Source organism: Falco cherrug, chromosome 11, assembly GCF_023634085.1.
Source record: "Falco cherrug isolate bFalChe1 chromosome 11, bFalChe1.pri, whole genome shotgun sequence".
NCBI classification, from domain to species: domain Eukaryota; kingdom Metazoa; phylum Chordata; class Aves; order Falconiformes; family Falconidae; genus Falco; species Falco cherrug.
Window position 1 is genome coordinate 8,655,526 of NC_073707.1, and position 72,089 is coordinate 8,727,614.

Genomic DNA, 72,089 nt, shown 5'->3' on the forward strand with positions numbered 1-72,089 from the left:
TGGAGAGGGAAACATAATACCTGATTGAAGGCTGGGAGTAATGATGTTCTTACAAAAGTTAGCCCAAACTTTTTTTTCCCAGTCTATGGACAATGAAAGTTTGATGATTACATTTTAAGCAGAATTACTTAAAAAATATAGGGCAATGTAATATCAGGCTTTTGAATTGGCTATGAAAATGTCTTCAGATATCTTAAACATACTGGGTTTGCTCTTGGGAAGACCTGTATATACTTCTTGTATTTGTTTTTGATCTTCTGTATATGATCTTCCTACAAGGTGTAGGATTGATGGCTGTGACACAGATGTATTTTTGAAATGGTCCACAACTAGGTCCACCTACACAACTGTCACCATTTGACATAGACATGCACCATAACACCACACTTTTGTTGCCCATTTATATAATATATATATATAATATAATACATTATATTATACAAAATACAAGTCCCCCAAAGATATGGACACTTACTTTTCCTGTACTGTTTGTCTTGTTCTCAGTTCCTTTCAGACTGAACACTGTATTTATGGGTAAACTTGATAACAGTTTGGACTGGAATTTGGTTAGATCTTCTAGGTACAGTTGAATCTAAATGCTAATGTAATCAGGGGAGCATTTGTTAAAAGTTATCTGACAGATCCAGTCCTTCAAATGAAAGGAAGGATTTAGGTTATGTCTAATCCAAGTGATCTTTGGTCTTAGATTCTCATTCTATCTACTCTTATATCATCCTTTCATGGGACTCCACTGAGTTTCTTGTTTATGTTCCAGTTGTTTGGGATCCATGCAATTAATGGCTCTGGTTTCTTCCATATATTAAATCTCTGTAATCCCCCCCGTAGTCAGTTTGCTGGGCACTCATCAACCTTGTGAACAGGCAGTCCCCAAAGTGTACTGTATTGCATGCGGTTCTTTTCGTTTGACACTTGCTCTCATCAGCACTTAAACATCTGATGTGACGGTAATTAAACCCTGGATATTATCCAGCCTTTTTTGGTGGCTTAATCATACTTTGTGCTTTTTATGAAACTTGGTATTGAATGTCAACAACCATGCTGATTGCTCACAAGCTGCAAAGACAAGGGCAAGCCATTCTCACCTTTGGGCATATTCTATGTTCCCCTGTATTTGTGAAGCAATAGCATATCTTAATCTTTTGTGTGCTGAGTTTTTCTTTGGCTATCATGCTGATGTACACTGAGCAGAACAGAAAAGCTCAGGGGACTCCGTTATCTAAACATCTCAAATGAGACAATTTGAAGCTGTACAATTCTGGAGTGACAGTGCAAATTCTCCCTGGTTGCCTATGAATAGCCTTTCCTCCCAGCAGGGAATTTGATTCTGTCTTGAATGGTTTTATTCATATGTTTAATAATGTTGGACAGTTTGAATACATGTACTTTGCAGTCCTGCCAACAGATCTTGTTCCTTTGCTAATTTTCATTTGGACACTAGCAGCAGAGGGCAGAAAGCAAAGATGGCAAGATTTGCCTTCCCTGCAAATCTGTTTGTGTTCTGGGGCCAGGTTCAGCCTTGCCATGAACAGATGCAATTTCCTCAGACACCTCTGAATTTGGAGGCTCGTTATATGTAATATGAAACGTGCAGGAGACTGATACAATGCCTTCCACCCTTGTTTCAGTGTTTTGTAAGACATCATCTTTCCTTTGAAAGTCATACAATTAGCCGACATAGCAAATGGCAAGTTGGTGCTGTGAACATAGGGCTTGACAGTGCAAGTAAGCAATTAAGGGTTAGCTGCATTGCAGATGAATCAGCCTTTTCTTTTTTCACTGTGCATGACTTCTGCAGAGTGAAGTGCTTCTCTTGGGTGAGGATGAGTGAAGGGGCCTAATACTTTTATCTGTGAGGAATTCATTAATGTTTGCCTTGAGTAAGAATGACAAAATCTACCCTAGGGTTATCTAGAGCAACGAGGTAAGGAAAGTGAAAACCACCAGGAGTACCCAGAATCTCACTTTAAACAGAGCACCATCAGAAACTTTTGCTGTAGTGGCACAGTTGGTAAGCTTTGAACCAAAGCACTATAAATAATGCTATGGTTTTCCCTGTGACTGCTTTCATTTAATCCTGTATCTGCAGTTCTCTTAAGGGCTTGCATTTTTTTGTCATACACACAGACACATGCACTCGATTTTCTTCTCTCCTTTCATGCAGTAATTTGCTAGTGTTTCAGTTCTTTTGCTAAATAGACTGTCTCTTGTGTCCTCTGTTCTGTCCCGGTCACTCCACTTCATCAGAGTGTAGCGTATCAGTTTTGTATAGTGTAGCTTCTTCCTTTCAAAGTTTAGAAAAACTCTGAGATTTATTTATTTTTTTTTTTAACTGGGGAAAGCTTTGGAAAAAAGAAAACTTCTCATTTATGTTTCCGTCCTCTTTATTTTGTTAGTATCTAAACTGCATAATTTTTAAAGAAAGGCTTTTGGCTCTGGATGTTCAAATATTTTCATTTCTTTTTAACAAAAAGTGGGAGGCAAGATCTGGGCCCCCTTTGGTGTCCTTTTCCACAGACATGCCAGTCAAAGTGAGTTTAGAGGGCTCAGTCCCACCCTTGACTCTCCCCCTGAAGGGAAGGTGAAGTTCAGAGTGTACCTCAGCCCCAGCACAGCACGCGTGTTGCGTGGCTCTGCTTCCTAACCGCCTGTACCTGCACTGCTAGTATGCTACTTCAGGACATGATGTCTCCCAGTTCAGTGAGACTTCGTGTGTCTAATAAAGACAAGTTGTGTTACTCGGTTAACTGAAGCAGGGATCTTATAATTTAGGTGCTCCCAAGGTAGCTGGAGTAGCTGTTGGGCAGCGAGGGAGGCGGCAGGCAGCGTGCTTTCTGCTCCAGGGCCACCAGCTGACTCCATGGGCAGGACTGGGGCTGGCAGGACTGTCCCTGCTGTACGGGCTCACCGCTACAGCCAGTGGGCGATCCTCCCACCACATGTGTCACAGGCAATGAGCCGTCCCCAGTCCTGAGCTCAGAGACAAAGACCAGGGCTAAACTAGCAAGAATGAAGATTAACACGTGGCAAGATTTTTTGCCACTGGTCTACTCTGTGATGCTGTGCAAAATGTTTCTTCCCAGTTCCCCTTTTTTTCCTTCTCCTCCCCTGAAGAACTAGAGCAACGTGCCTCCAGTCAGTGCTCGCTGACAAAAAGTGACAAGCCTTACTACAGCAAAATCTGCAACCATCTCTCCTAGTATCATGGTACTTGCTTTGTTAGGTATTATAAATAAGACAAAAAGAAGTGGTTGTCCTGAAAAATGTAAATCCTGAGCAAATCAGTCAGCCAGACTCTCTCTCTCTCTCTCTCTATATATATATATGTACATCACAAATGTAGAATCAGAACACCTATCAATCTGCTAACAGCAAAAGAGGATGAAACCTCTTATATTTAATAAGAACCAATTCAGGTCCTGTTATACCTAGCTGCTGCTAGAAAAGCATTGTCCCTCCAATCCTGATTCAAATAATGTTTTCTAGCACAAGGTATCATTTCCTTGCTGAGAATGTAATTATTATTGTGGCCTCTCTTGACCCAAGAAGCTAATAAAAAAGTCTGAGGAGGGAGGTTTTCTGTCAGCTGTTCCACTTAAGATGAGAAATGGGTAAGTTAAGGGTGACTTTGATGCAGTCCTGTGTATTCAGAAAGAATTTACAAAGGCCTGCATCCCTAAACACAGCAGGACTCAAGAAAGCTCACTTAAAAGCTGTTGTCTTTAGCTTTTCTGGGGCCATGTTGTCAATGCTTGCTGGTGTCTGTGGCTCGCTTGCTTCTGGCTTTTCAGTGCGCAGTTTTGTTTGTCTTCTTTTTGATCATTTCCACTGATTAATGTCTTGTCCCTTGGACTTGCAGCCCGACATCCTTGGGAACCTCTCTGTGGAGTAATTAGTTCTGTTTGCTAGGGGGATGCAACTGTTTTCTTGCTTTATATTGCCTTTTGTCCCTCTAGGCTATTGTGTGCATCGGTAGGGTTTGTAGTAACCCAGAAGAGCAGTGACTTTGCCCTGTATCGGTGCCTGAGCTGCAGAGGTGCCCCAGGACTTTGGTGGTGGGCATTTAACATGCAGGGCAGCGGGGACCTCACCCTCAAATTTTGTCTAGACATTGAGGGTAGAAAGGAGGTTGGCTAGCTTTTGGGGGAAGCTGCTTCCCTGTGTAAGTGGCAACCTAGCAGAAAGCTACAAATGTTTTTTTCTGAAAAACAGCTGGCAGTTCTGAGTTAAGGCTTTTCCTCCAACACTGGCACGTACCTCCCTCCAAGTAAAGGAATCACAATGTCCAAATTGTGAGCCTGGTCATGGGGAATGGTCTGTGGCTGGTGGAAGAGTTTCTGGTTGTGTGGTGTTGGGCTTGAACTGGCCATGGGCCACCTCAGGAAGTGGTGGAAACGGGATTGGCTTTGGAAGGAGACTAGTTAGTGACCCTGAGTGTTGAAGCATAAGTCAATTTGTGACAAGTGTTTGTTCACTTACGTTTTAGTCTGAGTCCCCCAGCTTTTCTTCTGAAGCATTAGGCGTCTTAACGATAAGAGTAGTTCTTGATACAGAATGTTTCTGAAGATCATGTCCTGAATATCTGTACCTGATGTACTCAAATGGATATGTGTGCCTATCACACACTTCAGCAAGTGAAGTTCATGACACCTAGCAGCAACAGATACAAGAATGTTGCTGTGGGCCTGATATTTACATCAGAGATCAGCTCAAACCCACCCTGTAGTCTCTGTGTCTTCACCCTGCACATGAAGAACATCTTTTTTCATTGTCACTTCAGATTCCTAGCACAGAAGTGCACTTGTGCAAGGTCAGAAGTGGACTTGTGCAAGGTCTGGAGTGCCAATAATTCTTCAGGAAAGCTGTCAGTGACCATCTTTCACAGAAGTTGGGTGTGAAATTAAGAGCACCCTTTGAAACTTCTCATAAGCACCCACCACGATAAAAAGGGCTCCTGTATTGCCCTTGACTGCTACAGGCAGCAGTGTCATATCCTATTGCCGTGCTCACAAGCAGCACCAGTGTGTCCGAACAAGTATGAGATTACTGATGGAAGGACCAGGCAGGCTAGTATCTCCTCCAGCCGTGTGGCAGTGCCTGGGATGTGACACACAACAGGCGTACCAGGGTGCTGCATGATCACAGACCACACAATCCAGATCTGATTTGAGGGTACCACGTTCAGTCAGTGGAGTTAAGCATTCAAGCTTTTTATCCTAATAATTCACAGCTCTGAGCACGACTGATGCTTCTGGATGGTCCTTGGCGTTTCCATATATTGACTCCAGTTAAATAACCCTGTGACTGAAGATAAAAAGAAACCTGTGTATGTGGCACTAAAGCCTTATACTCCTTTCATTTCTGTTCAGTCTCAGGCATGTTGCTGAGCACAGGATACATCCCAGCTCTGGGATAAAAAAGAATCGTTTTCATTTGCTAATGGAGTAAGATATTTTAGTGTACAGTACAGGTTAGGATTTGGTGCCTGTTTCCTGTTTGAAGCTAAACAAGGTCAGTTCAGCTAAATTATACTGTGAGCCAGCTCCTGAAAAGTTAAGGAAATCAGAAAATCTGCAGATTCTATTACTGTGAACTGCTCTAGATGCTTTTAGAATACAAAATCAGCAAGAACAAAAAAAAAGTATTTTGGGGAATAGTTATGCTGGTTCAGTGCAAAATCATAAACAGACAAGAACAAGCAAAGATTATTCAGATAATGTCTCAACTGAGAATAGCTAATCAGGCCAATTAGCCGTTATGATGTAGCTGCCTTATGACTAATTTGAGCAGTCTATGGTGGGTGATGATTATCTTATGACACTTGTGTGAGCAGAGCAAGGAAAGACATGGGCTGCAGATCTGTAGAGGAGAAAAGTCTCACAGGGAAACTTGACTACAGCACAAAACATTCCAAATCAGGATGGCAGCATAGATGTTTCTGGATCTCATTTACACAAAGGCCTGAGGTTGGAGGGCTATGGTCTAGGGAGGTGTTTGAGGAGCGTTTGGAGGTCATGGAGAAGGTGTTGGAGGCTGCTTGCAGGGTAGGGCCTTTCGGAAGAGGAGGAGGAGATGGGGGTGGGAACCCAGTGACGTCCCCGGTGACTCTGTGGGCAATTTCTTCCCTTCCCTAGTAGAAGCAGTGGAGCAGTGGCTGTATCAGCTACCTCTGATTTAACTGGGGTTTGAGACACTGAAGAGTGTAAATAGCATCCTACAGTCAAATCCCTATAAATAAAGCCCGGGTTGTCATTAAGCACTGATCTAGGTTTGAATGGGGCTGGAGCATGAACCTATTTCAATTAATTTGCTGAGTTACAGCTCTTGGAGATTAATTTGAGTTTCAGAAAGGTTGCTAATGAGTTTTGGGTGGAGAAATTCCTTCCCTGAAAGGATTGCTGGTGCCAGGAGAACAGCAGAGACCATGAGGTCTAAATGCACTGGAAAGTGGGAGGAAGCAGGAGAAAACACAAACCCCTGAAATCAAAGGTGTGAAAGGAAGCGTTTCAGTGAGAGAGGTTGGAGAGGCATGGAGAGGAAGCCTCATCTTTCAAAGGGGCTTGCTCGTACTGAGTGGGACGTTGGTGTGTTGTTCCTGGCTGCATGTTGTGTGTTTTTCTGGACTTCCCGTTCAGTGGTGCCTAACTGCAGTTTGGGAAATCTCTTCCAATCTTCTTTCCCTTTTCTACAAGACTTGCGTTTTCTTCATAGACATTGTAGGCTGCAATTTAAGGGATTGACAGTAGGAGGATGAGACTAGTTATAATGGACATAATTAAGGAAAAGATGATCACATAAAAGTTTAAGAGGAGAATGTTATGAAAGACAGATGAAAGCTGTGAGGCATTTCCCATAGTTCATGCTTATTTCTGTGTTTAATGCATTGCTGCTTTATGAATGACAGAGACGAGCAAAGTCTCACTACCCTTAACTTGGAAAGAGGAGTTAATAAGCAGGACATATGGCTCAGTGCACGTGCATCTAATTAAGAAAGGTGGCTGTGATGTATGTTTTGGGCAGAGAAAGGGAAATATTGGAAGCAATATACTGCATAGGGAATGGGCAGTTACATCAATGAACAGTTAGTGAATCCTATTGAGGAAACAGTGAGGAAGCTTTAACCAAAGACTTTAGTTAGAAGTTAGAAGATTGACTTTATCATTCAGTGTATTGGAATGATGAACGACACAGCTAGGGAATACTGAACTGTCACTCCTATCATGACCAGAAGGTAACTGCCATACTGGTCTGGATTATTGAATGTTGTTGTCTAGGAACATTTGGAGAGGAAACGTGGTTTCTTCTGGAAATGCAGTAAAGCAAAGCTTTTGTAGTTAGAGAGATTTCTAGAGACAAAGGTCTGAAAATGATGTGAACATCCTTGGAAAGAAAATGCAGGTGACAGCCTGCAAAGTGAGAATGCCACTTCAGTTTCTTCCTGTTTCTTCTCTTAGTGCATAATTTTGTATATGAATAGCTTGAAGTTGTTGTTTGAGATAGCCTGAGTAGCCTTTGTGACGAGCAGAGGAAAGGAATCGTTCATATTTAAGCCTGGATGCTACTTGGTGTCCTTTCAGCTTCCACCTTTATCTGTTAATTGTTCAAATTGCCTAATTGCTGCATTTTCATTGATGTAATTTGACTTTCTCTTACTATAAAGAATTTTAAAATTAGCATTAACAGATCATTTAAAGATTGTTTTTATGTTCATATCATATTAGTGCTTTAAAATTATTTCAGAGCTAAAAACCTTTTTAAAAAACCTATCTGCAAGTTCCATTTGAAACATTTAAGATAAGTTACAATCTATTAATTAGAAAAGAGAAAGAAATTATGAGGTTGGTTAACACTTGCTGTGCTGGATGGTGTCTGTGCTCTTGCCTAGCACCTCTGTGCACTCTTTACCTTTTTATGGCGCTTGTGTTGGTGTGTAACATTTGGCTGGAGGGGTGGCTCTGTGTATCCCCCGGGACAAGAAATGTTACTGCCAGTGGCTGCTGCATCGAGTCTTTGGCCAGAAATAGTTTATTTCTGTGTCAGTTGTTCACCACATCGGCCTGGGAAGTGGCAATAGGTTAAGCTGACCATGAATATTTCCATGAACTATTTGCATATATTTGTATTGCTGTTTCACTGGCATGTGCACCTTTGGCGTTACTGCTAATGTTATACTGGCAAGTGCAGAAGGAAAACAGGAACAGGTGAGAGAACAGAGGCATACAAAGTACGATTACATCATCTTATTCATGAAAACATAAAAATTTAGATCTGTTGCCCATGGAACTGCATATATACCCGAAGAGTCTGTTCTTCTATCCCTCTTTTGGTCTATAACATTTTGCTCACTACTTCAGACCTCGTAGACCTGCAAGAGCCATTCAACTAAAACGTTCCCCTGTGATTGCTTGTCTCCTGAGAAATGCCAAGAACCCCGGCGTCTCACCAAAGACAGTGAGCCCCATGTGTGAATCTGGGGTGAGAGCAGCAGTCAATACAGGTCTTTCTGAAAAGAGTTGATCCCCTCACTCTGTGCCCTTCACACATGCAGATTTAATCTTCTCCCCACCACTGAGACAAACTAAAGGCTTTGCAACATCTGAAATGAAAAAGAATGTGAGAATGTTCTCTAGAGGAGCTAAGCTAAATCATTTATCATGTGGCAGTCTCCATCTTAGGTAAGTTTTGGAAGTACAGTTGTCTTCAAAGTCAGCATTATTCAGTTGTATTCCTGTCACATTGAAAAACTTACAAGGGAGTGTACCAGCCCAGAAAGGAGGGAGAACTTGGGATGCCTTTGACCATCGGTGAGTTCTTTTATTGTCTGTTCTTCTGGAGACTGGGCTCCTCAGGAGGGGTCTCTGAATGATCCTTGTAGCAAGGGGGCTAAGGGATTTCAGGGGTGTAACACCTCTGGTCAAGTTTAAGGTATGTTTTGCCTGAACGCCATGGAAGAACAAAGGAGGTTTTGGGGGTTTCTTAAAGGCAAGTGCAAAAAGCTTTGTGCATGCATGAAGGGGGTTGGAATACTTGCATAAGAGAAATCTGAATGGAAGCAAATTAAAGAGCAAGCCAGTACTTAACCTGAGGGAGATGCATCTGTATGCTGCTCACAGGGCACCGAGGTGGGCTAGGCTGGCGTAAGCAAACCCCCACACAGCTCAGCAGTGTAGTGTTTGAATAATAGAAACAGAAAAGCAGACATCCAGTTGAGCGCTGGGATTTCAAAGTTTCTGAAGGGTTGACCTGAAGGTCAGATTCTGTTTGCTCTGTGCCAAAGAGCCCTACAAGGATGGAAGGTTGTTCTGAGTCGCTGGAATTGCTCTGGTTCTGTGCAGGCACCACGGGGTTGTGCTGGTGGTGCTCATCCTTGGGCAGTCTGTCCCCGGGGCCTCAGGGTAAAGGAACTAAAGCAAACTGAGCTTTTGCCCCTAAAGCAACCAGAACCTCTGGCAATGCTCTAAACTCCTGGCTTTGCTGAACACCCCCGGTGTTAGCCACCTCTGCCGTGCCGTGCCATGCCATGCCATGCCGTGCTGCCCCGCTGGCAGGATCAGGGCAGCCTGAGGGCCGTTAGTCGCAGCCAACCCACAGATGCTTTTTCATTTGGGATCTGCCTCAGAGAGATGGGTCTCTGGGAATGTCTCCTCCTGACTTTGTGCCCACGTGACTTTCTCATACACACTCTGTTCTGTACCTAGAAAGCACAAACAACTGAACAGTATGGGTTTTGGTTCTTTTGGGGCACAATCTTATGACATGAACTTGCAGAAGCATTTTCCTACGTAGATTTCAGGTAAATTACTGTTTTCTGTTGCAGCACTCTCCAAACTAGCCAGCTGCAGCAAGGTCTTTTACCATCTCATACCAACATACTCTTCAAGCCAGTCCCTCTGCTGCCTTCTCCTTGTCTCTCCTCATCCTGGGCACACGTTCTCTCTTTTCTCTCTGCTTCGTCCTCCTGTCTCTTCCTTGGCTGCCCAATCTCTTAACTTAACCAGCCACAGCTGCACCTTGTCGACATTGGCCAACCTGACACCCCTGAAGCCAGCCCACAGCTGTATATTATCAATGCTAATTAACCCAGCTTCATTCCTCTACAGTTTTCTATAAATTAATATTTTTTCTATGTGGGCTTAAATTGTTTTTCTTGTGGATTATGAATCTTGTGAATTGTTTCTCATTATGCTTTTAGGAGAATAAATAGATAAAACAGAAATAAGAATGGTTTGTGCCAAGACTTGATAGATTTCTTCTTGTTTCTGGGAACAAGTAGGCAGCTAGTTGATGGTTTTTTCCTTTTTTTTTCAGTGCTGCTGAGAGGTAGGCTGGCACATACTGCAGAGCTGAAATTTAGTTTGTGTGTGTGGAGCTTAAATAAAAATACTGTAATTAAAAATTATGACCTACCTGTAAAGCTGGAAAACTGAAACTGAGCCATATATTATTACTGAGGTATGGTACTTCAGTGAAGTTCTCTCCCTGCACTAGTTTTTTAGTAGTGAGACTCCAGGCAGCCCAGGGGAATCTCATGAGCCTTGCTGCTACCTTCTAGAGATTGCTAACGAACTGAACAGTGTGCCTCTTGACGTGCTGGTGGGCTGGTTACAGAGGACCATGCGGTTCATATTGCTGTCTCCCCAGCTGTTATAAAATGTGTTAGAAATGCAACCTTTTAAAAGTACTGAGATGTTTGCAGGAAGTTCTCTCTTTGCTCTGGAAATGCAGTTTCACTCACAGCACAAACCGCTTTGTGCCTGCCAGTTGATGAACCCGCTTTTGGGAATGCCTCACCGGCACGATCCCCGCTGGAAATTTCTTCACTGGGTATGTCCAAAATCACTTTCAGAAATCCTGTCCGAAGGCTTTTCTCTTAGTGGTTTGTCTGCGCACTGCCTGTGGTTACTCCAGGGGGACGATCGGATGGAAATTCATCTTACTGAGATTGGAGAGCGGGTAGATCCCTTGACCAGGTGTGGAAGGGACCAGGGACCTTTCTGTGAGTGCATGAGCTGCGCTATACAAAAGTACAACGTTGTTGTCTTCAGTTTGGAGATGCAGAGCTTAGGTCCAAAAGTTTCTCTGGAGTGTCACGGAATTTAGGAATGTAACATCAAACAAAAGTTTGCTCTTTAATATTACTTGGCAAGTTTTTTGGCAAGTGGTGTAGATCAGCAGAACTCCTCTGAATCAGCTGAGACACTGTTGAATGTTTTAGCTTTTTAGAAAATTTTCAGCATAGTAGCTGGAACGGAGCCGACTAATAAGTAACTTCAGCAGAAGGGGCCTGAAACCTTCCAAATGATCACAGGGACAGGCAGAGCAGCAGTTGATCTGATGAGGTGATTAAGAATCAAGCATCCATGACAAATAGCCCTTCAGAGGAAGTCAGCTTTTGTGGGAGCAACTTGAGCTGACCCTGAGGTAGGCCAATTAGGCTGAAACGACATGAATTGCCCAGCACACTTACATATATTTTAGTTTCTTGCCCTTCTGATCATAATTAAGTGCCTCTACCAGATCAAAAGCTGTTTTAACTCATTTGGAAATAAAATTACTGTGCCTACTGTGCTGTGTAAAGTTTAGGAAAACCTTAATGAAACAAATTCTGTCAAGGGAGGCTGCGTTACTGTCCCAAGGTACTTATTTTAAGTCAAGTGGGTATGGATTTGTAACTTAAATTTGTTGCATGTGTTGTGTGGAATCTCTTTGTGGGTAACCGATGATTCAAACAGCACCGAATATTAAAGTGCTGGGAGTTTGGGTTTTCTCATCTGACACCTCTCTCCTTATACAGATCCCTGCCACCAGGGCTCATCTCAACAACCTTTTATTTGCACTGAAGTTCTAAAGCATTAAACCTTGCTTCATTTGAGTGTACCCACGCATTCTGGGTTTGTCGGTGTAGTTACAGATCTGGCAGAACTCTGCATTCAGAGTGCTGTAAAACTGCTCACAAGCTTTAGTTCTGCACAATGCTTTTTGTCTTGCTCGTACAGATGCTCTGGTTTTAGGCTCTCAATTCTAGTCAACATGAAAACTCAAATGCCAACTGACTATCTTAAAAAGCAAAAGCCTTTTTTTTCTGTAATAGATATAAAATCATATGAAATCAAAACTAGATATTACTTCCCTCAGTCAAAATTTAGTATGAAGCATGTGATTTTTTTATATTTCAGACCAAATTTAAAGTTTTGTTCTGATTCATTGAAAGCTTTGTGGATTTCAGTGAGACCTGTATTCTAGGATTTGGTGGGTTTGTATATTGTCTCAGGTCTTCTCTCTCTACTGTTTATGTTTAGACATTACTCTTGAAATCAAGGGCAGGATTATAAAAGGTCAATATATTGAATGAAGCTTTTGATTTATGAAAATCCAGGGAGGGATAGCTGTATTTGTAGCTGTCATGTTTTCTTTAAACAAAAATAGCAGCCTATTTTAATGAAAACTGGGTAAGATAAAGACCTTGCAGAATAAGTTAAAATTGAACTTAGTGCTGTGACTGTATTGCTTTAAAATTTGTGAAAGTCAATACCAGGAAAATGGATTCTTGAGTTAAAGCAGTAGTAAGTGCTTCCAGCTCCAGAATTGTAACTCTGCTTTTTAGAGTGGAACAACTTAAAAACATGGATCTGGACTGAGATCTTGAAATTAAATCTCTGGCATTTTTGTCCACCGCCCTACCCACCTTGAGTCATGTCTAAAAACGTTGTGTTTATTTTCTTGTGTTCACTCATGCTCAATGCATATACTGCATCACCATTGAAAGGCTGGGGTGACCTTCTGCTGTCATTGCTCTTCTCTCGTTCACTTTTCACTAAATATGTTTTTTTCCAAAAGGTACTTTGTTGTTCAGTACTACATTTAAACCTTGCTAACACTGACTGCTTGCTTCACTGTCATATTTTGCAGTACGCAGTGAATGCTCTTGATTAATTCTGAAGTATGTTCACCTGTTAAAGGCTTGCATTTAAATGACACAAGGAAATCTTGTCCTGGCTGTGACTAACAATTGCGGCCAGCTCTCAAACAGGACATGTTTAACAAGTGGTCCTTGCTGTTCCTGGTAAGGACATACACTGTTGATGACACGGTGGAGACAAAAGATCAGTTCTGAACATTAAAACCCTTATTTGCATTTGTGGGAACACAGGGTGTTTTCCCCAGCCGGACCATGATTGCACTAGACTGAGAGAATGAGGAGCTTTTGTTGTCAGCCAGCTCTGCTCAGCGTGAATTTGTTTGCTGTGGTTCATCTTTGTGCAGTACCCTGCAACTGCAGGCAGGACCCCAACACATGCAGATTTTGTGCAGATATCTTTGTGGTTTTCTGGAGCTAATTAGGTTTGGGGTTTTTTTCGTGCCTTCAGGCAGCACAAGAAATAATGCATGGAAGTAATCTCTGAAGAAGACTGTCAAAATGAATGTTTACAAGGGAGTAAGTATCGATAGCCTTTCGCCCAGTGCTGATACTAGGAGTACTCGTATCTCCACCCAGCAGTGAGCTGAGTACTGAGCAGGGTGCTGCTTTGCTTATAAAGTGGAGCTAAACTCTTCACCCTTTGGACAAGGAAAGGAAATGTTCCCTGACCCTTTTCTGTCTCAAAAATAAGATTTTAAGTTTAGAAATAGTCTTTTGATCATAACTCATCCTTCATCCCTATTCTTTTCTGTAGCCCTTCTTCATTCTTCATACACGTTCACAAAGAAATAGGCAAGTATAGTCACCAAGACCTCTGGGAGACTACAGTAGACTATAAGGAGAATGGAAACAAAGTTTATCTTGCACCAAGGGAAATTCCTTTCTGGCTTTAGAGATACAACCTCTTGCTAATTTGCAGATGGGCTATATATTTTTCACTCTATTGTGCTTAGAAAGTGAGTCCAGACAGATAAAAAGAGGTGACAGATGAAAAATGAAATGAGGTTATATAGGTCAAAGAGGTGGCAGGTGGTGTGTGGTTGTGCTCACATTGAATTGTTGTCATCTTCTCTCAAACACTCTTCCTTGTATCATTATATTGTTACAGGAAGAACGTTGTTTTCCTGTTTAAAACCTCAGGTAGGTTCAGGAAAAGGGAGTGACAAGGCTTTTTCGGAGAAGTTCAGTAACCGGAATTACTGAGTACATTTCATAGACTCTGAACATCACAGATCTTTTTTCTTAAGGTGCAACCTGAGTAGCACAAGAAAGGTTATGGATCTTAGAGCTGCAGTTTTCCCCTCTGTTCTGGGAACTGCCAGATAGCCAATGCGATCCTGTGTAGACATTGCCCTCTTACTCCGATGAGCTGGCACAGTGCCACACTGGCTTGGATATTTTAGCAACAGGGAGGCCCAACATAGCTACCCACTGGTTATAGAAAAGTTAGAAATACACATCCTAGTTGAATGCTATACTCTCTGCAGCAGCTGGATGATGAAAATCTAACTCATTCCCCCTTGACTGTGCTACTCAAGTGATTGCTTGAAATACATACAAAATACATCAGTGTCTGGTTTTATGGCGCCAGATTTTCAGTGTAGATTTTTTCTTTTGATGGCTTATGAAAAAGGTCTGCATGCCCTGGCACCCCACTATTTTCATTGTATCCCACTGCCTTGCTGGTGTGACATACCGTTGATGCAGTTACCTGCACGTGGAATTTGCCTTAGCTTAAGCAGGAGCTGTTCTGTTGGCTTCGCAAGAGTTGCGTTTCTGTATGCTACAGCAGTACTCAGCTGTGTAGCACAACACTTTCATGAACATTACACAATGCAGATGTCTTGTGACACACTGGGGAGTGACAAATAAATGAACAGCTAAGCTGAGCTTTAGAAATTACCATCAATTAATTTGCTTTTGTGGTAATTATTTCGTTAAAATTATGTATCATCTGTTATAATATGCTTTTTTGTTACTAATGGATACTCTTTAGATAAAAAAACAAGTCCAAAAGGTGAATGCCTTAACTTCATGGCCAAAAATCTTTTTTGTCCACTTGTCATAGACTCTTCCCTCTTTTTCAGCCCTTGGATTCTGTCTGTGGTGGGCAGCTGCCTTTGTTTTGTTCTCCTTCCGCGTCATCCTTTCCCTACTGGTTGTACAACCTGGGGGCAACACACTTGGGAGGGGATGGGAGAAACAAGGAAAGCACTGGGGTGAGTTGAAAAGGTGATATTCAGTGAGGTAGTTCATAAAAAGAGGTAACAGGTTTCTGGAAGAAGAGAACTGAGATGATTAAACTTTAGAAAATAGAAAGATAGTATTTGAAACTCATAAATCAACAGTGACATTAAATCCTTTGTGTATTCGTCTTATATAAAACTCCACAGATTCAGAAGCAGAAGATTGAGCATTTGACAGTATCTCACAGATTTCTGTCAGTCACATTACCTGTTCTCAAGAGCAGAAAGTTGTTGCAAACTCTGATGGTGCTGTAGATTATCCAAGAAATGAGTGTCAGGCCTAAAACTCGCTTGCATCACTTCTTTCTTCTGTCTGCCCTTGCCCTGAGAAATGTATTGTTGTAGGTTGGATGTTCATGTTTAATTTCTGCTCAGAGAGGCTTTGGAAACCTGGTAGAACTAGTGCATTTTGGTTCTAGGAGGTGGAGGCATCTTGAAGTGCTTGGTGCAGATGGCTTCAGTTGCAGCTCTGGCAGAGAGGGGAGGTGGAATTAACATTAAACCATTTTAAATTGTGTCACTTGACTAACTACAATTATAGTGAAATGCTTTCTAAAGTATCTGATTATATCTTACAGTCAGAAGTTCTGAGTAAAATGGAAAAACATACATTAAGAAGGAAAACAAGAGCAAGTGTTAAGTGCAGAAAACAAGAGAGGTTGCTAAGTATAATTATTAAAGCTTGCATGAGGTGTTAGTGTTTTGTTGATTCTTTGGTGTTATATATTTAGAAAAGGAGGCTGAACTGTCACCTTTGTAACCGAATCGCTTATCAACTGAATGCATTAAGTATGAAACAGATTGCTTATATTGAATTTACATGGTTAATCTGTCTACCACATTCTGAGTTTTTCCCTACTCAGTCAGTGGAAGATTAGAACCTTTTTTTTCATAATTGTTTTGTTAAACCACTTCACTGAAATTAGCATTTAAATAAGGGCAAATTGAGCACTGAACTGAATTTCCATGAAAATGTGATAAAACCCAAGCCTATACAATGTATATAAACAGAGAAAGCTGCAGCATATGTATGCTTTGTGTTGAGCATCAACAGCAAAAGTGCTGGGAGATGTGGAGCAGAACCCACTGTGGCCACTCTCAGCTGCCTCTGCCCTTCAGCCAAATGGACAACAGACTCATTCTCCTCCCAAAACGGAGAGGTTCAGAAGCAGTGGAGCGAGGTTTTTCAAAATCGCCACCGTGATGAAGCACCTCTTCTCATGGAAAGTCTGCATGGAAACTGCAAACTCTGTGCAAACACTCAGAGGTTTTGCTCAGAGGAAATAGTAGCCCTGGATCTGGGTGTTGCATTCCACCACTTGTGAACAGCTATTTTAGATTGACCTATATTCCATCTCATTTAGCTGTCTCGCTAGGATTTCAGTAAAGAGCTAAACTTGTTTTTACTGTTACTGTGCAGCCTGCAGCTTTTTTTTTTTTTTAATAATTTTGTCTAGTTAATGTTTTGCCACTGGCTCATTTATATATCATCTATAGAGATGCAGTTGCTGAACATCTGTCCTTTCAGCTTTCTGAGTCTGCTGCCCTATGCATTTATGCAAGGAAGCAGCAGTATGATCCTTCATAGAGATGAGGAACATGGGACAGCTGTGTGGGGTCACACCACGGGGCGGTGTAGCACAGTGCTTTGTCTAGCAGTGGCTTCCTACAGCAGGAAAGAGCCAGGGTTTGTCTGCACATGGAGCCGGGCTACAAGGAAATGTAGCTCTTTCCAGTGACCTTCAGTTTAAGGACCTTGACTTAGAGATGGCATTGAACTCTTGACTATTCCCCAATGAATCTGTTTTCTGTTAATCTATTTGGTAATCTCAGTGTTGACCCATATATGCTCTTGGCCTCCAAACATCCTGTGGCAATTAACTCCACCGTGTAATGATGTGTTATGTGAAAAAAAACATGACTCAAGGGAAGGAGCGTCAAAAGTTGAGATGCATAAAAAGCCTGAATAACACAGGTATCGGCTGAATGAAACCTTTGTAGTTCTGGTTGGTATTGGACTCCAGATTTGATAATGATTCTGCTCTCAGTGTGATTTTTATGCTAGTCTTGCATTGTCATTTTTAGGAGAGATCAAAATTAGGCCAAAGTACTTCTAAGGGTAGGCAACATCTGATGTTTCTGATTAAAAAAATAAATCACCTCTTAATGAGATGGTTTCTTGTAAAATTTAAGGAACATCTGAAATCTATGAAAATAACTGAGCTTGTATTCTTTCCCTTTCATATAGGTACCCATGTGTTTAATTAGAAATAATGTTGAAGTCTTGGAGTGCTGCAGTTGTGATAAGAGTTGATGTATCAGGCTTTGATACAGTTAGTTTGAAGAAATTCAATTAATAATTAAGGTGTTTGCTGATATCAGTCACGAAGCACATTCAGAGGCAATTACTGCATTCTACATATCTGATTTAGACAAAAACACTTGTATGTCTCTGCCTTAATCCCTTGTTCCACAGACAAAGGATGCGGGGCGCCTGACCGGAGAGGGAGGGCTGGGAGAGGCAAGCAATGCCAGCCAAACCTTGAGCCAATTTAAACAAGGTACCTGGTCACCCTGTTGGCATTGCTGTTTCATACAAGAACTGTGTACTTCTGCAAGGTTATTTGAGCCTTCCCTCCCCTCCCCTGCCCCCCCTCCCCCCCGTGAATGAAGCACAATAAGAAGCTTTAGACTGTCTGTAGATTTCATTCTTTTGAAAGTGAAGGTCTTTTAAAACGGGCTGGAGCCGTCTCAGCGGGTGTAAAACAGTGGAGCACCACTGGAGTCAGCGGAGCCATGGCACTTTATTTTATCGGGATCTAACACCTTCAGTTTTGTTAATTTATTCAGTTTTGCACTGTGTCATACATTTAGATTTTTATCCATGGTGAAGGCTTTCAACACTTTCTGGGTCTGAGAACGAGCATTTTGTAAATGCTGCCTTGCTGCTGTGTCTCTTCTCCAGCCCCACCCCACCCCCCCCCGCCCCAACACACACACATATTTTTTGCCTTTTCTCATCCATCAACTGCCTTCCCTTCTCCTTGTCCCCACTCCCAAATTTCAAACCCAGGCCATGCTTCCTTTGTTCAAACTGAAAACATGAGCTGAGGTAGTAACAAGATCCATCTCTGACAGTTCGTCAGCCGAGTCAGGGTTAGTTCTGCTGGTGCAGGGGCTGGAGTTGCTGCTCCTGTTAGGAACGCTTGCCCAGGTAGGGGGGACAGATGTTCCTCTCTCTGCTGTGTTCACTGTTTCTGTCCCACACTTACCAGACAAGATTTTTTCTGTAATACAGCAGTGTGTGAAACAAAGCTGGATATTTGGGACAGATTTCCTATTGCAGGCACATGGCAACGATCCACCCCCACAAGGGGTACCCACGGGCCTCAGGTGGGATGGGAAGTACAGGCAAAGTTAATGCCAACGTGAGCGCCCCAGTAGTTGCGTTTCCTAAAGTGTATGTTACATTTATGTCCTGCTACTATAAAAATACTGAGTTGCATATCAATGTAACTGCTGGCTAATGAGTCTCTTGACCTCCTGCTGTCATGCTAATGCGACTGCTCACTTGGAACCTTCATGAGCCAATAAATTACTCCATTTCTTAATACCCTTTTACAGATTGCTGCTATCTCTGCAACGGAGACTACCTATCTCATTAATTTGTAATTGTGCTGAAATATTGGAGCCTTAAAAGTGGCATGTGAACTAAAATACAAATACAGTAGATGTACCGCTGCCAAAAGGCTATATAAAGTCAGTTAAGCTATATGATACTGTAGATTAAGAAATTATTTTATGCTTTGGACTCTGGTATTACTTGGCTCCTTCCTTATATACAAGTTGGAATGATGTAAGGCTAAGTGTAATGAAGATGTGGTATTATGTATGTCAGATATATAAATGCACACACAACATAAAAAAATCAGTATAGGAAGGGTCTCATGGCAATACATGGAAGAAATGCTGTTTTCTAGAGTTTGATATATATGAATATCATCCCAGGTGAACTTTTCTCAACAGTTCTTGGGCTTTAGTAAAATGTGGCTTATGAAACAAAAGTGTGCAAAGACCCTCACCAGCATAGGTAGCATTTGACAGCTTTTGAGTTGGATTAAGTATTTATGGACATCCATAGGGACCTCACGGAAAGGACCTGAACTTGTCATGCTGTATTGCTTTAGGAAATCCTTTTGCAAGAGTCCTCTGTGAACCCATGGGATTTATTTTATGAGTAAAACATGTAATTTTGGGAATGCGATGAATAACAGGGTGAATCATATAGGCAAGGAAGATCAGTTTTCATTGTGGGTTTGGGACTGACATAATTTTGTTGTACCAGGCACTAATAGGTGATACATCTTTGTTCAGTGCACATTTTTAGGTAGCACTTTTCGAAGGCAGTGAATGCTGCTTTTTACACAGGGAGGAATGCAGAGGGAGGGAGGCAAAGGGGCTCCCCTAAGCCATTGGGTTGTTTATGTTGGGTTTTTTTGTGGGTTTTCTATTTGGGGGTGGGTGGGGGTAGTTTCTTGGGCTTTTTTTTTAGCAATACACCCTTTATCCAACAACAAACATTTTGTGAACAATTTATTAGTTTACCATTGCATTAAAAAAAACTATTGGAGTTGTATGACAAATGATCACTTAGTGTTTTGGTTCCATTTTTGTCACTGAGATTTGATGTGGGGGCAGAAGGGAATGGAATATTTTATGCTTTTTTCACTGGCTTTAAACTGCTTGTGTGTCTATATATAATTTAGAGTTTTAATTTTATCAGTGCATAAGTTTGGTTGTTGGGAGAGCCAAAGCATGAACAAACAGAAGAAAGGAAGAGGGATGATCTACCTATGTCTGAACATTTTTTGTTTGGTTCCTCTTTCAAGGGTTAGGAATAATCTTCTTCCATATCTTGCATACTTTGTTTAACATAGAGAAATTTATCAGCTTCTTCACAACGTTTTTAACAAGTCTGAAAACATTCTAAGACAACACTTGAAAATCTTCTAAGGTATTTTACCTTCTGTCTAATTTCAGTCTGTATTTTTAATGAAAAGTAAGTTTTATACTGGTGAGAGAAAATATCCCATTGCTTTTTCTGCATTGTTCTTGAATTGTAAAGCCCCCAAAGTGAAGGATAAAAGGAATGCACGGAGTTAATGATAGGAAAGTGTGCAGTGCCATCTATAGTGGGGCCCAGTGTCACCATGTGCTGAGCTTTCAAAGGGAAAAAAAAAAAAATAATCCTATTCCAGTTCCTGTCTGACAAAGACTTGAGGCAAAGTCTCCCACTGACAGGAAAGAAAACTGGGATGGACCTTGTGGTGGGTTGACCTTGGCTGGACGCCAGGTGCCCACCAAGCCACGCTGTCACTCCCCTCCTCAGCAGAACAGGGGAGGGAGGAAAACAAGATGAAAAAAACCCCAACTTGTGGGTCAAGATACAGGTAGTTTAGTGAAGAATAGCAAAATTCATGTGCATGGAAGCAAAGGAAACCAAAAGGTGTTATTCTCTACTTCCCATCGGCAGGTGATGTTCGGCCGCTTCCCGGGAAGCAGGGCTGCAGTATGGGTAGCGGCTGCTCCGGATGGCAAATGTCATAAATAACAAATGCCCCCCGTGCGCCTCCTTTCTCTTCCGTTTTACATCTGAGCAGACGTCAAATGGTACAGAATATCCCTCTGGTCACTTTGGGCCAGCTGTCCCGGCAGTGTCCCCCCACCCCCAGACCCTGCCCACCCCCAGCCTGCTGGTGGGGGGGGTTGCAGAGGCAGCCCTGACGCTGTGCCAGCGCTCTCGGCAGCACCCAGCCGCTGGTGTGTCACCACCGCTGCGCCGGCTACCGGCACACGCACAGCACCCTGAGGGCCGCGGTGGGGCTCGGCCAGACCCAGTGCAGACCCTTAGGCCCATCAGATGTGGCTGCAGTCACATAATCTCAGGCATGAGAGAAAACCAGTTTAATGACACATCTAATTTTCTCTACATTTCAAAATATATTTCTTTTTAATTCTGTTAGTACTGATTAAAGGCAATCTAACAGGCAAATATCCTTCTATAGCAAATGGCTAATTAAATGTTGTTATGAATTTATGCTCAGATGATGGTACATATCATTGTGTGTCAGTTCTAAGTTCTGTTTGAAATTACAGTAAATCATCGTGGTATTTACTACTGGATAGAAAATGAAATTTATTGCCCCAGCATTACTTTTAGGAGAGTAAAAATGAATCCTGGATACAACATTCTCCATAGCTTACAGTTATTTTGCCCCACTAACTGATTATTATTAAATATCTGGACATGTTTGTATTATTCCATTGAATTGCCAGTTTTCCTCCCTCCTGGGATAAATCCACTTACAGTGGTGTTTAATTGGTCACAGCACTGTGTCTTTCATATAGGAGATAGGGAGCTGGCTAGCACTGAAATTGCTGATGGCTGGCCTTGCTACAATGGGAAAGGATGCTGGATGCTCAGTAGCTTGTTTAGTTTTGTTGGGTTTTTTCCCCACAGTAGCTTTTATACCTTCCTGTGAGTCCTCTTGCTTGATGTCTGTGGGGGCATGGTTGAGGGTCTGAGGAATAACAGGAAGGAAAGTGCTCCTGAAATATCTTTGATGCTGCTAGTTGAAACCTTGAGTGAGTTTGGTGAGATGGATTAAATACTAGTAGCCCAAATGGGCTACTTTAGTTATATAGATTTCAGCTGTCCCCCTGACTTGGAATTGTAACAGGAATATCTTCCTCTTAAAACAAAACAAAACCACTTCTGATTTATAGCATCTGCACTAAGTGCTCAAGAGCAGCTTTTGAATATTCAAACCAGCAATAATTTGTTGCTTTGAATTTCAGTTTTACCTTCCTTCGCATGGAAACTAGTGAACGTCTGGAAATGAGATATTGCAGAGAGTCTGGCCTATGCAAATTCATTTTAATGTATTGTGGCGTTAATGAATTTTGATAGATGATATTCTGTTATTTAAAGCAAGTCTGTTACACGGCTGTTAAATGGTACATGGGTGTGGAGAGGGACAGGACTGCTGAAGGATAGGGGCAGATTTCATTCCCAAGCAAATTATTTTATACCAGCTGACTCTCCTGTTGAGCTGATATAAATGAGCTGGATCAAATCACACATGTTTCATATGGTTAAACTGAAAATTGCTTCTGTACACCCCTCCCCCCAAATCTGCAAACTTCCTCTGAGTATTCATTTAATTTCATATACTACAATCTGGATGGGAGCAGGGGGAGGAGAGGAGAAGGTTACCTCTTTATCTGAGTGTAATTCTTAAGATCTACCAAGTTCATACAAACCAGTTGGATGGCAAGGATTAATCGATAATTTTGTCTCCACTGATGGTTTGTAACAGTACAGTCCCGTGGCTGCAAGCTGGCAGCTGCCTTTCATCTCATCGAGTGCTCTGCCTTCATGAAATTGTTAACAGCATCCCTGTCTTAGACAGTTGTATCTACACAAGTTTATTGAACTTCAGTCAAATTCAATGAAGACACACTTGTGTCGCTGCTTGACCTCAGTTGTGTTGTCCACCAGGCTAAGTAAAAGCTCTGGGCTACTAGTCTTTTATTGCTGTACATGGATTGAATAAAGGAAGAAGTATTTCTTGGTGGTCTGGAGATCAGCTGACGTCTGATTTAAAGGTTGTCAGTTTGATTTCAGGCTAGTGATAATGCTTTTAATGTAAGATCTTGCTCTGCACGGTTACTTTTTTGTTGAACTATGGTCAAATATTTGCCTGAAACTGAAAAATTACGTTTTTTTCCAGCTTCCCTCTCAGTGGTGCAGAAGTCATTAGCAACAGAGGCCCTGATTTAATGAAGTATTTTGATTCTAGTGGAACTTCAATGTATGACAAAACGCATTGCTGAATTAGGGCCTCCAGTCTCAGTTTCACAAAAGGTAAGGTGCTAAAGGAGCCAGCTCAATGGAGAAGACGGACCTGTCTTACTGAATTTTCTTCACTGAAACAAGTGTATTTCTGGCACTTCTGCAAAATAAATGATACTGCTTCTTAAAAGATATTGCTTCTTAAATGATAAAGACTTCTTTACAAAGAGGTTGATGGCATTGAACAACATGTGTTGGAGAAGCAATTAATCTCTTTTTGAGTACCGTGGGTACATAAGGTTCCCTGTGCTTCTTGAAATCTGGCCATTTGTTCAAGTGACTGTTGTCAGTTGTGTAGAAAGAAGCACATTTAGTTACCAGTGTTAAAAAGCATTAGCGTACAGTTAGGGTAGAGTGTTCTCTCTTTGAAACATTTTTGAAGAAAATTTTATAAAAAGCAACAGATTAAATTTTAAGCAGAGGTTTATTTTAGTATTTGGGCATTTTAGTAGAATTAGGCAGCTTTTCAAGCCATTTTTAAAAGCAGTGGTGAAACAATGATAAAAGCAGTGGTGAGCAGGTGAAACAATAATAATCTGTATCCATAGAATTGGAATAAATACAGAGTAAAAGAAAATGCTAGTGATATTGCTATTTATTGCCTTTGCTAACTGCATTCCTTGAGCACCAGATATTCTTTTCAGGTGCTCTGATTTCACCCCTCTTCACCCAAGAGGGGAAGTCCAGTCTTGCTATTCCGCTGTGCACAGAACTGAGGAGCAGTCTCCCATAAGTGATCCTACTGAAGCTCCACTATGAATGAATACTCAAGTAGAATAAGGAATGTAGAAAAAGCTTCCAGTCTGTTCATAAGTTTCATGTTCTTCTGAAAGGCAAGCAATACACTGAGAGCAGCTTTGTCCTCTTTCTGCCTTCACATGGTACATGGGGATTTCACACAACAGCAACCAAGCAAGTGCAGGACTCTGACACTGATTTTCTCTGCTGCTTCTGTGAACGCTCCTAGTATTCCTCAAAGATTCCTAGTAAAATAACAATAAAAAATATACTTGTTCCCTGATTTCTGCCACAGCCCAAACTGTTTTCAGAGCCAGTGGCAGGGGATACCTTTTAACCAAAAATATTTAGCACTTTGATATGTTCTGCACACTAAAAGGCTTAGGAGAGGCAATGCTGCCTGTCTGCCTCCTCCTCTGTGCGAGGCAGTGAAATACCCTGTTGTGTGCTCTGCAGGGACCATGGGGTTAATACCTGTATTTTATTGAGCAAGAGGAAAATTCCAGGCTTCCAGCTTCTGTGGGTACAGCTACGAATCTGTGCAGCTAACGCTCAGTGACGCTCTCTGAACTCAGCCATTAGGTGACTGCAGTAAAACAAAGCTGTTCAGAAATGTAAAATAAGCAACATGCGCCCCTCAGAACAGGCTGGAGGAGCAGAAGCACACTGGAAGTGTAAACTAGAGGGAGAGGTTAGTTTTTACTGCCAGTGAAATGCCACAGTCTGTGAGCTTTAACTGCAAGAATTGCTGAGAAATTAAGATTAAAAGCAGCAAGCTTTGGGCTGAAGCAAGATAAGGGCAGGAATCTGTATGCAGAGGAGAGCCTAATTCAGGGCTCTGTTGGGAAAAAGGGTGGAGGGCAGGGAGGAGGGGGAGACCTCGCTGACGAATAGCAATTTAGCTCTGCTACATATGCTCTGAGGGAAAGGGAAAAGGATGAGCAGTGTGAAAGATGCCACAGCTCTAGAGGCCTGGTGTGTTGTAACACCACATGTCCCTGAAATGCAAGAGGAAGGGAACTTATGAAAAAAATTAATTACCACAGCACTTTTTTGTTAGAGATGCACAATATGAAAATGCATAATACTCCATTGGAGACTGTAGTTAGAGGATTTTTTCTAACTTGTTTGCCAAAGGGACTGGGTAAAGATTAACAGAATGACCTGCTCTGTTACTCCTCTCTAGGCTTCTCCAACTACACCAAAGTTGCTTTTCCCAATTATGGACAAATTTCAATTTTGATTTTGCGTAACACTTGCATGCGCTTTCTCTAAATGGTTATGTTCAAATATTTCTGGTTTAAGGGAGATTGAGTCTGAGCTTAAAGAAATTAATTAAATTTTTGCCCTAGTAGCTATTTCTATTGGTCTAGGAAGAGCTTGACTATTTCTTCCTGTCACAGTGGGGAAGCACACCCTTGTTTACACCTCTGCCTCTTGTCGGAGTAATTTAGAACAAGTAGCTAAAATGATAATTTTTCTTAAAAGTATCAATAAGCATGACAAAAATACAGGGGTGGCCAATGTAGAAGAGAGAGAAGGGTAGTCGTGCAGGGAGGAAAGCAAGAAGCTGCCAAGGCTTTTAAGAGCTGTGGCCCAGCCTGAATAGTGTATTTCTTTGGAAAATGAATGAGATGTTTAACACTGGTATATAGCACTCAGGAGATACTGTAAAGAAGAATCTTTTGGGGGATCTTGGAAATAGTGTGCCCTGGGGTTGCCTTATCTGGGGGGGCTGAACAATTGGTTCTGTCATTGGGGTGTTACAGCTGAAGCTTTCAAAGGGCACAAGGAAGGCCCTTTCATTTCCTGCACCAAGGGGATCCTAGAGGGAATGGTCTGTTGAAAAGATGTAAACTATAAACGTGCAATCATGAACATTTATTTAAATTTTTTTTAAAGACTGCAATGGTAAGGATGGATGAGGCACCACAGCACTACAAAAAAATTGTTCTGCTGTACAAAAATGACAACAAGATGTATGGTGAGACTGAAACATTCTTTTCCTGGATTCTAGAAGAATGTCTAAATATCGTAGAAAATGAATCATAGAGTATTTTACAAATCATGCAGATAAATTTTTAAGTGAAATCCTTTCCTAAGTGAAGAATTTCATTGTTGATCAAGTAAGCTTTACGGACATGATATTTTAATTTTCAGAAAATCTCTCCATGGAACATTCTTATCTCAGTATATCTTTGTGCCCTTAGATGAGGCTTAACTTCATTTTATCCTTGATACCAATTAATGAATCATTCACTGTAGTGCAGTGGCTCACTAAAAATCGGTAGCTGTGCAAGCACAGCTCACAGGACAATCTGTTACCTTGAAAGCAGGATAATAACACCCTCGATAATAGATGATAACACCTTTGCAGCACCTGTCTATGCAATATGCAGTTTTTTAGATGTAACTGAATAGCAGTACTTAAATTTTTACACCTCTGTTAAGGAAAAAAAGAAGTCCAAATGGGATGAGATGAAAAATAACGAGGTTTTAGTCCAAAGGACAAAATCCTTATGCTCATACAATAGGTCTGTAAATTATTGTCTTGCTGTGGGTTTTCATAAAAATGGTGTTTTCTGATCTGCTGTAGATTTTAATTGCTCTGAAAACAAATGTGTTCTGCCAGCTTGTAGACAGAGTATTTCATCAAAGTGCAACCAAGCCCTATAGCACAGTGTATAGATAGTCATTACCTTTTGAGGCTCAGAGCCACCTGTGACCACCTGCTTTCTCTCAGCAATATGCCACAGTGCCTCAGGCTGCTAATTTTGTTTTCAAAATAATCTGCTATTTCTGTTTTGTTAGGCTCTTCTCCTAATTTTGTTAACACAGTCAGTGCAATTAAGGGGAAGAAACAGAGTATGATTTATTAATAATGGCAGATGCATAGAGGTCTATAAACAGGATCGATGGCATATTTAACTGATGCAAATCTCAGTAGTTAAATTCCTCCCTGCCAAATACCTCTGACTTTCTTTTATCCCTTCTGTCACGGTTTAACCCCAGTTGGCAACCAAGCACCTTGCTGCCACTTGCTCACTCCTCCTCACCCAGAGGGATGAGGAGGAGAATCGGAAAGGAATGTAAAACTCAAGGGTTAAGGTAAGAACAGTTTAATAGGTAAAGCAAAAGCCGCACACACAAGCAAAGCAAAACAAGGAATTCGTTCACCACTTCCCATGGGCAGGCAGGTGTTCGGCCATCCCCAGGGCAGCAGGGCTCAATCACGCGTAATGGGTACTCGGGAAGACAAATGCCATAATACTGGATGTGCCTCCCTTCCTTCTTCTTCCCCCAGCTTATATACTCAGCATGTCATCATATGGCATGGAATATCCCTTTGGCCAGTTTGGGTCACCTGTCCTGGCCGTGTCCCCTCCCAATTTCCCGTCCCCCTCCAGCCCTCTCGCTGGCAGGGCCCAAGGAACCAAAAAGTCCTTGACTTAGTATTAACATTACCCAGCAACAACTAAAACCATCAGTGTGCTGTCAGCATTGTTCTCACACCAAATCCAAGACACAGCACTGTACCAGCTACTGAGAATTAACTCCTATCCCAGCTGAAACCAGGACATCGTCTTAATACATTAGCAAAACTTGTTTAATGAACTGGTAACTCTGGGAAGAGCAGTTATCCTACGAGGTAGTGAATTTCTTGCCTGGGTAGCAGTCCCACCACGAAAATACGTATCATGAGACTGAGCACCACAAGTGTGTTGTGGGACTCACCCTCAGAGTTACTCACAAATGCGACCTTTTGTCTGCCTGCGCAGGAGAGGGAAGCTTTCTCTTCCATAGGCTGGTATATCCCGAATATTGTTCACCTACTGCAAGAGGAAGGCTCCTGTGAACTGTTGGTGCTCCTTCAGCACTAAATGTTCTGGATGCAGAAATGTGTTTTAAGTATTAAATTAGCTGTAGCTAATGACAGATGATTCTCATGAGTTTAGCAGAGCATTTTGAAATCCAAATTTTATTTTCAGTCCCAACAGGGAAGCTTAAGGTGCTGGAGTTATGGCCAGCCAACTAGTTAGGTTTGAAGAAATCTTTCAAATAGACAAAATGAACTTTCAAACCACAGAAAAGTGCTATGTACCTTTATTCTTGCTTTAACAGATGGAAAGGGCACTGCAGCTTTTGTAGACGACTGTGCTGCTGGGGAGATGGGACTGGTGCCCCGAAGATGCTGCCTGTTGCTTATGCCTGCACGAAGCCCCACTGCAGGCGAGTCCTTGTTTTCTCAGGCAGAGCCAGGAAGGATGCTTAAACTCATCGAGGTGGAGAGCTTGTTCTTGCAAGAATACTGCCTTGCATCATCCAGATTCTGCGTTTTGCCAGAATTTCCTCCGTAAGTGAATGTTATTGTGCCTGGATCTCATACCGGTGGGAGCTCAGCTGCTAGGATCCAGCCCTGTTGACTGTTCACGCCTGGACACAACCTAGCCTGGAGGCCCTGCCTGGCATCTCCTCCTCTGACATCCTTCCGTTCAGCATGTTAGACTGGTGGGCCCAGGAATGCTGTGATCCACCAGCTTCCTCGCTGGGTTTGGGTTCTTCCTTTTTCTCTTTCTCATGGACTGACTACAGACATGAACTGTCAGGGCTGTGACTGTGCCACCAGGCCTTGGCTGCCCCAGCCAGCCTCACCAGGCCCTGTACATGGACCCCAGCTCGGTGTGATAGGGGGAGAGGACACCTCGCCGGGCAGAGAGGTGGCTGCCCTGGCTGGGGGCGATCTCCAGGCCTTGATCACCCTGAGCAGCCTCACCTGGGGCCTGTGTGAGGGACCTTGCCAAGCACAGAGGTGGCTGCCCTGGCTGGGGGGGATCTCCAGGCCTTGATCACCCTGAGCAGCCTCACCTGGGGCCTGTGTGAGGGACCTTGCCAAGCACAGAGGTGGCTGCCCTGGCTGGAGGGGGTCTCCAGGCCTTGATCACCCTGAGCAGCCTCACCTGGGGCCTGTGTGAGGGACCTTGCCAAGCACAGAGGTGGCTGCCCTGGCTGGGGGGGATCTCCAGGCCTTGATCACCCTGAGCAGCCTCACCTGGGGCCTGTGTGAGGGACCTTGCCAAGCACAGAGGTGGCTGCCCTGGCTGGAGGGGGTCTCCAGGCCTTGATCACCCTGAGCAGCCTCACCTGGGGCCTGTGTGAGGGACCTTGCCAAGCACAGAGGTGGCTGCCCTGGCTGGGGGGGATCTCCAGGCCTTGATCACCCTGAGCAGCCTCACCTGGGGCCTGTGTGAGGGACCTTGCCAAGCACAGAGGTGGCTGCCCTGGCTGGAGGGGGTCTCCAGGCCTTGATCACCCTGAGCAGCCTCACCTGGGGCCTGTGTGAGGGACCTTGCCAAGCACAGAGGTGGCTGCCCTGGCTGGGGGGGATCTCCAGGACTTGATCACCCTGAGCAGCCTCACCTGGGGCCTGTGTGAGGGACCTTGCCAAGCACAGAGGTGGCTGCCCTGGCTGGGGGGGATCTCCAGGCCTTGATCACCCTGAGCAGCCTCACCTGGGGCCTGTGTGAGGGACCTTGCCAAGCACAGAGGTGGCTGCCCTGGCCAGGGGGCACCGCCAGGCCTTGATTGCCCCAGGTGAGGGCCTGCTCCCACCCAGTGCCTCAGGTGCAGGTGCCGCCTGCCCCAGCTGCGGGGTTCCCAGTTCCCTGCTGCCCCTGCCCGGCTGCTGGGCTGTGCTGTGCTGTAGCTGCCTCTGACTCTTTGTGCTCCTGACTGGGTGGATGCTAGAGCTGGTTCATTGCTCGCCATGTGCAGGGCTGTTGATGGACGCTTGGACGCTTGGCTGAGGCTCTGAGGGACACTGCCCTGCCGGTGGGGGCTCTGCCTGTGCTAGAGTCACCCCAGGCTGCTGAGACACCATCCCTGAGGATGCAGCTGGCCATCCCTGGACATTAATGAAGTGTTTGCTAGTAGCGACTGCACGGTCTGCTAAACCAAAAGAGGAGGAGGCTTCGCTCTTCCTGACCCGGAGCAAGGCTTGCGTAGCTGGTAAGTGAACTGCTTTATTTATAGTACACGTGCATCTCTTCTGTCCCAGGACAGAGCTGTCTGGAGGCAGCAGGGCGAGAGGTGTTGTGGCACAGGTGCCACCAGGCAGGGTCTGCCGCGGGTTTGCTCCTCATCGCCCGCCTGCAAAGCGCCTGACCGCGGGGGCTGGCAGACCCGCTTCAGCAGGCGACAGGCACGCTGCGCCCCCTCAGCATCTGCTGGTGCTTGTGTTCTTGTGGTTTGTGCCTCCTGCCATCTTTCAGTACAGGGTGTGTGGTTTCCTTCAGAAGCTGTGTAGTTGTTAATCTTTAGCAGGTTTGCCCCCAGTCATTAGGAGAGGCTGTTTATTCTTGGTGAAACCCTGCTGCATTTATTGTTACTATCTGTGTTTCACAGAAGTGTGAAACACTCATGAAAAGAAAAGGGGCTATTGAGTGATGAGTGTGTCCTTTTCCTTTGCTTTATTTTCTTTTCTCCGTACGCCTACCATCTTCATCTTTAGAAAATTGCCTACTTATCTCCCAAACATAGTTGCATGCTTTGCTTAATGTCCCTCTTCAGGAACTTATTCTATATGGAAATTACCCTGTACAGGAAATAATTTACCTTTAACTGTCATCCTTTGCAATTCTCTTATTTTTAGATTGTTTGCTTGTGGGCTTTTTTTTGCCAGCTCTTAGAACAATGAGGCTGGAGACTGCGGGTATCCTATAGCTTTGACAAACTGAGTGTCAGTCTATTTGTGCTCCAAACCATCTGCTACTTGGGATGGCTAATCCTGGCCAGTGTTATTTCCAGCTGTGGAGCTGCTACAGCCTCAGGTTCTGCTGGGGAAATCAAGGGCATGAGGACAAACCCCAGCAGGGAGTTAAATTAACGTGAAATATAACAATACCCATTTGAAGATGCTACCAAAATGGTCAGCCTGCTGCGAAGTGTTGGTTGGAGTGGCTCAGACTGGAGTTCGGGTATTTGTGACCATAATTATCTTTTTCCCGTGGGATATCGATTTATTTTTTTTATGCTGATCTGAAAAATAGGTTGATTTATAATGTTAAAATTCAAAGGCATTGGAGGAGGCTAAAATTCTTTATTTTAGCTTCTATTTTCAAAGCATTCCTATTATGAAGACCGGGCCTTCAGGTAGCTGCCTATTAAGGGATTATATGTCTTTTCTTATGAAGCTTTTATTGGAGACAGACCCTCCATAAATAGCAGTCCTGAGTGAGCTATGGTTGCCATGGCTGAGATGGAGAGATGAGGGCTGAAGCCTCTGTAGTCAGCACGAAAGCCTGGGTTTCTGTGTGTCACATTCTCAAATACATAACCAGAGGTATTCAGAGCTTGTGTACTGTAAGCTCACCCTCTTACTTGCTTTCTGATACCTTATATGTGTCCCCATGCCTGTAGAAAATCAGGTGAGCAGTCCTAGGACATTTAGTACCTATCACAGAATAAACCCACACCTTCTCAGAGATATTGCCCTGCTTTGAATGAAATGCGGTAGAAAGCTCAGTCAAGCAGGTAGAGATTCGGGAAGGAAGTGTAATAGTAAAAACTTAACGTAATCTTGCACTGTATCGGATATGTACACAATGAATAGTTAAGGAGCAGCTATTCATAATTTTGTTACACTCTTTATGATATTCTCTTCCCTAAACCTACTGTCAGCTACTGCTTTGATGATAAGACTGCAGCTTATGGGCTCTGTAATACTAGAAACAGCAACATACGACTGCTTTCTAAATAGGAATGGTTTTCCTAATACCCCTTGAGTTGACGTTTCATCATTTCTATGAGTTAAAGCAAAAAAAGCTCAATTTTGGATTCCCAGTTTGATTTTTCTCAGCCCTTCTTTACTGAGTTACTCAGTTTCCCTTCCTAGTTCAACTTCCAGGTGAGAGTGTTGAAGAGCTGTGTAAATCAGGTCCAAGAATCTGGATTTGGGCATCTTTTCCAAAATGTTTGAGATCATTTTCTCTTCTGAGCATATCAGAAATGTGAGGTGGCATGGTTTTTTTTCAAAGCAATAAAATCACAAAGTAGTGTGGGCCTGGATTGGGAGGCTAATTATTAGGGACCAGGAGCTCAGTAGCATGTAGATACAGCCTCGGTGGTTGGGCCAGGTATTGAGATGGAGGGAGGCAAAGATGTTTCTTGGCAATATGTCTGAGTGGCAGAGAAATAAACTGGCAGATTGATCTCTTGGGTTAGAGTTACCTGACATTTCATGTGACAATGCTCTTTTTACAAACCTGTATTGGATGTTAGTGTGCTCCCATAGGGCTAGGGAGGAGGAGAGGAGATGCAGCAATTTCTCTAGGCGCTAAATGAAAGAAAAATTGTCTTGGCAGACTCGCTCTGTGGTTGGCAAAGGCTGCATGCCTCTTCTCCAGGCACGCAGGCAGGGATGCAGGTACTGCTCCCTTTTTCTTTAGAGCTATGCCAAATAGGGCATGTTTGGGTTTGATTCCCAAAATATGAGGCCTGAAAAAAACCTTGGTGAAACAATGGGATGTCTTCAGTCAGAGAAGAACAATAAATGTAACTTGCATCCACAGTAGCTCACGTGTGGGTAGGGATTCTGTGAGGCAAGCAGAGCCTTGTTTTTCATGTTGGCCAATAAGTACAGAAGGAGAACTGATGATTTTAGTCAAGAAAATATAGGTTAAATCTCTAGATCAAACTTTGAATGTGTTTTGTCAGGCTGTTCCAACAACAAGGCAGTAATGTACTGCATTGTGCAACTGGAAGGTGACTGTTGCTGTTATGTTTTGATATTAGAACGGTTGATAGTGCCAAGTGCAATTGTTAAAGCATCTACCTACACTCTGCCATCACTTAAAGTCAGCAAAGATGTGCACGGAAGCACAGCACAGGTGGAAAGACAGAAAATCTGGTAGTCTGTTTATTTAATATACAGATATTTTTTTATCCAGCTAAGATACAGGTGATGGGTGTAATTCCTTGTGTTTCTTGCTGTTGCCCTGTAGAAAGCTGAGGGTTGGGGGAGTTATGAGTGGGAGGGTTAAGATGTGAAAGTGCCAGAAGGAAGGGCTATCAGATGGCAGGTGTTGATGACCTCTACATTAGCAGGTTATCAAGATCCTGGCTCATCCACCTGCAGCTTTTCAGGACACCCTGATCAGAAAAAAACAAGGGGCAGCCTCAATGAGGAACAATCCACACCCAGGCAAGAGCAGAAAACACTCTTTAAGACACCCAGGTAAGGAAATCAAGGATAGCAAGTCCTAATGATACAGAAAGGTGAGACAGGATGGAGAGAAATAAAGGTCAGAATCACTGTCAGCTCCTAAAGGTATGCAAGGCACATCCAAACTCAGCATGCAGGCTTTGGGGGACAGAGGATACAGGACAAGGACTTGATGGCCTGGTCCTTTGCGTTGTCTCCAGGCCACGTGGGTAAACACATCTTGGTTCCTGGGTGCTGGCTGCCCCACTGGGACGCGTGAATCTTAGTGCCTGTGAGAAAGTGACTAAAGGGGGGTTTGATTTAAAACACATTATAAATTATAAATCAGTTATTTTAAAATAAAATAAGCTTATGCACTGAGCTGTGCTACAATATTACAATATTCTTTCCACAGGAAAAGCTTGTTAAGGAAAGGACTTTTTTCAGATTAGGAGGATGGTGCTAATACTCCTTTGTCTTGTCTGGCTGTTTTGTAGTGTTTGAACATATAAATAGTCTGAACAGTGCGATAATGAACTCTACCTAGCATGGGGGAGTAACTGGCTGACACCATTATACATTAAGGATGTTGAAGAGGGCCAGTAATAGGCAGAAGATACAACCATTTTCACTAGGCATAATATAAATAAATTACATTATGAGTATATATTTTAATGAGTTTGTATTTGGTCCTTGTTTAAGCCTGGAAACAAGGCAGCAGCAAGGCAGGTTTGGATACTTCTTGTATTTTTGTGAGGGTGCTGTGCCAAGGGCACTGTCAAAGTTCATGAGCAGAGCTAGCTTGGCTGTTTGCTATGAACAAGTGGGAAAGGTAAAGAAGCCCGTCTTCCCCCCCCCCCCCCCCCCCCTTCCCCTTTCCTAATGAATCACGGTCAGGTAAATAACTGCCACCAATAAAATGAGAGAATATTGTCCACTGGTGTCAGTCATTGGCATCCTACTCAAACTCAAGCACTGTAAATGTGAGGCTTTATCGTAATAGAAAGTCAAAATTAGCTGCAGCAACCAAATTATCTGTAGGTAATCTCTGCTCTTGGGTCTCTGCATATATGGATTATGAAAGGGAAAGTTTAAAATAAATGGAAGATTTGTCAATCTCTGTTTTTTTGTCAGTAGTTGGCTTGTGTGCTTTCTTAATGTAGTGACATAGTATTTCTTAGACATTTTTAAGCAAAATGCAAGGAAGTATTAATAACAGCATTTTGATCTTGTTGCTGCTGTTTGTATGAAATGAAAGAGCGGCCCTGGGGTCTTGTCTGTCACTTCTGGCTTCTATCCAGTGTCTCTTTGTTTTCTCTTTTTTTTTCCCTCTTCTCCCTGCCCCACCCCCAAATGTTTTGGATGTTTTAGAAGCAGGGTGATGCCGCAGCAGGGTAGCTAGAGGCTGTAATTTGAATTCATTCACCCCCATGACAAGCTGAAATACCTAAATAAAAAGCATAGTTGCCTTTGGGGTAGGAAGAAGTTTGAGGAAGAGGATGATCACCAAAAATTTGAATTGCTGCTTGAAGAAGCCTGTCTTTGTTTTGGCTGCTTAGGAAGTTCAGAAAATTATGGTTGAAATTGGATGTCTTCCCTGGGTGGGATGAATCTCATTATTCTTGCCTTTATGAGGGCAGAGGACCCGTTTGTCATTTGCCTTGAAAGATCCTGAACTTTGTACAATCTCACTGAAAATAATGAAAGTTGATACTTCTTATGGGTACTAAACCATTAGGAAACAAAACTGCAAAATGTTGAATATACATTTTCAATCTCCTGTTTCTGGATCATGCTCAGTTTTCACTAGCATTTTTCAGCATACCTCCTCAGTAAGAATTTTCAGGGTTTTTTTTGTTTGTTTTTTTTAAAAAATCTTTATCCCACAGTGTTCAAAAAAATGCCTCCTCTGTGATGAAAATTAAGTTCTTCCTTCTGTCTAGGCTGGGCTTTCATAAACATGACTGAGCTGTTTTAGATCAAAACTTTCAGCAAAAATACTTGCCTTTGGGAAGGCCAACCTCAGAAACTTTCTGTATGGTATAAAGTCTGGGAATATGCATGAATGGAACTTGGTGTTCACAGGGAAAAACACTCATGAAAGAGTAACTCAGCCTACATGGGGATATGCTGCTTTAATAGTTTTTGTTTGAAAAAGGTGTTAAGTCCTTAACTTAAATGTACATGACTTCTAGAGGAGTACAGGCATATTGCTTCTGAAAAGCTCTGCCTCCTAGGTGAAAAGGACCAGGGCTTGGAGCTTTGGGGTCCCTGCTGCACAGGCTGCCTGGAGGGGAAGGACCTTGGGGCACCTCCTCTGTAGCCACAGCCTGGGAAGCTGGCAGGGCCAGCACAGGGGCAGGGCTGGCCTGCTCGGCATGCTGCCCGTCCTGGCCCTCTTGCAGCATCAAGTCCTGGCTGGAGCCCTTGGGGCTGCCATGCTGTGCTCTTGCACTGAGGGCCCCGGTATGGGAATACTGGGTCTTCTCACACTTTCTCATCTATCGATCTTTCGGTGTCCAGCCAGGATCCCCAGACCTGGCATACCAGGGCTTACTTTCTGCAAAATTATCAGAAGACACTGATAGAAACTTCTGTGTCTTTTTCTCTTGTATGAATAAGTTATCAGCATTTCCCACAGTAAAGGCTTTCAAGCCAGTCTGCTTCCCCCTGGCCGCTGCTGTCCCTCTCGGCCATGAGCAGGCACGGTGCTGCTGGGCTCTTGGTGGCACAGGCTCCCCAGGGAAGCTGAACCCTGGGCTTTGGACCCTGCGAGCTGCAAGCCCTCTGAGGGTGTGCAGTAGTGTTCTGCTGAAGGCAAAGTTGTTACCTTGATGTCTGCCCCAGGTGAGGTACAAAAGATTAAATCCTAACACTTGGGTAAGCTTTCTGGTGCATGTGGTCAAGTAAATTCGTGGGACGGGAAAGCAAACTGGATTGAGGTGCAGTTGTTTTCTTGGGGGTTTTGTTTCCTTTTTTTAATCTTGCCCATTACTTTTTCCTATTCCTATTTGAGGCATTTAAAACAGTACTAGTTTAACAGCCTCATGTGAAGGGATTATAATTTAGGGAGCAGATCAGACTGCTGAAGCTCCTTCTATCAGTTATTATTTAGGAGCAACATCTCAGCTCTAGACTACAGTGCAGACACAAGCAGACATGGTTCAGTTGGCAACTTGGCATCATTAGCTATAAAGTATAACACTGGGCTTTGTGTGACAGTTTTAATCAACTTCTCCCTCAAGGTCACCCTTGGCTTCTGAGTTATGGGAGTCCCAAAACCTGTTGTGATTTATTTTGATGAAGGTAAGTCAGTCCATGTTTTCTGGCAGTTTGGCTGTTCTGTGATCTGTAACTACATTGCTTCTAGTACTAAAAATACGCTCCGGACAAATATGTGTGGATGGACAGCTCAAATAATAGCAATCCATCTTAGCAAATGACATTAGTTCTTTTATTGCTTCTTTCAGCTGACTTGTCCCTTCATAATGGGAGAGGCTCATTACTCCCATAGGAGGTTCAGAAAAAAAAACCATTTTTGTCAGAAAAACCCTTAGGTTTCTGGTTCAACACTTAGATGGTTTGGGAAGTGACAAAGGGATTTGTAAAGATTCTTGGGCAGCTTGAGTCAGAGTGAGGAGGGAGAGTTGGGTGCCCAACAGTGCTCCAGCTGCTCAGCCTAATGGCTAAAAATTTAAAAACCATTTATATCTGCTCTTCTCCCTTGTGATCCCATTTCCAGATGCACATGCGGCAGGGATCAGGAGGATGCCTCACCAGGTCAGTCTGTCTGCCTTAGGAATAGTATAGGGCTTCTATCAAAAGGATTAGCAAGTGGCTGCTCTTAAAATAAGTCTGGATACTGTTGGTGAAAATCTATGGTGTGTTATATATAGGTTATAACTGTGGTATAAGGATGAAACTCAGGTTTATCCTGCTGCAGTGTTGATATAGTTGAATATCATCAACGTTGTGCCTGTATGGGTACCCAGCATGCTTAACGAGCCGTTACCTGGGTGGTCCAGGAGCTCTGGAGTAACCTCTGCAGAGACGAGGTGTCCGCCTGCCTGAGGACGGGGTGGTTAAACTGAACTCCCAGCCCGCCTGGCAGCAAAGCAACGGGCGGGAGCCCTGCAGACAGGACTTTTGGACAGTCCCAGAGACTCTCCCAGGTAGCTCCTGCTGGGCGCAGACTAACTGCTGGATGCTGCTTGTATGGTGGGATGTGCTGGTTAAATTCCTGGGCAGAGAAGCCAGGAGCTCCTGGGGGTTCTCCCTGTTGGCAGCTGCTGTAGACAAAGGTGTTGACCAAACGTATGGAGGTAACTTTAAAGAATCAGGCAAAACTGCTCAGTAGGAGTAGCCTTGTAGAGCAGTCTTTGTTCATAATTAAGAGAGTTAAGAGATGGTTTGTACATAATTTAAGGTAATGGATAGATATGGATCATACCTATGCTGGACTAGTCACATAAATATGCTAGTGAGATGTAGGGATTCTCCAGAACAGTTCAGGGAGCCTTATCCAGCTGAAGGTATTTTTGTAAGGACACTTGCAGTGAACTAGCTGGATAGCAACCAACCACCCTGTCCAAGGGGTTTGATTCTATAAAAAAGAATTACCCAATGCAGACAAGACTATTAAGTTACTTTTTTTAGCAAGCGCTCTTGTCTGTGCCTATGCAACAGCATCCCCATTCAGCACAAGTGGGATGCTGCCTTTGAGTTGCTGCTAGTATCTACCCTTTAGTGACTGTTCCTCGACGAACTGGGAGAAAATCTTGTGATGTTCATGAAAGACGTTAGTAATTCTGAAAAGTGATAAGCATCAAGTTTTCCAAGGTCCCTGTTGGCTGGTACAGCTTTCTGGCAGTGATTATTTTCAAGCCAGTAGTAGAGTGGGCGCTAGCTGAGGGGACAGGAACCTGCAAGAGGCAGGATGCCTGACAAAGATGCGAGTGCTGCTATGGCTACATCTGCCTGTACATCTAAAAAAGACACAAGTCCTTCAAAGCTACCAAGGTAACTAGGTCATTGCTAAGTACAAAATCTAGATTACAGCTTAAAAAAAGACTTTGAATATAGGTTTTCTGCCCTGCTATTCCTTAGAAAGAGCCCTTCGCGGAAACCTTGCCTTTATTTATAAAACAATTTCATCTAATGATACCTGGCTGAATCAGATGGTATTTCAGGATTTGAATGAAGTCAACAGATTGTCTGTGATTGTTTGTCAGGGGATGTGTGCAGCTATTTGCTACAAGATGAGACCAAAAGAAAAAATCACCACCATTGAGGTGATGCAGGGAGACTGCCATCTTTCTCTCACTGCCCATGTTCACTGAGCTAAAAAGATGTGTTGCTGCTTTCGGTTCTAATATTTGCTTTATCCAATACTTCATCAACTAGTGGCCAGACAAATTGCTACTTTATTGAAAGTAGGTAAAAGCCCATTTCAGATAAGTTTAACCTGAAAAGATTGATTCTGCTTTAGCATTGGCCAGCATATGTCCACACTTTACCCACATTCTTCACATTAGGAGATTAAAACTTAAGCAGAGGGAGACCTTTTACAGAAGTGTTTCTGCTTATTGATCCCACTGAGCTTGTCAGTCCTACAGCTTTTCTGTTGATTTCTATAGCCACTCTGAACTGGGTCATCTGAGACTCTGCTGCTTTGCTGTTCTGCCTGACCCTTCAGTTGAAGGTATTTCATTTTTTTTTTTTCTGCACTCCTACACACAAATAAAGAAGGAATAGAATTCATACTTCTAAGGAACAGACATGGGTCAAAACAACAGGCTTACTTTTACAGACAAAAATTACCGCCTTTATCAGGGAAAGGAAAAGACTTAAGTTTTTAAGGTTTTCCAGACTGATTAGAAGACTACAGCATTGAGAAGCCTTCACTACTACTTCTGTAAAGTGTGTGGGAAAGAGCAATCTTGCCTTTATTGCTATATGTCTGGACCAAAGTATTTGGAAAATACCTGTGCAGACTCTCAAGACTGCGGTCTTTGCACTTTACTGGGTTCTCCTTACAATCTGACAGAGTCACTTCTCGATAGGACAGTGGCACCTCAGTGGAGCTTGGCTGTCTCTGCCATCACTGTGGATATTTGATATTCTCATTGGAGAGTCAGAGTTTGTTGTGAATGTGGGGGGGTTCCTGAGTCATGAGGCTGTTTTTAGAGTTTTACCCCTGGGGACAAAGAGCTGATGCGGCGTGCTGCGTGGTGCTTCAGAGCTGGGTTCTGCTTTGCAGAAGAGGTAGCTCTTCAGTCAGCCTGCTTTTCTCATAGACACGATGTATTAAATTAGTACGTACATACACAGAAGTCTCTTGGCAACCCAAAGACTAATGCTTCTAACACTTCTCTTCATGAGTAGACTTTCTTTAAGAAATATTTGATTGTCCAACTTTTAATAAAGTCTTGTGAAGTAGCAGTAAAGCTGAATATGAAAGTATTACCTTTCACCAGGATATCAAATATGTAAGAGGCAAATTACAGCTAGTCTAATACTTCAGTTTGACGGTTAAGCTATACTGTAACAGTACATGCATGTGGACCATTCACATAGATTATTGTAGCTGTAAAATAAGATACATTAGATCTTCAAGCATCCAATGGGAGATTTTTCCCATCTCATCTGTCCTGAATATGCAGAGGAGTCTGGTCCAGTCAGTTCCTCCAGCACAAGAGTTATGAAGGATCCTACTTCTGCTTTTTTTTAAATAGTCAGATTTCACTAGAGATTAGAGCTTTAGGATACAGTGTCTTGAAGAATCCCTCTGGCAATATCTGAAAAGAAACATCAGTGTCATATTCTTGCTATTTTTAATGCACTTCACTATGGAAACAGATCTGTTTCTCTACTGAGTGTGTGTCTGTCCATCTCCCTAGTAATTTTGAACTGTTGGATGATACAAATCAAATGTGACAGAGGTAAAGGTCTTAAAAAATAATTAGCTTCCTGCAAGTTTTTGTGAAGGTTACTGTCTGGATAGAGAGACAAAATTCGGATTTATGCCTTTATAAACTTAGTCTGCAGTGCATATTTAACTTTTATTAAATGGATTTAAAATGAGGGGAATTTACCTTTTGTGCTCTTAATGTGAGTAAGGCTACAGCTGGAGCAAGGTGAGCCTGTTTCCATCATTTCTGACACTCCCTGAACTGTATGTTTATGCTGGGGGAACTTGGACCTGGGCAGAAAGAGCACAACAGCTTTGCTCTCTGTCAGTAGTAATAGATGTTGATTGAGTTTTGGGTTGGAGTGATAGGTTTTGATCAAAGCAGTTGTACCTAACTACTTCTGCTCTATGGAGTGTGATCTCAGTATGACAACCCACCCAGGCTGGCTAGGTCTGCTGATCAGTGTGTGTGATGTGAAGCAGTTAGAGCAACAAAAGGAATAAAATTTTCCTGTTTACTGTGTATGACTGTGTACCTCTGCAATGTTGTTGGGTTGTGTGGTGTACACCTATGCTCATATACATTTGTATTTCCTAATGCACCTAATGCCCACTGCTTTGTTTCAGACCTTGTCTGAGGTAGAATGAACTGCTAAACCGGTGCTTTTTACAATCAAGGTCCCTGTTCCACCCACCCGCTCACACTTCTGACCTTATTTGGTGGCCCAAAAGAATGGATTTCCTGCCCGGTTTCTCCTCCAGACTATGTCTACATCCAAATGTAAATTGTGGGATGACTTTAAAAACGTGTAATGTTATCACTTTGATTAGCTTTTAACTACTTATTAGTTAAATAGTAGTTTAACTGCTCTTTTTAATACAGTTAATCCCATTTTTAAAATCTCATGCAGCCCCAGGGATGCAACAAAGATAGCCTTAAATTGGCTATTTTCACAAGTGTCTCCTGGATCCACATTTTCTCTTAACGGTTTGCCTATCTTTTGTGCACACCTGCGTAAGAGGAAACAGCAGGTGGCACATAAAACAGTCCAGTGCTCCTATTCACCTTGTCTTACAGCACAAGAATAAAGGAATGGTCACTGACGAGAAGAAGCATGCTCAGAAAGTGTTTGGAATGACAGATAAATGGTGTGGAGCATTTGCAGTCATGGGAAATCATTAAGGCAAACAGTGCAGCAGGGCTCAATGTCTTAGATACCAATAGCAGCAGAATAATGTAACATTTGTAGCTGCTGCAGGCAAATCAAATGTCACTGCGCAAAGAATACCAATAGCAGAACTGGCAAAACTGTTTTGAAGGACATCCTTGAGTAGTTTAGGATGGTTAATTTACGTTTTGTACTTGCAATTGATAATTGGGGGGGGGAAGGTTAAAAATATTTGTTTGCCATAGGAAGCTGAAAATACCCATGCCTCCCATTTTTTCCAGCTTTTTACCCTCTGTTTCCCATCTCCAGCTCTAGGTACTTACTGGGCTAGACTGTGCCAGCCCAGGAGTTTGATGGCCAAGTACTGGAAGGAACGAGACCCTTTTTGGGCAAGGATGGTAAGGGATAATGGAAAGGAAGCACTATCAACAGACAGGCAGCATTTTTTGCCACCTCTTTCTCTGACAAACCCTTCCCAAGCTACTGATGGACTCTCTGCCTCAAGTACAGAAGCACTTGATAGCAAGTTTAAAGGAGAATGGATAGCAAAGGGCCCTTTGGCTTTGACAATCATTATTTGCTGTGCTGCTTTCCCTGGGGTTTTGTGTTTGTGCTTGTAAGCAATGCTGCAGAGCTGTGCTGAGCCATGTGGAAAGGGGAGAACAGCCTCTTCCAGCACTGCTTCAGTAGGTGGGTACCTTTCCCAAAGGTAATATTTAGCTTTGGTTCAACAGGGGCAGGTATAAGTATCTTTGAAGTTGAGACCATCTTCTCTTGGAGTGTTAGCTTGAAGTCTTCATGTCTGCTCTTTCACCATAAGGCAGGCTTTCTCAAACTATAATGTGATTCTGGGTGGGCTGGCTGACAAATTTTGTTTGCTTTTTGATTACTCTGAAAATAACTCTCAGTGGATTTTGGGGCCACGGGATAGGGAGGAAGTGATACTGTTCTCTGCTGGTCTTCTCCAGCAGTATTTAAAACATTAAATTGCTCTCTGATGTAAGCAGAACTGGATCTAATCTCTGAAGACATAGCAGAGATGGCTAAGGATGCAAGAAGATTAATTATCCTTTAATATGTAAGACTTACATACTTAACCTTTTGCCCTTGGTGCTATCAGTTACCCTGAAGAATAGTATCTCTGAAGCTCTTCCATAGGTTTTGCTGTAGAAAAATGAAACAGCAGTGCATATTTAAACATGACATAGCAGGAGAGGAAAGTAAGTTATCTGTCTTTTGATTTGAAGATGATGCTTCTAAACAAAGAAATAGAAAAATGGGTCAGCTATCTCCAAATAAAAAATATTTGGAAAAATGGAAAGAAAGGCATTAAGCTCATGTTTGAATATGGCTACTCAAGGTAACGATCCGTACACCAGAGGGTTTCTGAAGACACGTGACTTTCAAAGGGGCTCTGCATCAATGCATCTCCCTGAAGTATGGCTTTCAGAAATTAGGACTAAGAAGTGTTGCAGATTCCTTGTAGGTGATAGGTGAAAAGCTTTCTTCGTGTGGTTTTTTTTTTCCTTCCCCCCCCCCCCCCCCCCCCCCCCCCTTCTTAGTCCTCCAGCCTTATGAAACATGCTATCTGGAACTATAAGCAGTGTATTTCACCAGTTCTAGTGGGATCTTTGTAGCTGTCACTGGAAGTTGTGTATATGACTGTTGCCTGTCCCTGTCTCTTTCACCTCAGTCACATTTGTTACAGCCTTAGAAGCCACGCTTAAGGTGGAGCGTAGAACTCGGTAGGTTTTCTGCTTTGTGTTGCAATATTTCTAGAGTTAACATAATGCGGATGCTTAGGAAATTGGGCAAATGAATTTATTCTAAAACTTCAGCGGGGACCCAGGCCTTAAGGGATCCTGCAATGAAATTAACCCCTCCAGAGCTGATGGCAGCGTCAGGACTTGTGCTTTTTTAAAACCCTCTTTGTCATTATTGGGAAGGTGTCCTCAAAAAATCTCTACGTAGATCGTGTAGTGCTTTAAAATAATTGGTTGAATATTAATTGCTGTGGCTCAGTGTAATTATATTAATTATGGGGAACTCATTAGGCACTAATGTAAATATTAGAACCTTTTCTGTAACATTCACTGTAATTTAATGCTAATTCACAGAACAATTATTAAACTGCTAATAGCCAGGGCTGCAATTCAAGTACATAACATCTCACGCAATCAGTAAAGCATTTCAGTTTAACATGCATTACAGTCCACATACATGCTTTTGAACACAGTCGTGAACTGTTTGCAGGCTTCCCATCACAAGTTAGAGGAGGCTCATAGTAAACTGTCAAAGATTTCTTGGCGTATTAATTAACCTGGCCCCTCTAGCTCTCATAACTGCAATAAATGCATGGCTCTGTGGCTAAACTACTGCATTGCTTTGTATCTCATGTAATCTGTTTGGAAGCTGAGATGATTACATATCCTACATAATTTTAAACTTATTCTAACAAAGGCAGTTTCCCAATCTTGTGTTTATTTTGTATCCATGCACTTCAGACTTCCTTGGCATAGAGGCTGCTAATAGTGGGCTTGTTCACATGCACAGCCTGGAGTCATCCGATGCAGCTTGTAGTCATCTGATAACGCCAGTGCAAAAGGGGATGTCATAGTTGTTTTTCATGAAATATTCACATCTGTTATTTTGTTAGTCAAGGGGGCAAAAAGGTAAAGATGAAGTCAGCTTGAAGTAACTGTGTGAGGGCCAATGAATTCCAGGCTTCGGAAAATGCTAGCTTTAATAGAAAGCTTTCTATTCTAAAGTGACAAAAACACAGCCCAAGGTAAGCACTGACATGAGGTCTGGCTAGAATTTAGGTGCCTAAAACTGTTGTCCTGAAGGGGAGTCTACATGGCTGCTGTCAACCCCCTGGGAGGGATTTAAAAAATAATAAACTTTGCTACCTGGAACTATGCCAGTCCCCAGCCTTGGCAGGCTGCAGAGCTGCACCCAAGTCTGCCTCTGGATGTGGAAGCTGGGTGCTTGTCCCTGGTAGTGCCCTGAGGAGCTCGGTGGGGTGGGTAGCTGTGCAGCCAGAGAGAGGCCACTCACAGCTTTGGTTTGGCTCCTGCTTTTACAATTTACTGATGCATATTTTTTTTATTTTTCATACTTGGCTGAGAGAAGCACAGGGACCTGAATTCTCCAACAGTCTCACTTACCTCAGAGTGTGAATTCATATCCCCTCCTGTCCTGCACAGTGCTGAAGCCACCGGACTACTGGCATTTTGGGATGGAGGCATGCCCTACCCACCCTTACTGAAGGATTTGGGGATTAGTGGTCCAAACGTACAAAAGAAATGTGGGCAAATGCCTGAAAGGTTAGAAACATGAGTTTCAGTCATCACTTCAGAGCAGCTCTCTGAAATGATTTTTGGTTCAAATGCTTGCCCCCTTTCCCACAGACCTAGGGAGTCTCAACCTCAACCTCCCATCCTGGAGGAGCACAAGGAATCTCCTTGGCAGCTGCTGTTTTGGAAGGAGCAAGGAAAGGACTTCCTTTCCTATCTTCCAGAGAGAGCTGAACTATGGGTTCCCAATGCAAAGAGGTTTTGTTTCCTTCCTGAATATGAGTGTTAGAAGAATAAACTCTGAGCTTCAAACTGACTTTTAGCATTTTCCTTTTCAGTGACCCGAAGACACTGATTAGCAAACACACTGATGCCGAGTAGTGCTTTTCTTGAATGTCTTGAGCTGTGCTGGAAGCAGCCTGCATGTTATAGCAGGCAGCATATTGAGAGTGTAGGTGTGTCTCTGAGGATCACGCTGCTTTCTTTTCCGTGGTCAGATGCCTACAAGCCAGCTGATGTACAACCTAACTCCTAGAGACTTCAACTGATTTTTTTTCTGCTTTAATGGGCTATATTGCCCTCAGCACTGACTTTTCTCCTTTTTAAAAAAAAAAAGTCATGGTAGCAGTCTTGCTGATTTAATAAACATAGAATTAAAAGAACGGTGGTTCATGACCAGCTTTTTTTAATCTTATTTCATTAAATGATCAGTTTGCAAAAGCTTTACATACCATCTTTAACAGCACCATCTGGTGGCTCTCGGGTGATGTTAACATTCATCATGGCTAGAACTGTTACTTATAATATTACAGAATGTGAAATGTTTGGTTTGTTTTATTTTGAATACCAGAGGAGGTGCGTGGATTCTATACGGGTAAATATGGCATAAAAACATAGACACTGACAAAAACATGTTCCTGAAGTCCCACACATTCTGAGTATGTGGGGTAAATCAGTGCAGAACTCCAGGGTTGTATGTGCATAAATATTTGAGTACTAGAAAAGGGATATTTTCTGATTTGTTACATGTTTAAAGACTCCCATTTACCATGTAAAATCTTCTATTAAAGATTATTTTATGCTTGCTTCTAATCTCCTTACATGTATGTAGAGTCAGGAGAGATCAGTGAAGTCACTGATTTGAAGAACAGCATGGGGAATTTAAAATATATTGAGGGCTTAGGGGTGTGAGCTTTCATTTTGATTTATTCAGTCTCACCAAACAGAGAAGGTGGATACCACAGCAGTGAATGAGTAGGTAAAAAGACAATTCCTGTTCAGCCAGGGAAGCGTCAAAGCACAACCAAAGGCAGAATCTCCTGTTATGAGCCTTTGTGTAGAATACCATACTGATGAACAGTTTCTGGAGCTGATGGGTAATGGCCATGGAAATGCCACTAGAATTGTTGCACAGGAATTTCTGAGTGGGCAAAGTATCCTGCTTGCCCTTCCCTCCCCCAGCTGGTATTCAACATATCGGTGTTCAGTGGGCTGCTTTTCATTATTGTGGGATGAGTGGTGTTAAGTGTAAGGCCACACAGATTTAGAGCTTTGTTCTTATTGCGATAACAGCTGAAGATTCAGCATGGAGCTCTCACTTAGGTTTTGGTCCCTGTGCTATCTAGAAGTTCCAGTTCCCTCAGTGTTAGGTGAGCCCTCTGGCTAAGTAGGTTGTCAGCAATTACGGTTGTGTACAATGAGCCTTGGCATTAACAGCTTTGCACTGGCTTCACTGATTAGAAGCAGAACTTCTGCTTGACCATTTGTAAAGCAGTTTGCTCACAGCTTCCAGGACAGAACCCTTTCCAGAGAAGAGCTTTCTATGCCTTCTGTCTGCTTTGTCCTCTGGCTGGTAACATGGAATAGGCGACCTGGAAAATACAAAGCTCAAGTGTTTGCAACTGCTGGTTAATATTTCAAAGGAATGTAGACTATTTAAAAAAAAAAATCCATTTGGAGTTTGCATTGGAAAAGGCCACATTTAAAGATTTTAGGAAGCAATTTGGCATAGTAGGTAGCAAGGTGCTGGCCTGGCTGTCTTAAAAGATGTGCGCTCTGTAGCTGGGACTAATGGGCACGGTTGGCCAAATCACTATCATTTTGTCTGTGCCTATCCTATTCCTGTCCCCCCCATAGGGTCTGAGTTGTGCTTTCCTGATGGGGGGGAGTGGTTGTTTTTTTTTTTCAGTCTTTTCTTATTTTGTGTGGCCTAATGTTGTAGTCAGTATAATGAACTGCATTCTCAGCAGATGCATGTCCCCCCACCTCTGATCATTGCAGTAGAGCATTGTCTATTTACAGCAACGTGGAAGGTACCCTTGTCTGCCAGAACAGGGAGGCATAGCAAAAGTAGTCTGTATTTTTTCCACAGAAAAAGTATCTATTTTGTATATTTCCACTGAGCTTTCTGCTTCATATCTTGAATGAAAGTGAAATAGTAAGTGATGAAAATAGTGATGAAAATGATGATGAGGATTTATGCATATAATAATCACCTGCAGATATTAAAGCTTTGCAGTACCCTTTTTCAGAGATATTCATATGCATCAGTGAGATCTGATGACTTGCTCAAGGTCACATAGCAAGTCTGTGGCAGGGACAGAAATAGAAATTGCATCTTAAGAGTCAGTACAGTATCATATTCATGGGCTTCCATTTGTACAGAAACTGCTTGCAACAAACACTGTTGTGCTGTATGGTGTGGCAAGGCCACAGGCTATGAAGAAAGAGAGAGGCACACCCAGAAGTAAGCTTATCAGTGCATACTATGTTTAAAAATTTGCTTTTGCATCTTCTAAATTGGCATAACTGTTAACTTCAGTAAAATCAGCGTCACACAAAATGTACAGAAATAGTGGCTAAAAGCTTCATTGATTCTTTATGTCTTGGTGAAGAAACTGGCAGGTACCCCAGACATGCTTGATATAACCGTCCTCACTGCCTGGTGGTGGGTGGTATGCACGTGTGCGGAGCTGACCCTGCTTTGTTTATAGGCGCCAGGAAGCTGTGTTTGTCCCGTGTAGTTTGAGAGAGCACTGTTTGTGGTGGTATCAGTATTCAGAGCTGCCCTATTGCAACGCAAAAACTCTTCTCGCTTTTGGCCCTGTTGCAGTGGCTTAAGTTCTACTTTTCTAAGCAAAAAAGGTACCTTTGACTTAGTGTCAAATAATGTGCAAGCCTGGTTCAGAATGCCAGTCCAAGAGCAGAAATATTATGATTAATTCCAGGATCCTTGCAAGAGAAACAGAAATGAAATAATCTATCGCAGCCATGCTCCACTTCGAGGTGTGTGGAAATGGGGAAATAGCTTGTGCCAGCTTGCTAAAAAGGAAGCTGAAAGTTACAGATGGCATGGATGCGATACTGGAGGCAGAGAACAAATGTTTCCCACCTATTGAGAAACATTTGAGAAAGGGCAGAAAGGAAGCATCATCGCTTAATAGCAGCATGATGGTTACCACTGAACGCAAGAGAGTGTCCTCTAAAAGCTCGAAGCTTTATCTAAATGAGGATAATATAAAAGATTATAAAAACTGACAGGTTAGAAGTAGAAATGCAGTAAGGCAGACTGAAAAAAAGAGTTAGAGGACCATTTGCAAAAGGCAGCAAAACTAATAAGTAAGTCTTCAAAAACATTAGCATTAGGGCCTGTGCCAGAAAAATCTCTAGGGCTAGAAGATGCTCAGAAATGACAAATGAATTCTTTGCATCTGTTGTTCATTGTGAAGAAATGGTAGTTCCCTGTGCTGGAACGATTCTTAAAAAAGAATTATTCTGAAAATCTTTCAAATTTAAGAGTCGGTAGGGGAATTTGTGAATCAAATAAAAGAAGTTGCCAAGTAATTTGTTGTTAACCCAAGTTTTCTGTAGGAATTCAAGAACAAGATAGCAAGAGTAGCTGCGGTGTTGCATAAAAGCACCATGGTACCTGAGAACTGAAAGATGGCAAATGTGCTACAACTTTCCAAAAAGGTGATAAGGGAAACCACAGGCTGATGAATTTGAGATATGTACAAGTAAATAGTGCTAATCGGTGGTATATTGAAAATGGAATTACTGGATACAGAGATCAATTTCTTGCAGAGTCAAGAGTCAGCCTGGATTTTGTAAGAAGTCAGGCCATGCAAAATGTTGGAGCTTTTCGAATGAGTTGGCAAACAGATCTGTTCTGGGACCCATGGTGGTCAGCATATGCATAAATGATTCAGTAAGAGTTGAATACCTGATGTCATTTATTACTGTGCTGAATAACTTTGAATTATTAATGATGACTGAAGAATTTTATAAGAATCCAGTGAAACTGAGTGACTGGGCAGTGAAATACAAAACGTGTTGTGCAGATAAACAAAGTGATGATGTCCCAGATATGCTGAAGCTGAGTGAAGTGGTGAGAAGGCAGCAAGGCTGATTGAAACCTTGGAATGGGCTCTATAAAAGGGGCAATGAGGCTAGGGCTCTTCAGCATGGAGGGGAGACTACTGAGGGGAGTGCTGATATTGGGCTATAAGGTCATGTGGCACAAAGAGAGCAGGTAGGAACTGATCTCTAATTCAGAACAGGAGTTGGGGGACATTAATCTGGTGGGAGACTGGTTCAAGGTTAGTGTCACTACTTGTGTGACCCATTCTTATGTTCCTCCCTAGTTACCTGGTTTTGGGCACTGTTAGAGGCAGCATAGAGGGCTGTGTGGGCCTTTGTATCTCCTGCTACAGTTGTCTTATGTTTGGCTTGAGATCCTTTGGGAAACCACTGCTGCAACTGTTAACAGAACCGGCCTCCCCTTGGTATGTCAGCTCGTCGTCTTTAGTGTTAATTCAGTCGGAAATCAAGCAGTTGCAATTTGACAGCTGCTTATCCTGACCAGGCAACTTCTGTTAAGATTCCTGCAGTAAATTTGGGTTGTCGTTAATTCAGAGCCACTCCATGCGTGCGGAACAGCAGGGAAGGTCTGAACAGCATCTCTACAGCCACGTGTGAATAGCTGGACCCCAGCCCCACCCAAGCACAAATCCAGACTGCTTCTGCAGGCTGGCTGAGGCGCAGTGACACAGAGGCAGGAAATTGTAGCCCTAGGCAATGAAATAGGAATGGTCTATTTGGGTTTGCAGTTGTGTTTTGGTTTCAGCAGTATTTTGAAAAATCAAAATGTTGTGCCTAATTCTAAGGCTATAGAAGCCAAAAGATAAAAGTGAGAATGTTTAAGTAGTGTAAAAGCATATGGGACAATTGTAACTAAAGCTGGGTCACTGCCAGCCTTTATCAAAAGGCTACACTTTTGCATTCCAAGCAACAAAGGACTAAATGACAAGCGTACTGACCCTTTATATGCAACTGTAGAGGGGAAATAAAATCTTAAAAAGTATTGAAATTTTTCTTTGCCGAGTCATTTCATGTTACTTTCAGAGATGAGAGGTAAGAGCATGGTACAGGTACGGACCAAACAGGTTAAGGGAATAGTTCAGGGTACATGTCTGTACATGAAACTTGCTAGGAATGGTGTGTTTACCAGAAGGGAGTGGTGTTTCTTATAAAGAATGATGCAGTGGCAAATGTTTCGTTGAACTGGTAAGTTTTTCTTTAACCTGAAAAACCTCAGAAGTTTTTCCTGAGTGCCTGTCTCTCACCATTTGCTTGTGCAGGTATGGTAGATTGTTTTTTAAGATACGTAGGTGTACTATTGGGCTTTCATCTTGATACCTTCTATACCTTTTCTGACATTCCCTTTACTTAAAGATTGTCAGGTAAGGTAGACTGTGTGGTCTCTGGTTGGGATACAAGACTGATCTTCTTACACCTTATGAAGTTGCACCTGAGAAATGTAATTTTTGTGTGTATTTGGGATTTCCACAAGTGTAGTCACAGTATCAAGTAGTTGAATGTGTTGCCATATCAATATGAAACTAATTGACTTGTTTACTACCTGGAGATGGGCACTTGACTATTCAGGTCAAACCATGACTTCACATGCTGCACGATTGATCGGTCATAAATCCTTACAGCTTTATCAATTACTTAAATCAATTTGAGATATTTAGTGTTGGTTCTGATGGCCCCCAGGCATCTAAGAAATCATTCAAATTCATAAGCAGCGAACTGGCTTCCCAGAACAGAATGTAAAACATCTCAGAAACATGGGGAGGCAAAGATGATCAGTGAAGCAGTGTGAGTTTACCCCTCTCCCACACATGCACAGGAGGGAAGACACTGAATGTAAATGAAAGAAGATGCCCCAACAGCGATTACAATATCCTGCAGGTTCTTCAGAGCAGAAAAGTCCCCTAAAAGAGGGGAAAAATGAACAACCTTGCTGTCACTGTATAGAGCCTTTCAACTCAAACAAGTTATAAGGCTCAGTGTCTCTACCCTATCCCTCATACTGGTTTTGTGTAGGTAAAGAAGCTTCTTATTCTTTACCTAGATTGGGATTACTGAGTTCAGAGGATTAGTGTGCTGCTCTGTGTCCGATCTCTACAACTGGGGGACATCTAGAAAGGTCGTCCTGCATATCCTTGAGTTCTCATTTTATGTTTGTTCAAGTAGTTGAGAGTCCCTGATCTGAGAGAGAATCATAGAACCGTTTGGGTTGGACAAGACCTTGAAGATCATTGAGTCCAGCTCTTAACGCAGCACTGCCAAGTCCACCACTAAACCATCTCCCTGAGTGCCACATTTAAACCTGCAGGGATGGTGACTCCACCACTTCCCTGGGCAGCCTGTTCCAATGCCTGATTGACCGCCTTTTCAGTGAATTTTTTTTTTCTAAACCTCCCCTGGTGTAACCTGAGGCTGTTTCCTCTTGTCCTGTCACTTGTTCCCTGGGAGCAGAGCCTGACCCCCCCTCCCCCCCCACCTGCAGCCCCTGTCAGGCAGCCATAGGGAGCCATACGGGCCCCCCTGAGCCTCCCCCTCCCCAGGCCGAACCCCCCCAGCTCCCTCAGCCGCCCCTCACAGCACTTGTGCTCTGGACCCTTCCCCAGCCCCGTTCCCGTCTCTGGACACGCTCCAGCCCCTCCATGTCCCTCTGGCCGTGAGGGGCCCAACCCTGAGCCCAGGAGTCGAGGGGCGGCCGCACTGGTGACAAGGAAACCTGCACTTTTGTTGTTGGAAGAGGTGGCTCCTTACTGCCGACACTAAAAACACCCCTTGTTGTTCTTGGCAGGAAGCATCTAGTCACCCTGTAGCACCTTGCTGTACCCTGAATTTATCGTTAAACTCCTTTCCTTTAGAGCAGCAGCCTCCTGGGACGCTGCATGTGTCACAAATTCAGCCAGCACAGGAGGAATTCTGCAAATAACTTTCAACTGAAGATAATGTCTTTGTGTTGAGATTCAACATGAACAAATGTGGGGTTTAGCATCAAAAGACCCTCTTCAGTCATCGCTCTGCTCAGCATCATCCAGGAACCTGTGGTGTTGGTCCTGGGTCAGTGGTTTAGGCTTTAAGGCTTAAGAGAAAGTTGGTTAGTCCTGGCTAAACTCTCATGAACAGAAACTGAGAACTTTTAAATGAGCTTTAAGATTAATATTAAAAATACTCACAAAAATTCTTCTTTATTTAAAGAGAAAATCTGTATTTTATTATAACGATGGTTTTGATGTACTTTTCTGCTATGAAGCTAGAAGTGTAGATGAAGAGTACAGATCCCTGCCAAAGGTCATGACTTCTCTTGCTACATCGAAGATGAAATCTGAGTTGAGGTCTGTTTACTCCAATTCTTCTTTTACTATGCCATCTATTTCAGATGAAGAAATGTTAAAAATGTAATAAATTGTCTACCAGGGATAGTTCCTGTTGATTAAAGATGGGCTTCTTTCCAATGCAGTTTGATTATTTTTTTTCTTTTAAGTTCTTTCCTACATCATAGAACTTTTAAGAAGTCTTTAATAGCCTTGAAAATACTTAGTCATATCACTGCACAGTATATTTCTTAAATATGCAGCATAGTCTCATGAAAGTAATTTCCAAAGGCAATGAGAAAAATAGTTATAAATTTGGCACATACCAATTTCATTAGATAGCCAAATCTGTAAGCAGGAAACAAATATAGAGATACGGGTATTAAAAGGTAAATCAGTGCAAATTATTCCTCTCTAATTGTTTTTCTTATTGAGAAGTTTAATGTTAGTTTTCCTAGATAATGTAGAAGCTGTTTGGGAGTTATAGGAACAAGGGTGAGCAAGGCAGTACACCTTGAAATATTTGAAAGAATATTTTTGTTAATCGTGAACTGGATAATTTTAGTGAAATGTTATATGCTTTTATGTAGAAAATTAAACAGATCAGGTAGTTGATATTACAAGGAAGATTTTTTTTGTACATTGGTCCACAGTTTCTTGTTGGGAAAATAGAACTGCAGGAAATTCTGGATAAGATAAGCCTAACCATTGTTTCTGGAGTGCTCAAAAACTGCCTTCCAAGTGGTAATAAGTTTTTCCGTTTTTCCTTTTTCCCTCCAGTGCTTCAGAAAAAGTTGTCAGCTTTTTGGACCAAGCTTTTTGAGGATAAGATTTAGCCAGTTTTTGCAGCCGTAAGTGGAAATGAAAATAAGAAACACTATAAATGTTATTAGGCCTAGAAAGATCAGATTCAGTAACATGTGAACTGAATGTTAAAACACTGGCGTAGAGCATACATGGCATGAATCATTCCAATTAAATGGAGTAAATTACTTAGCCACATGAAAAAATTATGCCCTGACATTAAAAGCTACCAGTTTGTTTTACTTTTTTCTGGCACTTTATTATTTCTGAAGCTTTAAAGAACTCCAACCTCGTAGCTCCCATGATGAGTGTTCTAATTATGAACATTAAGAATGTCTTCTGATTGTTTTGAGTTAGCTAATAACTTGATATGCTAAATAAATCAAGCAGTTCCCAATCCAAATGTAGTGTCTGGCTTTGGAAATACAGCGTGCTCCCTTTCTGCTGTGTGAAATAGGTCTGAACAGCTGGAACAAATGTTCTTGTCACTAAATTATAAATTACAGCTGTCGAGAATAAAACATTTAGTTCCAGCACTCAAGAAATAGATTTTTAAGAAGTCTTCCCATTTACCAGTTTAGCCATTGATTATATGTGTAAGGTCATTGAATCAGAGCAGTAATGAATGGAATTCTTGATTGCTCAAATACCAGACTAAATGCAGCCATAGTTTTACTTTCAGGGACCTGATAATACTTTAAAAATGCCTCAAAGCATTTAAGGAACTAATGCTGTATGTAACCACTTACGTACTGCCTTTTTGATCACCAGTAATACGTTTGCTGAATAGGAGAGTAAGATCAGTTTGCTTCCATGAGCTCCTTGCCTGTCAGGTGTGCAGTGTCTCAAGGATTGCACAGTAGCAGGTTAACTTCCCAAAGGCTGTGATTGCCTTGATGACATCTGGAGTGGCAGGAGATCAGGACTAGGGTCAGGCTGAGTTTCCTAGCATTAACCACTTAACTGACAGCCTTGTTTTCCTTGGTGCAAGAGGCAGAAGGAAGAAGATTGCTGTACGTGGTCCAAAATAGGTGTCATATACTATCACAGTCTGCTGCTGTTCCGCAGGCTTGTCTTGAGAAGAAACCTGAAATAAGCATATAGATTTGACCCAGGTTGCTCAGGGGGTTTTGTTAATATTGGTCCCGCTACCTGGTATTTGAACAGTTTTATTTTCCACCTATGCTGATGGCTTCGGTCCTCCTCAGGGCTACTGGCTACAACTTTTCAAGTTTTGTATCCTTGTTTTCACAAACCTCTGCTAATTATGGTTGTTTTGAGCAGAACTTTAAGGAATATCTGCAGGGTGTTTGTGATACTGCTGTGCTTGCATACTGTTTCTGTGTTCAAGATTTCTGTTTGTGAAATCATCAGTTAAGCATCTTTTAGATGCCATTTCAATGGAAATAGCTAAGATGTGCGAGCATTACAGATCCTTTTGAAGTGACCTGCAGTTAGGAGGAGCTATAAGGGGGGAACAAATGTTCTTGTGCTTGCAGAAATACCTGAAGAGCATTTTTCTTAAAGATGTGTTGTGGGGTTGACACCTAACTAATTCTGATGCTTTTTATGATGCTTCCTCCAAAATTAAAGCTTTCTTGCCAGATATTTCATGAAAGTCTGCGCTGGGAAGGTTTTTTCCAGTCTGCTTTCTTTCTCTACCTGATTATCAGTCTTGATAAATTTAGCAGGAGATTTCTGTGACGCTATTCAAGTAAGCTTTGAAATCGTGTGGGTAGGCTGGAGAGGGCGGCAGGGGGCACAGTCTTTGCATAAGTTTCTTTAAACAGAAACCCAAAGCTAAAGAACAGCTGCAAAGATCTTCTCCATGGTCTGAAGTGGGCTGTTGTTCTCTTGCCAAACGCCCTTCCCCAGCCTGCTAGCTCTCCATAACTACAGAATTTACATTGTTAAGGCAAAACCAACTTCTACAGAAGAGATGTAGGTTTAACAGATGTAAATAGGTTTGAGGATATCATTCTTACTAAAATTTAGTTTAGATTCCATTTCTTTATAATATGAAATCTGAGAGATGTTTATCTCAGCTGACTTCTCCATCTTTTAACTATCAATAAAACCGTTTAAAAAAGAAAAACAAAAAACACCACCATAAAAAAGTGCCAATAATTACAGCTAGAATAAAGGGTAGAAATAGCACTTTTTGGATGAAGAGTAGTTGGTAAAGGAAAGAGGAAGCACCTATGCATCGGGTGTAAGTTGGTAGCTCAGCAATTTATTACATTAATTGAACATCTCTCTGCCTGAGGCATATCGATGAGCTATTTAGATCCCTTTACCTTCTCTTCAATGTATTTGGTAAATATCTTTCTGTAAGCTGCTGGCAAATTCTGAATTCAGTACTGCAGTGAGGAATCCAAAAGTTGTGATACTGTTTTTTTTCTGCCTTTATTGGAAAAGCATGCAAATATTCTCTGTACGGATTAGTTTCACTTGGAAATTCACTTTGAGAAAATGTTTCTAGGGTAAACTAGGTCATTCAAATTGCAGAAAACAAGAGAAGTATGTTGACCAAATGGTCAAAATGAATTTGTTAGGAAATTGAGTCTGGACAGAGGCATCTCTCTGTCCAGATGGTATCTCAGCTCAGTCATTCAGCTTGAATAACAAATAGTGGTTTTCTTTCCCTGGTATGCACCACGTATGCTTTGCTTTTGGGGACAAAAAATATGTTTCAAAACTAGAGCAATTACAAAGTTAGTATGGCTTGCAAATTAAAGACTAGATCTTATCCCTGGTAGGCATCTATATCTTCTGGATTTACCTAACATTGCCTTTTGGTTGTATTACTCTACCTCTTACTTGGGTCAGTCAGAGCCACTCATAGTTGCTCTGTAGCGTGTTCATTATAGTGTTGGATGCAGCTTTTATGATACTCCAAAATTATCTCAAAGGCCTTCATATAAAATATTTCTTTGCAATAAAGTTATCACTATATAGGCGAAAGAAACCTGTCTTCCAATTTCATATTGTGCAAATTCACATTTTAAAATTTACATTTTGAGCACTCCTTACCGGACTGATGGGTGTATGTATATATGTGCTGGTTTTCCAGTGCAGCTGCAGTTTTGTTCTGTGGTCTGAAAACGGCATCTGCTAGCCAACAATAAAAGAAGAAAAGAACCCAACGAGCCAGGTAGTCCTCAATGGCTCCTTGAAAGTCCATTCCCCCTATGGTCTCCTAAGGTTCAGAAACCAGAAGACAGAAAGATGAATTTTTGATGCACACAGGTCAAATGGCAGTACCTATCTGTTTTATTTGCTACTTATGTGGTAGAAATGGGAGAAGGTGCTTTTTAAACTTAAAATAATTTTAGGTCTTCATCCTGCTTAGTCTTCACTTTTCTAATGACATTGCCCATGACAGGAGGGAAGGTAGTTGTGGCTTCAGATGGGAGCATGGGCATGCCTGGAAGCAGCTCGCTCTCTCTTCTAGTTCTGAACAGAACTATATGGGAGGGATTTGAATGCTGGTTTCAGAAGTAACTTACAGATGTGCCTAAGTTAAATAGTCTGCTTAAATATCTGTATTCATTTCTTCTGTTTTATCTCTCCTCAAAATCTGAAATTTGCACATTTAAAATAGGTTTTATGTGAACAATGAATTTCTTACACTTGATCATTTCAAAACCATGAAGAATAAAATGAGGCTACAGATAGCTGTACATGTGCAGAAACATTTGACTATTATTATCGTTGGATTTGTGCTTATGCTCACAGTACACTAAGAAACTCTTCTACAAATACATGTTTGTAGAAGCGTGTGGTTTCTTGAATCAGTTTCAGGCTCCTTCGTGACTGTCAGTAACTGTATAATGGAATCCAATGAGGATGGCTGTGCCAAACTGCTGCATGTTAAGTACAAACCTATCAGTATTTTAAGCTGTAATGCCATTTATTTTCTTGTAGTATGATTCTGGAACTGTGAGGAGTACACTCACTGTATACTCACAATACTCCTGTATCCTACTTAAAGGGGAAACTATCCTATGTCTATAAAACAGAAGAGGGGTGGGGTTTTTTGCTACTGTTGCATTTTAACATACTAAGAATTTCACATTTTTCTTCTTCATATTTGTTTTGAAGTCAATTATTTTAAATTAGCTCATGAAATGTTTTGAAGAATAAATGATTTCCTTTTTACTTTGAACTAAAGGAAAAGTAATTAAGTAGTGCTGAACTGAACAAACACCTATTACCTTTAGGTACCATGGAATTATTTCCCTATAATTCTTTTATAGGTCAGTCAAGCTGCAAATTACCCAGGAAAGCCCTCAGGTAGACCTTCTGCTAATTATCTGACATAGCTGCTTGCTTTTAAACTAAGACCTAACAGTTGCAGACCCGTGCTGTAGTGGAAGAGGAAAAATTGGAAGAAAAGAGAATTTAAAAAGTTCAATATGAAAAGAACTGTTTGTTTCATAACTGTTCTGAGTATGGTCCCACCCTGAAGGCAGATTGTGGTAAAGGCTGAAAATGTTAACTTAAGGGAAGATTAAAATAACCAAATGTATTTAGTTTGCTGAAATGGCAGAATATGCTTAGCATATGGATAATAGTGGATAGCTGCCTATGAATTTTTGAGTGCATTTGCCTCTATGCGAGTCACCCTATATTCAAGTTGTTTGGACATGGTCAAAGAGAAATGAAACAAATAATATAGTGTGGTCTGCTACACTCTTCTTCCTCCTGTCTGTCCATCTTCACGTTCTGTGACTTGGGATACCTAACACATATTTTATAGCTAGGTTTACAGCTGGGAATACTGTGTATAGTGTATGCAGCTTAGATTTGTTAGGTTTTTTTCTAGTGAAGAGACTTACCAGCTGTTGTACCCACAGTGTGTTTGCATCCATTAATCATTCTTATGTCCTCTTCTGCCGACATATCCTTGGAAAACATCAATTTCACTGGAATATAATCTGGAAAATTTTCCTGTTTTATTTAAGAAGTAGAAATGTTTGTTTCACAAGTTGTTCAGACTCTCTTCTTTAATAACAGTATGTTGTAACTGCGATAGGCAAAGGTTAAATATGCCTCAATGCTTTAAACGGGGAAAAACAAGCAGATGAAAAAACAGGAGACTTCTCTTGCACAAGATTGCTGTCTATTCTAGCATCACAAGAAGGAATTATTTGAATGCTAATTGGCTTAGTAATGTAAGTAATGTCTCAAACAGGAGTTTCAATCTCTTATCTTCTGCAGTGTTGTAAGCTGACAACTAGGCCTCTGTAGCAGAAAGGCCTGGAAAAGGTTCAGGCTGTATGTATTAATTACAAACACTTGAAAATGGGACAACGTACCAGTGAACTGAGCCTCAGTTCTTTGCCTTCTCATTCAGACACGTGTTAGGACCAGTGGCGGTTAAGTTTGCCGTATGAGGTGTTATATGCAGTAGCAGAGTGGTTCCATGTCCTAGTGCAAAGCCTGTGACTTTAGGCTACTGTAAATATAGCATACTGGTCATACATGCACCATTCCTGCCCTCCACCCCACTCCCCACCACATCACCCTACCCCTCATCAAATGGAGTAAAGGCAATAGCAGGAAAAACGCTGGCAGTTTGGGACTCATTTTCATGCCTCTGGGGTTATGGCGGCTCCTTTGTTGGTTTGGTTTGGTTTTCTTGTATTGCGTGCTTGTTTGACATTGGTTTAAGCTCCTAACTGTCCATTTTATGTAAATCTACCTCTCTGGGGTTGCTCTGCAAGGTAGTCCTGCAAGGTGCTGAGCACTGACCTTAGAAATTCGATGTAAGCAGCTGACCAGCTGTGGCTGTGCGTATGACTCAGATGCTGAAGCATTTGCTACTTCAGAGCCTTTTATTGCTCAAAGATGGGTCTGTAATGTGGTCTTAGTTTTAATTCTGTTTAACATATCCTCCTTTAACCTGGGGGGGTTTGTCCTTCAGAAGAGTGTCAGATAGTTGTCTATCATTGTAAGTTCTTCAGTTCATTAACTTCCTGTTAATGGTGTATAGCGTGCGCCAAGGAAAAATGTTAGTTATAAGGTAGACATAGTTGCAAATGAGCTTGAGGTTCCCTCTTTTGTCTTTCTAGTGAATTGATTTATACAGTGGGAATTCTGTACTGGTCTAAACCTGCATATGTGTATTGCATAAATGCATGTAAACCTTAGTCCATTTTAGATTCAGCGGGCCTTCTAATCCACTGGCACAGGGATCTATTCTGCCCCACTATGCTCACTTTTAAGTAATCAGGTGTCTGATCATTAGCAGAAGACTTTCTGCTTGTGTGTCAACACAGACTTGAAGAATTTTTTATTTCTTCTGGGAACAGTATTGACTATTAAGTCTCTTTCCCTGCAGTGGTGGCTCCTATTCCATAAGGTAACTGGTTTTTTCTGATTATAGGTACCTGTCCTAAGACTTTTTTGGAGACTTGCACTTGAGAAGCTCTACCAGGACAAAACAAGATATTTCTGCAGTTTGCATGTCTAAGAGATTCTTTTTTGGAACAGTTTAATATATTTGTGAGATTTAAAGATGTGCTGAATCTAATCTTCCAGGGGTTGAGGGAAATATTCCTTAGAATGCATTGTTTCTTGCTGAGTTTGACCTTCACTACCTTGCTGGAGTGCACTGCAATTTTTTAGCTGCTTTCATTCTGCTTTTCCTCCTTGGATGATAATAGAAGCAAGGCAGTTTGCATGTCCAGCCTTAGTTCTCTGCAGTCTTGATGTTTTCCTGCCATTCAGGCTCCTGCTGAGGTCAGTGTCCCTGTGCCTGTGTCTTCGAATCTTCAGTCTCTTTGTATTGGCTTCTGCTTTTGACAAGCAGGTAATGAAGTGGTTTTGCTTTCTGTATTGCCCTCACGCTTAGAGGCTTGTGCTGAGGATTGGTTTGCATAGTAATTCTATCCTGAATTTTAGTACTTAAAATGTTGGTGGCTCCTGCGGTCTTCCTGCAGAAGTAGAGACTTCCTTCCGATCATCATTATTATTAGAAACTGTTCAGTCCTGTGGAGAAATACTTAATACTGGCACTGGAACAACAGCAGTTTTAAAACTAGCAATTAAGTACAATGTCGGCACTGGCCAGATCAACACCAGGTCACCTGTGCAGGGCCAGGAAATGCGGGGGGAGAGACCACCTTCCCTCCTTTCCATCTCTTGAAGTTGGTGGAAGTGAACAGTGGCTGCAGTCTGCTGGCTATTGCATTGCACGATGCAGAAGTACGATTTACGAAACATGCTTGCCACATGAAAAGAAAGGCTGATGGTTAGATGTTATATCCCACCCTGAAATAGGACAGTTTGTTTGCCTGTAACTATAGTTCTTATGACCTTAACTGTTTCACTGAATTGCAGGAGTATTAGAATTGGTGGAAAACAATGAGAATAAGTTTTGTTTTCAGAACAATTGTGTGTGAAACTCACCCCCACTCCACAATTAAATATTAAATGTGTTGTGAGGTTTTTCCAGCATTAGTTCAAACAGAGAAATACTAGCCCAATGTTGCTAATACATTTATTTTGGATGGCAACTGGAGGAAGTTAATGTTGGTACCATTCATCCTGTGCTCAGATGAATCTTCCAAAGCCTGAATGCTGTACTTTTCACTTAATTTACCTGGCTAACAGAGCAGGTCCAAGAGTGACCCTTTTGCACGTGGAAATACACAGTTATAAGTAAGTTGCCTGCTGTTCAGGTTTCAAGCCTGTGCCTGGGTCAGTAACATCAGAGGGAGCGATATCACTGCATTCAGAATAATACATGGCCTTGCTGTTGCACTCCTGATGCTAAAAGTCTGAAATTGGAATACCAGACGTGTATCCCAGTAACTGAATTCTTTCTTTCCAAATGCTGCATTCATCCCAACAAATGCAGTACAGTAGCTCCTATCATGGACAGCTGAAAGCACACATTACACTTCAAAACTGGATACTGGCTTATTACCATGGTTATATATTCTGTGAAGTGAGGTGAGTGCTCCTGAGCTTTGCCGATCATCTTCGTAAATCTGAGTTGGGGTCTAGGCTCAGCAAATCTTTCTGAGAGAGATGAGCCAATGGACCATTTTAGACTGAGTGGACAATGGCTCTTTTTTTTTTCTTCTGCTTGTGAACCTTTAGAAATGTTGCTCATCACTGATTGATAGATGAGGCTCTGAAACAGCTATAATTAAGATACCATTCACACTGCTATAATTACAAGATAAAGCATTTTTATTAACCAGGATTATTTATTAGTCACAGCAATCAAAGCTACATTTCGATTAGTCACAGGAGGACCTGACAGAACATGGATGTTAACATTAAGTATCCAATATGTTAATTTGTAAACCTGTCATATTTGTCATGGTGGCAGTAAGTGGTTGTTAAACTGCTTTTTCAGTAGATTCATTAGTGACAACCTTTTGGGTTGATACATCTGCCACAGTTTTTACAATATTTCCTGATTTATGTTTTTAAGCGCATGAAATATGAAGATTTAAATTAGGCTTATTAGAAAGAATTGGGATTTTATTAAACAAATTCAGAAATTTTTTTAATTGCTTTGGATTATTACATTTGATGCCTAATGTTTCTCAGCCACTACCTCAGATTTCATCAAGAAATATTTGATTTAGTTCTCAAACAAAATCTGATTCTGCAGCTATTAAAGGAAAATAATAGAATTAAGATAGTTTCTTGTCACTTTTGAGTTGTTTCCAATTCCAAAAGGCTTTGCCATGCCACTGTTTCTTTATTCTCCTCCACTAAAGAGGATATATTATATGTTTAGCAGGGAGTTCAGAATTAGATGTGTGAATTGGCAAATAACTTAGTAAATGATCACGTAAGCAGAGAATGTAGCTTATGACTGAATTTTAATTTGGACCTTCATTTTTGGTTACTTTAATGTATGCCAATGTGTGGTTCCTGAGATAAGATTTCTACAGAGAAATCTTAAATCACAGTTTCTTGTCCGAGGAGCTGCTGTAGTCCTTTTGATTAAACAATAGGGTTAATTTCATCTGGCATTGACTATTACACTTTGTTGAAAATCTGTTATCATGCAGGCTCAGGCAGCAAGGTTGAGGAACACACAAGAAAGGATGCTAAAATATGCCAGCGCATCAAAGTGAAGCCAGCTCTGCAATTCAAGTAGGTTTGCTAGCAGTATGCTAAACCTGGTAGCACGATGAATGGTAGTAATGGGCATGTGGCTGTAAAGCCTTGGTACGGGCTTGTCCTAAATGTATACAGGACTGGCATAGGTAAGATCAGTTGCCAGCTGTGGAGTTTGTACTGCTGTGTTTGGCAGTTGACTTGGTTACCTAGGTTGATGCTGGCACCAGTATGCCTATTACACTGTGCCCATTCCCCCATTGTGCTGGGTAGATGGGGAAAAAAGCTTGAGCTCTAAACCAAAGTATTGTTTCATATCTCACCCCTGGCAAAAGCTGCTGGACATATTTATGTGCCACAAACCACTTGATTATGTTGGTGAGGCTTTTTACTACTTAAAAATAGAAGTTTATTTGTACATAGCACTTGTTTTTATACATACCACTGAACAGCAAAATCCTTCCTGAGACTTTCAGTCAATGGAACAATCACTGTTGTCTTTACTGAGCACAAGTGTCCCTCGAGCACTTTGATTCTGTAGCAACAGGCTTGGATTTTACACAGCTAAAATACAGCAAATGTTTTGAAGCCTAAGCTTCTTGAGTGGTAAATTTACAGCTTGTGAGTTGTTGAGCTGTGACCAGTCAAGTGATGATGGTACAGCACTTTTGATAGGAGACAGAATTGCCTAATGCTAATGTGGAGCAGGTCCCAGTTCTCTTGCCTGTGAGTACAGGGACGCTAGAATTTATGTTGAAAGCTGTAAGTAGTGCAGCAGCAAAGCAGAAAACTTCCAGCCTCAAGTGAACACACACGATATTAGTTCAATGTCTTGCTGGAATGCTTCAGAGACATAGAAATCAGGAATGGAAGAGGATAGACCATATAATTTGTTTCCTTGCCAATGCAAGATGTTCTTCCGCATTTTATTGAGTCTAGTTTCAAAATTCTTGAGGAACAGAGATCACGGTAGTTTCCTTGAGTTAGAGCCAAGTGCTTTTCATTTGCCAAGAAGATTTGCTTGCTATCCATCCTAGTTTCTTCCTTCTAGTTGTACCTTTGAGCCAGCCTAAGTTTCTTTATTGTTGTTTATGTGCTTCACTGATATTTTCCCATTGTGGCATTTGACAAAGCTGTACATATTCATCTTCCTTTCTAACAAAATTTATCCAGTCTCCTAGCAAACAGAAAGGAATTTAGAAACGGTTTTGTCAACATTTGTTTAGGGATGGTTGGAAGACATGAGGAGAGGGAGGATATCACAGACACTTTCAGTTATGCACTTTGGAAAAGAAGAAAATCCTATGACCAACTCTGGTTTAATATTGAAAGGTGCACAACAAATGCGAAGGGGGTTTGGTTTGGTTTTTCATGTTTCAGTTTCTAAAAATCCAGCTGTTTCTATCTAATGTTGCAATTTCTATCTAATGCTCAAAATTTTGTTTAAGAGCACAGAGGAAGCACCATCTTAGAAGTAAAGGCAAGAAATTTTTGTTAGTGCAATTAAAATCTTGAGAGTCATAGTTGTTAGTGCAGATCTAACTTCTCTGTCTCTGCCCCTTTTCCCAGGTGGGGTGCTCCCCCTTCCACTGCTCCCCTGGGTCCTAATGCTGGTGGATTCATACTGGTGGTGGAGTGGTGGAATCCTTTGCCAGGAGGAGTAGGCGGCTCCTGTTCTTGTGTTGCTTTGTTCCCCTTTCCTTCCTCCTAGGATCCACTTGGGATTATTTTTGTAGGTGTGATAATGTGTGTTTAAACTTTCCTCTTTCTTCACTGGTCCACAGCTCTGGGTTAGATTCTAATTTATTATTTAATGGTACCCTTTGTTATGTTAGGTGCTTCTTCTTGCTTTGCTTTGTTACCTCTAGAACTGTTTTTGTCCAGCTGCAGGTCTGTGTTTATTTTCAGTTTTAAACTGATCGCTGGTGAGTTGTTTCTAGCTGTGGGGTCTCTGGTGCCAAGCCTGTGCCCCACCTCTCATCCCAAGCCTGTACTCCTCTACACCACAGCCTCCGTCTCTGCTTCACAAGGTCTCTGCTATCACACCAGGCCTTTCTCTCTCGACACTGTGCTGGTACCACACAAATCAGAAGTAAAACTGATCAGCCACAGGTAACCCTGTCGATTAGAGAAATTGCTGTCACGGGTAAACCAAGTGAAGCTACAGGCAGCTTAAGAGAAATGTAGACAGAGCAGGTCTGGCAACCTCAGTCCTGAGGCCTTGCAGATTCACTAGGAAGGTTATGGTCTGTTGCTGTAGTGCAGGGCTCTGAGTTGCACGAAGAATGCAGCATGTGTTGCTCTACACCTGGTTCTTAAGCACCTGAATCTCTCCAGCTGTCGTCTAAATACCTAGCTACTTAGATCTCTCCTGTACTGTTAGTTTGAGACTTTCACATATCCAACTGGGATACCCTGGAGACTATTTCCATTACATTTCAAACATAATTTGAAACTTGAGCACTGATGACTCCATAGTTTTGCTTCACCTCTTACTGTAAATGTAAATGCATCTTATGTTTTGTCTTCTACAGGTTTCATAATTGTCTGATGTTATTTTGATTCTTTTTATTTTTCTTCAACAGTAGGTTTCTATAATTCTTGCTTCTATAATTCTACTACAATATATTGCTGTAGTCTGTTCAAAACACTTCCATTTCCAGGAGAAATAATATAATGTACATGCTGGTTTAGTTTCTTTCATCATACTGCATAGACTTCTTCCAAAATGCTGTACAAGATGCTAAATTAAAACATTAGTTACTCCATGGATTATGTTTCCATTTAGCAGTTTAGGGACAATTTGTTTGGGGTTTTTAGTATTCTAGTCTAGGTTTTTTGATGGCTTGACTTTAATAATGATCAAACCCAAATTCTGATGTGGTCACAGGTAAAAATTAGAGCTATGGCAGTGCAATTACATTACACATGGCATTACTTGTATTAATTATATCAGTTCCTCGTATGGTTAATTTATATGACTGTGCCCATACTAAAGGAAGGAGTTGTATCTGTGTGCTTCGCATGAGTGGGTTTTTCGAAGGAGGCATTGCTCTAAAGTTGTGTATGTATAATTATATACTGTATTTTACACAAATATAAAACATGCATACTAACTCATAGTGGCAAATGTAACATAAGAATATGGGGTTAGGAGGGAAAGATTTGGTAAATCTCATTTCATAGGTGTAGTAGGTCTAGCCCAAAGTCTATGCTTGAAAGTCTGGCCTTGAGCTCTCTTTAAAAGGTGATTCTTAATTTCCCAGAGGCTCTATAAAGACATATAAGCACAAAGAGATAGGATATAGAACAAAAGCAATGTTGATTTAGCTGTACATTTACTGAAAATAGCATATGGAATTTTAACTCCTCCTGAATTGTTCCCTCCAAGGAGCAATCAAGGTATAAGAGCATCAAGAGATGTCTCTGCAGATAATTTCCCCATTCCTAAAGATTGTATGTCTCTCCCCTGAACCACTCATCTAGTTTCTCTGGGAAGCTTAGCCATGAATGTGTATACTCAGACCTGACTCTGTGTGTGTGTGTATGTGCACACATAATAGTACCAAATGGTACCTTTTTTGTCCAACCTACTTTACTCAGTATAGGAAAAAAATTCCTATCCAGTTTTTCATTATGAAAAAAGGTCTGCCAGATGTGAAGCATACACATATTAAGCTAGGAGGAGAGAGCATCTTTAACACACAGTAAGAGTGTTAAAAGCAGGAGGGGTTGTATTGTGGTGGTTTGGTGCTGGCTGGATGCCAGGTGCCCACCAAAGCCACTCTATCACTCCCCTTCTCAACTGGGAAAGAGAGAGAAAATATAATGAAAGGCTCCTGGGTATAGATAAAGACAGGGGGATCACTCAGCAATTACTGTCACAGGCAGAACAGACTCAGGGAAATTAGTTTAATTTACTACCATTCAAATCAAAGTAGAATAATGAGAACTAAAATAAAAACACCTTTCCCTCCACCCCTCCCTTCTTCCCGGGCCTAATTTCTCTACCTCCTACCCCTGAGGAGCACAGGGGAACAGGGAATGGGAGTTATGGCCAGTTCATCACGTGTTGCCTCTCTGCTCCTTCTTCCTCAGGGGAAGGACTCCTTGCACTCTTTCATGCTCTTCCCCTGCTCTAGCATGGGGCCCCTCCCATGGGAGACAGTTCTCCATGGACTTCTCCAGTGCGAGCCCTTCCCATGGGCTGCAGTTCTTCATCAACTGCTCCAGCGTGGGTCCCTCCCACAGGGTGCAGTCCTTCAGGAGCAGGCTGCTCCAGCCCGGGTCCCCCACAGGGTCACAAGTCCTGCCAGCAAACCTGCTCCAGCTGAGGCTGCCCACGGGGTCACAGCCTGCTTTGGGCATCCACCTGCTCCAGCATGGGGTCCTCCACAGGCTGCAGGGGGATACCTGCTCCCCCGTTAACCTCCACGGGCTGCAGGGGGATACCTGCTCCCCCGTTAACCTCCACGGGCTGCAGGGGGGACAGCCTGCCTCACCATGGGCTTCACCACAGGCTGCAGGGGAACCTCTGCTCTGGCACCTGGAGCACCTCCTGCCCTCCTGCTCTGACATGGGGGTCTGCAGGGCTGTTGCTCTCATATAGTCTCACTCCTCCTTTCTGCTGCTATTGTTGTGCAGATATTTTTTTTTCCTTCCTTATGAAGTCCATGTCTGCAGCACGTGTATAGCTCACAATATGGCCAGAAATTCAAATTTATCAGTGATACTTTTGTAGGAGGTATGCTGACCTGTTTCTATCATTTTCTTTGCTAAAGCAGAAACTCACATGAGCAAAATTTGAGGTGTTCACTGTTTTTCAACTTGCTTTTGTTCAGTAACATAGAATGCTAGAGAAATGTCCTCCATTCAGAGTACAGGAAATAAGTATTCCCTTGAGGCAGTTGATCTGGGGATCTACAGAAATGAAGTTAATCCTTTGGAACAAATGCATGGCATTACCAGGGAAAGATTCCCATTCATTTCCTATGTCTCTTGCTTGATGGAATATCCAGTAACCCAGTAAGGATTTTATGCTTCTTGGCCTAGTTTGAAGCAGGTTGTAGCTCAGACATCTGTCAAGACTACAGAGTGATTGTTGAGATTGAATTAGGGATATTATAGGTGTGTTGTGCTTAGTGTTGCTCTGAACTCTGATACTCTCTTAAGGTGTGTGTTTCAAAGATTTGTTTTGCTAAGGTACATTTATACCCCTAACACCTCCTCAAAGGAAAGCACACACAAGACATAAATGCACCATGTATACAGGATAATGTGCCTTGGAAGAAAGAAGAGCACCAGAAAGCATGGTGGGATTATCAAGAGCAGAATCGGGTGTGAATCGCTATTAGGAGCACAGATGTTACTCCAGAAAAAAATATATCTGTAAGTGCCTGCATCAGGGGAAAAAAGTGCCCTCCTCAAGCCACACCAGAGATGTGTAGCTAGAGATGTACAGTCCCCTGGGATTTACATTGCCCAGCTCTCTGTGTCTGACCGTTGGCCCCCAGAGAGAACCTAAGGGAAGGACATGTCAGAACCGGATCAGTTCTTACCTTATGCTCTGAATTACTTGTTATTCTCATCATGCGTTGAGGGTCTCTCCTCTGGGGATCCAAATAAAGCAAAACTTTCCCTTGGTCAAACCTGATTTTTCTCTCTGTAGTCTGTTCGTGATGCTGTGGCCTCATCGCATGTGCACAGACCCCAGTCACTTGGGTCTGCTTTCAAGAGATCCTGTCATGCTTTAGGTTCTTGCTTTCCTGCAGCAGGCAAGGCAGGTCTGAGCTCTAGAGCACACTCCTTGGGGGAAATACTTAGCTGGTGTTTTTACTAAGCACCCTTACTGTTAATTTGGGTTTATCTACTTGCAAGTATATGTGCAGCATCTGGTAAGAACCTTTAAAACAGAGAAATTGTTCAGCTGAATATGCAGATCTAATACTTGAAGCTCCGCTGATGCAGATGGTACGTCTGTTATGCTTTTGGATTCAAAGATACCGAGCAGAGTATCCATATGTAAAGAATATCTATTTTTCTTGGATTTCAGAAAGAAGTTGCAAAAATAGTTGTGACATGTTTCTAAGCAGGTAAGTCAATTAATTATAGTATAGCATATTGAGCATCGTATTTAGGAAGCTAGAGGTTAAAGTTTCTGGACTCCTAGCTGTGGTACAGCTGTGCTATCAGAGTTCTTGTTTTGCCATTAATATACTACGCTGTGATACTTAGCTTTCTGAATTTAAGGAAACTGGGTGACAATTACACTGTTGGATCAAGGCTGTGTCTGAGAGGCCTGAGTCTGGTGGCTGTTAAAAACAGGCCCACTGTGGTAAAAAAGCCATGGTTTAGCTTTTCAGTACCTGGGTCTTTAATATGAAGATGGATTTTGCAGTCCAAAGTTGTTCATAACCCACTTGGACTTACTATTCTGAAGTGTCCAGAAGGGAGAGACTGCCAAAGTAGGTGAGCCCCAAAGTAAACTGCAACAGTAAAATCATACCCCAGCGCACAGAACTGTTCCCTTTCATAACAGCCTAGAAAATCATAGATTCACAGAATCATTTAAATTGGAAAGGACCTTTTGAGATCAAGTCCAACCATTAATTCAGGACTGCCAAGGCCATCACTAAACCATGACCCTGAGCAACACATCTACATGTCTTTTAAATACCTCCAGGGGTGGTGACTCCACCACCTCCCTGGGCAGCCAGCTCAATGCTTGACCACCCTCCTTTCAGTGATTGATTTTTTTTTTTTTTTTTTTCTAATCCCCAATCTAAACCTCCCCTGGCACAACCTGACACGCTCCAGCCCCTCCATGTCCCTCTGGCCCTGAGGGGCCCAACCCTGAGCCCAGGAGTCAGGGGCGGCCGCACCGGTGCCGAGCGCAGGGGGACGGTCACTGCCCCGGCCCTGCTGGCCACACGGCCTGGGACAGGAGCCAGGCCGCTGCTGGCCGCCTTGGCCACCTGGGCACACGGGGGGCTCCCGCCCAGCCGGCCCAGCCAGCCCCCCCAGGCCCTGTCCCGCCGGGCCCTTCCCAGCCCCCTGCCCCAGCCTGTAGCGCTGCCGGGGCTGCTGTGCCCCACGGGCAGGGCCCGGCGCTGAGCCCTGCCGACCCTCACCCGCTGGCCTCAGCGCCTGGGCCCGGCCTGCCCAGCCCCCCCGCAGAGCCCCCTGCCCCCCAGCAGCTCAGCCCCCCCCAGCTGGGTGCCCCCTGCCCTGACTGAGGGGGCACTCGCTCCCCTCGCCCAGCCCGGCGGTGCAGACACGCAGCAGGACGGGCCCCGGCGCTGAGCCCTGGGGAACCCCCCGTGTGCCCGGCGCCAGCGGGATGTGACTCCATTCCCCACCACTCCCTGGCCCGGCCGCCCCCCAGCTCCTGACCCCGCGCAGAGCCCCCCCGGCCCGGCCGGGAGCTATTTTTTCTGCCTCTTCACCCTGGTGGGGTGGTCTGTAACAGACTCCCACCACGATATCTGCCTTGTTGGCCTTCCCCAGGCTCTTACCCATAATCACTGAACCCTATTGTCACCATCGTCAAGCTCTACAGCCAAAACACTCCCTAACACACAGCGCTGCCCCACTGCCTCTCATTCCTTGCCTGTCCCTTCTCAGGAGTTTTCAGCCACCCATTGCAGCACTCCAGTTGTGCGAGGCATCCCACCATGTTTCCATGATGGCAACTATATCATGGTTTTCCTGCTGCACAATGGCTCCCAGCTCCTCCTGGTTGCTGCCCACGCTGCATGCACTGGCGTAGGTACATTTCAGCTGAGCTCTTGATGCTGCTACCTTTTTGGGGGGAGAAGCTCTAATTCCTATGTGACTACTCTCAGGCACTTCTGTGGTTTCTCACACATCAATAACCCTTGTGCCTTTGCTGCCACATGGATCTCCATCCCCTACCTCCACCAAGACAGCAGACTGAAGGACCTCACCAGCACACTGTCCCTCAAACATTGGCATGTTGCCCCGAGGCTTATCTCTAGTGAGCCTGGTTTTATCCCTTTCCCCCCTTTGAGACAGAGATACCCTGGCTGTTGCCAGAAGGCCTGGTGTCATGTAAACTGACCCATGACCAAAAAACCCCAAATTCTGTTGGTGACTCCAGGTCTGGAGCCAGGGATTGCTCTGCTGGCTCTTCCTGTTTCATCCTTCATCGTTCCCTGCAACTTGAAGGACAGAGGAGAACACTACTTGTGCTCCTGATCCCTTAAGCAGTCATCCCAAGGCCCTGAAGTCTCTCTTGATTGCTCTCAGACTTATTGTTGCAATTGTTGCTGCCTACCTGAAAAATCAATGATGGATAATAATCTGACGACCATACCAGTGTAGGAAGCTTCCTCTTCACATCTTTAACCCAGGCCGCAGGGAGGCAACAGACTGCCCTAAGAAATGGGTCTGGCCAGCAAATTGGGCCTTCTGTTCCCTTCACAGGGAGTCTCCTATGACAATGACCCATCACTTTTTCTTTATGGAAGCAGTTTTGTACTTTCATGTACACTTGTGAAGGAAAGCGAGCTCTTTGGAGGTAGGAATTTCAAAAATAAAGGGCAGGGAGGTTAATTGACTGTCCTACAGGCAGGTAGGGGCAAGAACAGCAAGTGGGGCATGTGGTGGAACGTAGGCAGAGTGATTTCCAGTCCTGAGGGCTCTCTAGCATCATGTTATCTGTGAAGATCTGTGCTTTTAACAAGTCTGTATTTATAACGTATGGAGAAGTAAATGTAGTGAAATCAAGGTTATTTCTGATTTTTAATAAATTAAATTTCTGCCTAAACAGGGCAAATTGCTCTGGGATGGAATTACCTGAATAAATTCCTATCAGGTGAAGTGGGCTGGCAGTCCAGTTATAACTTCCAGCAGAAGTGGATTGGATTGGGATCTCATACTATCAAATGTCAAATGCAGCTGGAAATGAAAAAGGCATGGGAAGGGTTGCACCTTCCATGCCACCCAGTTGCCTCTGGCCTCAGCTTGAGATGGGTATCAGCAAGGCTACAAGACAATGCTATTTATCAAGGAATGGGGTTTTTCCAGGCAGGGGAAAGTTTCCAACTTAGTGCTTTTGAAGAACTTTAAAATTTTACCTGGAATCCCTAAGTCATGCTATTTATTGCAACAAATTTGTATCTATTATGTCTTCTATATGTTAACACCTTTGTACATTTGAAGTTGATAGAGGAGAGCTGTATGAAGTTTTAATGTTGACAGTTATGAGCAAAGGTCTGGATTTGTCTCCTTTTTTCATTAAAGCCTTGTATACAGCTGCAGAAAAATCAACAGTTCTTAACAAAATGCTTATTGAGGTTTCAGTCTTCTGGCAAGAAGAAACTTAAACATACTTCAACTTTTCTGTAATACATGAATGTGTTGCTAATCTTGCCCCCTCTGTCAGTGTATTTCTGTGCAAAATGGGTAATTCATCCTTTGTTTAGTTTTGCTAACAAATATACGCAGTCTTTGAAAAGTCAGATATTTGTGCTTCCGACTTGACATTGCTTTCCCCAATTTTTACAGTGAAAACGTGTCACTCATTTATTTGTGCAACAAAGTTGTATCTTTTGAAGTTCTTACTAAATGCAGTTGACTTTAAAATGTTGGTAGTGAGTATTGCTCTAGTAGGTGTCTGTCAATCCTCCCCTATCAGTCTCAATGCTTTTTTTGGCAAACTAAGGAGCTGCAAATGCAGAAATAAGAGTACGCCTGTAAACAGCATAAATTTGATCATGCTTTGTGTTTATGGAAGTTTCTTTAAAGGTGGGTGACAATACATTGCCCATGTTCTTTGGTAGGAGTAAAGAATATTTTAAAGTTATAAAAATCCATTTATTGTTTTAAGGAACTAGGTTGTTGCGGGGGTTTTTTCCACTTGTGTCTCTGGGGAAAGTGTTCAGGTAAGCGCAATACATAAAGCATAAGATACCCAAACTCTTATTGACATTATAAAAAGGATGGAAAATATATGATGTTCTTCTTCACATAAACAGCTCCTGTTTTTCAGGGGATATTGTGATCCGTGGGCTAGAAGACAGGAATCCTCAGTAAGCCATGCATATGCTTGTTAATGATAAGCAATGCCAGAGAAGGTGCTATTGTGA